The sequence below is a fragment of the Elgaria multicarinata genome, chromosome 10 (genome assembly GCF_023053635.1).
Source record: "Elgaria multicarinata webbii isolate HBS135686 ecotype San Diego chromosome 10, rElgMul1.1.pri, whole genome shotgun sequence".
Classification (NCBI taxonomy): domain Eukaryota; kingdom Metazoa; phylum Chordata; class Lepidosauria; order Squamata; family Anguidae; genus Elgaria; species Elgaria multicarinata.
The window spans coordinates 31,647,324-31,704,433 of NC_086180.1; the positions used below are offsets into that span (position 1 = coordinate 31,647,324).

The 57,110-nt window shown below is 40.8% G+C and overlaps 1 protein-coding gene across 2 annotated transcripts; it reads left to right on the forward strand.

Moving 5' to 3' along the window:
* Nucleotides 1–17,678: 17,678 nt before the first annotated feature.
* On the forward strand, nt 17,679–34,086 carry FAM241A (family with sequence similarity 241 member A). 2 transcript variants are annotated; one of them, XM_063135468.1, is made up of 3 exons: nt 17,679–17,958; nt 24,937–24,970; nt 33,576–33,638. In XM_063135468.1, the coding sequence occupies exons 1-3, from the start codon at nt 17,788–17,790 to the stop codon at nt 33,599–33,601; spliced, it is 231 nt and encodes a 76-aa protein (XP_062991538.1). In that variant the 5' UTR covers nt 17,679–17,787; the 3' UTR covers nt 33,602–33,638. The 2 variants fall into 2 exon arrangements, with proteins under 2 accessions (XP_062991538.1, XP_062991537.1); XM_063135467.1 differs by lacking the exon at nt 24,937–24,970 and having other exon boundaries at nt 17,687–17,958; nt 33,576–34,086.
* The last annotated feature ends 23,024 nt before the right edge of the window (nt 34,087–57,110 follow it).

Sequence of the window (57,110 nt, forward strand, 5' to 3'; positions counted from 1 at the left end):
ATTGTAGATAGTATCCAGATGGGTTGCTGCAATCATATATATATATACCTGCTTGAAAGTAGTCGCTTCTTTGAGTGGGGCCTTTATTTATTTATTTTTACTTTTTTATTATATTTTTGTCATGCTTTTTTTCTCTTGCAGGGAACCCCAAGGCGGCTCCTCCTCTCCATTTTGTTTTCACAATATTCCTGTGAGGTAGGTTAGGGTGAGAATCAGTGACTGGCCCAAAATTAGCCATTGAGCTCCATGGCTGAGTGAGAACTACGTAGAAAACTTGGATTTCCTTAGTTCCAGTCCAACACTCTAACCACTATATTCCAGAATCCACAGTCTTAAAGACATCAAATTTTGACTTGGATTTTCACTATTCTTTAATATGTTGTGCATCAACTATCAGAGCCATTTTTCTTGGAGGTAATTCCTTGCTAATCACAGACGCTGAAGCAGCTCTGTCAGGTATCAGCACTCTACATGAGATTAGACATTTTACAAATTACTTTCAGGGAAGATCGGCTTTTTAATTTCTAATCCAGTAATTATTTTCTTTTAGCTCAGCAAAATTACCCTTGAGGAGAAACCTTGCAGGATTATTTTCTAAAAATTAATTCATGGTCAGAAAGCATTTAGCAGGGTGGGCATCAAATGTAGGCATTGCTGGGCACCTGCTGAGGTCCCATACCCTGGAGGTGGGCTTACAGGAGGCCCCTCAACTTGCTCCCCCTCTTCACCATTGCAACCTGTTTGTTCAGTTGTCTCTCTCTGACCCAGACAACAGTGGTGGTGAGGAGGAGCAGAAAAAGCCCCTGCCTACTTGCTCACAGGGTCTCTGCCTGTCAAGCAAGCAAGTGGTAGCAACAATGAGAAAGAGGATGAGGAGCAATAGCAGCTGGTAACAATGGTGGCGAGAAAGTAGACTCACTGAGGGAGGGTCTTGCCTAAGGGCCCTCAAAAACATGGAGTCAGCACAGGCATTTTGAGAGGACCAGCTTATATAACTAAGGGGCTGACTATGGTTGATCAGGGTTCAGATTATATTCTAAGGCTGAGTTAGGATGACACGCTAATCAACCGGGGGAGGGGGGTGTAATAGGAACAAAATGGAAGTCAACCGTTGATTTAGCGTGTCGTCCAAACTCAGCCTGTTTAGTTGTAGGCTTGCTCTCATCTTGCTCTTGGGCTTTGTGGAACCTTGAACCTAGGTACTTGTGCAAGCACAACAGGATCTCCTCACTAAGACACCACATCCTTTTGCAACCAGTGTGCTTCCTCAAAAAGGTAGCCTCAAAAAGTCTTACTCCATCCTATTCTGTGACTGCTTGTAGTTCATCATTGCCTGTCTGCAGCCACAAGCTGCGCAAGAATATTCCTTGGCCTCAGATCTTCTCCTACATAATATCAGCCCTTGCTTGTTTCACAGCCATATTAGTCTCTTTTTTTTCTTTCAACAACCCAGATTCTCTCTACTTTCATATGCTTCTTTCTCCTGGTCCCATTCCTGGCCTTTATGAAGGTCTATGATGGGGAAAAAACTAATCAGCCTTTATGTAAAGATCAAAAAGTATGGTATAGAGCTTTTTAAAATTTTATTTCTTCCAATAGGCTACTGGCTGAACATTTCGAGCTAAATTGGGTGCAGAACTCATACATTGGCTGCTACTAAGATTGTAAGGAACACAGTGTGACCAGGAAGGTCCCAGGTGGAGCTTCTTAAAAGTAGTTTCTTTCATCATCTTAAGGTGAAATCTGATATATGTCTACTCAGAAATAAGTGTCACTAAGTTCAGTGGGGGTTATTCCCAGGTAAGTGGTTATAGGGAGGTAGCATTAATATCCTAAGGCTGCAATCCTATTCACATGTAACTGGGAGTAAGTCCCATCTAACACATGGGAACTTACTTCTGAGTAAATGTGCTTAGAATTGCACTGTAATTTACTTTCACATTATTTATATAGTATAATCTATGTAAATTCCATTTCACAAAGAATGAGATGACAGGTCTCTAGCCCAAGGAACTTGCCATCTAAAAATAGACACTAGGGAAGCATTTGAGGCAAGCATAAACAGGAGAAGGATGTGCAATTATTTCTGTTGCATGTATTTAGGCTTAGTTATGGTAGGATATTGATTCTAGCAGGTTGTTCCAGGGTAAAAAAAAATGTTTTCACCTAAGGAAGCAAAAAGACATGCATGGCTGTAGAAATGCATAGAATATGGAAAGACACTGAGAGGACTTGTAAGCTCAAAAAGCAAATACAAATGGGACCTGCAACAAAATGTTGCAATATGAAGAGCTCCTGTTCAGGGCACCAGCCAGCAGTCATGCCCTTTTCCGGGATATTTCATCCTGTATTCTCCCAACCAGACACTCAGCAACCTATGCTCACTGAACATGTTCTGTCCACACTCAGCTGTTTTGGAGGTGCCCCCTGCCTTTAGCATTTTCCTCCTGAAAGTTATTTTGTATTTCTGCAAACATTAGAATTTCCACAAGCCTGGACATACTTCACTCTTGTGCGTGGATGGTCCTTTCATTGGCCTGCTGTGAGCCTGATTCCAACTGTGGTTCCCCCACTTAACCCTGCACTGCAGTTTGCATCGCGTGCAAACTCCCCTTGCCAACATGGCAGTCACAAGGTGGGAGGGAGGGTGTCCAGACTGAGACCACGGTGCAACAAAACATTCAAGTCCCTTCCCCCATGCCACAGGACCCACGCAGATGTGGGTCCAAAGCTGCTCTTTCCTTCTTTTAAAAACGTTCGTGTAATTTCTAACTGCCTGAATAAAATCACATCTGTTTTGGCCCAAAGAGAGCCATTTTCCGAACTGACTAAACGTGTGGTGGTGAGTAGGCACTGAAACGTTTTATGAAAAGAGATCAACTTTTTCTTATTTTGTACAACTATTTTAAACCACAAAGGTAGGGTGAATGGATGGAACTTAAGGAAGATATTAGACAAACGAACAAACTGGGTTGAAGCAGGCAAAAATGAAATGTGACTCTGAGCAAGCATGCATAAGAGAATTGTTCTCTTTTGGGGCTGAGTTCTGCAGTCTTTGTTGGCACAGGCATACCACAATTAACTGCCAAAATAATTGGCATTAATATATGTGTAGCTTGAAAGCAGAGAAAGAAAAATCAGCGCAGGTTTATGTTATATAAAAATGAAATAACCTACTTTAGATCTTTCAGTTAGCCACTTCTACATGATAAATTATATACTTGATTCAAAACATGCCAGTTAAAACTACTTGGAAGGGGCAAAAGTCCATTCACACATCCCCAAATTTCTTAGCATTCCATTCCATTAGTTTACTGAAATGCCTAATATGCAGAAGTTGAATATTTCTTATCAACTGCATAAACATTAATTCTCACAGACAGACAACAGTAATATGCCCCTTTGCTTTGCTTTTAGATAGCTTTCTTAAAAATGAAGTCTACAAAAAACCCTACTTTAAAATCAGGCTTATAGATCCACACAAATCAAGATATCTCAGACAGAAAGTTTATGAAGAATTAACACTGGGAAATGTTTCCAGAACTCCCATCTATTTCTGTTGCTGGCTCTTCTTTGATTTATTTATGATAATAATTTTAGATTTATCTGGTTAACCTCTGCATAACCTCCTAAAACAGCTCCTAAATCTGCAGCTTCTTGGAGCACTATATAAAAATGCAATGGATTTATATTACCATTTTCCTAAGAAGCCCCTTGAAAGTCCTTCCATGTAGATCAACAGAGGCATAGACAGGAAAACAGCTCTACATCCACCAAGAAAAAGAAAATTCAGCCAACCAGCACTTTTGCCATTCACATGATGGCAAAAAGCCAATTAATTATATTTTTGAAAGAAGAGTCAATCTATGAATTATCATTTACTTTAACCTGGCCTGTGCCTTACCTATGTGCCAAAGTGTACAGAGGAAAAAAAGAGGGCAAGGAATGCAGACAGAATAGTCTGTCATAAAGTTTCATTTTTGATGTCAGACGTTGAACTCAAGCCTCATAAAGAAATTGATTTAGCTTTCATGGAAAAGCCAAGTAGGTGAGGCTTAAATTCAGCTCCATTCTTACAAGAAATGCTACCACTGAGTTCAATAGACTAAAACAGGAATTTATTTATTTATTTATTACATTTATATACCGCCCCATAGCCAAAGCATTCTTGTAACAGAGAAGGAAAAATGCAAATTGTCTTTAATCATCACTGGCAGATCATATCTTAATCACAGACATTTCCCCCAGCCACATTTTTTAAAAAAGGTGGGGGGGAGGGGGAGTTAAGCACCATTTGCAGCACTGAAGGGTGGGGTGTTGGGACTGCAGCAGGGGAGGGAACATTTTGATCTCCCCCCCCTTTCTACATTCATTCTGCAGCTCTGATAAAAACGGGGGTGGGAGAAGGTTAAGGCGCACACTATTTTTTTAACCCTGATGTCACTGCAAGGGACACATTTAAAAATAACTTGTAGTTAGGCTCTAAGTATTTCTATTTGCACTGCATTGCTTTCAGTCGAATGTACAGATGGATATACATCCATCTGAATGTGGATGTGTCTACCTACGATAAACTGTCAAGGGAATTTGCATCAGCAGGTGTGTCACATTGGATGCTGCTCAATGCCCCCTTTCTGTCCTTTAAATTGTTAAGGGTTAATCTGTGAAAGGGGAAAAGATTTATTAGGCTCAGAGAACACATGCCTGTTTGGGCCTAGAGCAAGCTAACAGCAGGTCATACGTTTTCCTTTGGTCTAGCTCTGAACTGGGCAATTTGTGACCCTCCAGAAATTTTGGCCTACAGTTCCCATGGTTCCTCACCATTGGCTAGACTGGCTCAAACTGATGTGAGTTGTGGGCCTCCAGATTTTTGGCCTACAAGTTGACCAGCGTGCACTAACTGCTGGTGTAAGGCTGCAAGCTCCTACCTACATGATGCTCTCTCTGCTGCCAATCCTCACTGGCAGCATGAGTGCAGCGCTCAAGCACATTCCTTTGTCCCCATGGCCAGTTCATGGGAGCTGTGGGTTATGGGTGTTAAACTATTTTCCTTCATACTTCCCCCAAGTACATAGAAAATGTTCTCTGGTCATTATTCCAGCCCTCCCTCTGACTTCCTGTCCAGTGCATCCCCATGCAGGACAACCTGTGAAGAAAGTGAGAAAATTATGAGGCACTATCTTACTACTCCTTCCAACAATCTAAATTTGTTATTCATTAAAAGCATTAAACACCTGACCTTCTGATGCAATACATTTTGGTTGTGCAGCATTCACTAAAGAGGATATAATTTAACAATGATTTGAGATCCTCCATGAGGCCTCTGAATGAAAAGTTCCAAGTGTAAAAGAGTTTGTCTCTTGATATTGCAAAGAGTGAAACAGTTTGCACAATCACCACTGCCCACCATGGCTTGTTTAAGCCATAGCTTGTACCAGGCGGTATTAGGTGACCATATGACCGGATTTGCCCGGATTTGTCCGGGTTTTATTGCAAACCGGCAAATCCGGGAGGGGGAGGAGAAATCTGGATTTTTTTACAAAAAGCAGCTCTAATGGGAATTAACAAAAATGCTTATAACTCTGTCATTTTTTAAGATAAAGACATGAAACGTGGCACAATGGTAGCTCTTAGGAAGGGCTTTGGTCATACCAAATTTGAAACAGATCTGTTCATCCACTGATTTTTTAGGAATTTTTTAAAAATTAAGGTTTTAAAATTATTATTTTTAAAATCGTCATTTTTAAAGATAAAAAGATGAAACTTTGCACCATGAAAGGACTTAGGTAGAGCTTTAGCCACACCAAATTTGAAACAGATCCGTTCATCCATTGATTTTTTAGGAATTTTTTAAAAATTAAGGTTTTAAAATTATTATTTTTAAAATCGTCATTTTTAAAGATAAAGCGATGAAACTTTGTACCATGATAGGATTTAGGTACAGCTTTAGCCACACCAAATTTGAAAGAGATCCGTTCATCCATTGATTTTTTAGGATTTTTTTTAAAAATGAGGTTTTAAAATTATTTTTTAAACTGTCATTTTTAAAGATAAAGAGCTGAAAGTTGGCACCATGATAGCTTTTAGGTAGAGCTTTAGCCATACCAAATTTGAAACAGATCTGGGACCAGTTGCAAACACTGTTAACAACAACAGCAGCTTGCAATGAGTGAAGATACAGTCAGAAAAAATATTTGAGGGAAGGGGAGAATGTAACACTTTTTATACTGTTGTTTTTATACTGTTTTTTATGTTTTTAAAATTTTTGTATACTTTTAATGTTTACTATTTTTAATTGTTGTAAACCACCCAGAGAGCTTCGGCTGTGGGGCGGTATATAAATGTAATAAAATAAATAAATAAATAAATAAATAAATAAATAAATAAATAAATAAATAAAATAACACAAAGAGTATAGCAAAAGCTTCAAAGTACAGCAAAACCTACAAAAGTAGGAGTGGGTGAAGTTAATTTCAGATACATTGAATCTCTCACTTGTTCTTTATTTCAGTGATTTTAACATTAAGATGTTATGTAGAAGAGATTTGTCTTAAATGTGTGCTGTAAAATCAGACATGTGACCAAGGCTATGTTCGGGTGGGCACGCCCCCTTGGTGCTGGACATGCCCCCTTGGGGGCGACCATGTTGTCCTCCTTTTTGTTTTCCAAAATATGGTCACCCTAATGTTGACCGAACCCAGATGGCGAGATGTCATGCCCTGCATAGAGATGGAGTCAGGAGATGAGGAGGAGGTGGCAGAGGCTGGACCTAGTACCGAGAAGCCCAGCTCAGGTAGTGAGGAGGCTGGACTGGCAGAGACTGTGGCAGAGCCTCAGGGAGAAGAGCCAAGGCCAGCTGGGACCTCTGCTAGCTCTGAGGGCCTGATGCCAGCAAAGACTACAGAGGAGCCGCAGAGGTCTGAGGAGGAGGAGGAGAAGCCTGGTTTCAGCCAGTTGTGGGCTGAGAAGGCAACCAGATGCCGGTCTCGCCGCCTCCACCAGAAACACCAGGCAATTAGGGATCAGCTGAGAGGCCATGACTCAGCACTCTGACTAAGGATAAAAGCGCAGCTGTGAGCCATGCAAGGTTGTCAGAGATTATCTGAGCTTTCTGGCGGAAGCTTTTGGCTCTTAGATCTCTTGACCCCGTGCCTTGCTCCAGATACCTAGTTCCTGAATCCAGCTTTGACTCCCGGACCCCGTGACCATGTCGGCCTACTCTGGAATCCTGTTTTGACCTTGGACTGCTTTTGACTACGTTTTGCCTGTGACTACTCCCGTGACTCCTGGACTGTGGATTTGGACCTTGCTGACTGTCGGCTGTGTTTGACCTTGGACTGAACCACTGTGCCTCCGCTTTGCCACGACCCCTAGACTCTGGACTGAACCGAGACTTTGCTGTAAGCCTGAATCTTGCTCCACTCCGTCCCTTTTTGCCTTGACTTTCCAAGCCCCCTTTCCATTGCCTGCTTTGCACTGTTTGTAAACTGCAATAAACTCATCTGTTGCTTAGTTACCAGCTGGTCTAATTTGTCTTTGTCAAGCCATTTGGCGGCTTTCCCGGACACGAGAGTTATGCAAGAGAGTTAAACAATCCTCACATAATTCTAGAACAGGCCATGGGTTATGCGAGGGCTGTTTAACTGTCCTACAACCCTCACCACCTGTGTTTACATGACATGACAAGCTGTGGTTGTGGCTTGAATATTAAAAATGGCTACCCACATGCACCACAGGCCATTGTGGCTTAAATTAGCTACAGTGAGCTGTTTGTGTGAAATGGCCCATACTTTTGTTTGCATTGGTAAAAAAGAGGCGGACACCATTCTTGGGTTTAAAGTAGGCCACAACTTTATTTTTTTAGAGATGTTATTATATTAAGCAGCATACAAGTATAAGTAATATATATTTACAGGCATTATTAATTCAGCAAATACATTCGGTGGGGAGGGAAGAGAATAGGCTGTGATTACTCCTATTTGTCTACGGAGCTGGCGTGGTTGTCCATGTCCCTTTTGGCTTCTTGGTCAGTTCAAGCCTTGGCCTTCTGTTATGGTGAAGTCTTGTGGTCTTAAAAGCAGGCTACATATGGTACTCAGCTCTGGTGGGAGGTTACCACTCTAGTCATGACTCACATTACAGGCATGATAAACTTCACCTTCTATTAGTCTTAAATTATCACTACCACCCTGCTCTTTGCTCTTTTCTACTTGCCAAGTTGTAACAGAGACAAGATACAGGCTACAACAACACACCAAAGGTGATACCCTAAGGCAAGGCATAAGACATGCCTACCATCAGCCAATCTGGAACACATGAAAAAAGAAAATCCTTCCCAGACCCCAACTGGTTGACCAGCTAACAACTAGGATAAACCTGAACTTGAGAGTGGGTGAGTTGTGCTGCCTGTCATGGCTAATGTAGGCCAAGCCGTGTGTGGTGAGGCCTTTGTCAAAGTCTCATTCCCAAAGGTCATGAGACATTGAAATCCTGTATGTTGACAAGATTTGGGCCACTCTGCCCAGAAATGCCCAACCAATGCGAGATCTCTTCCCTCAGTGCCTGAGAAGCGTCCCAGACACTGGGGGTTGCTGCTGGAGGCACCCAAATGCCTATGGAGATGAATATCTGTGGTGCCTCCCACCCATCAACAACCTCCTCCTTCAAATACAATAGTTTAGCAAGGGCCCTTTAGCTGAATCTCCTCAATTTTCTCAACAACACAATCATTCATTTACTTTGTCACCTTCAAAAAGGACTGGTGATAAATCGTTTGCTCAGCTTTCTTCTGGATTCAAAATGGCCTTTATACCATTTCATGCCCCCCCCCCATTTCCCAGAGAGGTTTTTTAAAAACAAAAAACCCATCCTCATTTGATATTCAGATTTTCAGATTCAAATCATGACTTTCTGTTCTTTTCTTCTGATACCTCCTTAATTTTATATATTCAAGAGGTTTGCTCCAAGATTCAGAGGTGTCGAGACTTGTTTTAAAATTACTTTTAATTATGTTGTAATATAAATTGCGTGTTCAATTTTCCCCTTGAAAAGTTAGGCATACAGAGTGAAAGTCTGGAAAGTAATTCCCAAGAAGAATGATCAACACAATTAAACTCCTATATATTGAATAGAGACCTTGGAAGACAACTTGCACAGGTGCTATAGAATGACAGCAATGTAATGAAGCCATTAAGGATATTGTAACACATGCCATAGACTCTAATTTGTGTAAAGGTGGCAGCTCACCACTTTACAGACTGTTGAACCCATATTCCAAATTCAGAATGGTTCAAACATATAGGGTTGGATCCAGATTTAGGCATGTGCAACAGGGCTGGCAGAAGTAGACTTCCCTACCCCCTACTCCCCATGGCAGCCCTTCCAAACTGTTGTGATGCAGGGAGACGCAGGTAGCACCCCTTCCGTTTTTTGCTCCCCAACACCTGGCAAGCCTCAGGCATAACTGGGATCTGGATATTCTTGTCCGGCCTGGGGCTGAGATTTGTGACAGGCTGCAGTTGGGGGCCAGGCGGGGAAGGTTTCTGCAAGGTAGCTTGGGGTCAAAGAGACCAGAGGCAGATAACATGGTCACAGGCAGAATGGAAGTCGAACAAAGGATCAAGGGCCGAAAGCAGGAGCATCATCAGTGATGATGAGAACAGGGTAGGGCGTGGCAGACCGCTGTTAGTCTGTCGGAGGAACTGCTCAGTCTTGGATACAGAGTATGTTTGCTGGGGCTTGCCTGATGCTGGAGGGTGGAGGAGGGCATGTCAGTGCAGTGGAGCAGAGCTGCACACTTTCACAGCCTGGGGAATTAAAGAGCACAACTGTATCACAACACTCATCAATCAGAAACGCTCCTTTCAAGAAGATTTCTGAAGTCATGCTTTATATAAGCATGAGGAAAGCTTCAAAAGGAAAGGCTGAGGAAGTCTCTGTTACACCATTGTGACAAAAATGAGCTATTTATCACATTTCTTTACTGCCCAATAGCCTAAGCTCTCTGGGAGGTTCACAACATGTTTTGTTTTCCAACGGTAGAGTCTCATATCTTGGCAGGATTCATGTAAAAGCATTTTGGCTGACAAACCTATATTGGTTAATAGTATTAAATAATAGATGCATTTGGAAAATCATGCCGACCTTACGGTAAATTTGCCAAATAAAATATTAATCAAGTAAATGTTTCATTGTGATTTAGCCCTGAGAATTTTAAGATATATCAAATATCCCTGAAAACTGTTTTGTTCTAAATACTCTGACATTGTAAGAGTTTTTATAAAGTGATTTTTTTAAGTACACAGGTTATCACAACTTTTAGATATCATTTGAAAGAGTATAATAGTGATTGAGAAATGTGAAATTTAAGGCAAATGAAATGGAGTAACCAACAGTAGTTCAACAGTTTATACCTTATACAAAGAGAACTTTCTCTCAGCTATTTTTACCAGAAAATAATCATTTTTTTAACAAGTAAAGGCCTACATAGTTTAACACAAACTACACTGCGTATGCTGAAGAAGGTTACCTTAGTTCATTTTTCCTAGCCTGGAGGTTGGCCTTACTCATGCCTAGATCTTGGTTTCTCCATAAATGTAGAATGGACATTCTCACGTGTCCAAAATGTAAGTTATTAATCACTTGGGTAGTGACAGTCTGGTACTGAAAGATACAACAAACATGTCTTGAAGCCTGTCCTACCTCACAGGGTTGGAGGTGTAGACTCCCCTTTGTTCTCTATTGGAGAAGTGAAATTGCTGCTATAAACTGCTCTGCAATTTAACATATTCTGTCTCGGTATGAGGAATAGAAGTGAGCACATTCATTGTTTCATCTCTGTTTTATCCAGTGTAACCCAGCATAGGCTCATGTTTTGAATTTCAATTGTTCCTAAATCATACTTGCAAAATCCTTTTTATACCCCTTAACACACTTGAGGAACTGGAAGAAATTACACAATTTATCAGCTTTACATCTAAAATCCAAGTTAGGCCTAGAAATGACCACCAGAGGTTATATGGACATGGTGGACAAATTGCCTGAGTATAGTGAATTTAGATATACGACTGCAATATTTAGATATATTAACATACTGGATATGAAGCAAATGAAACTTATCAAAGACTTGGAACATTTTCATTCAGAGTAAATCCACTATTTTGGATAAAAATCACGTTAGCTTTATACTGCCTATTACCCCTAAGCACTTTTCCCTCCAGTTTTCTAATTAGAACAGATATTAGGAAGGCTACAATTACCCACCATCAGTACCACCCCACAGATATTGAGGACTATTTCAGAGATTATAAAGTTTGCAGATGTGCACATGCATTTTATATTTAAGCAGAACAGGAAAGAACTGCTTTGATATCTATGTTACTTGAACCAGTATCTGGCCTCAGTAATGGAATGGGTGAGAGCAAATGAACTGAGCTTCAATCCATAAAAGACTGAAGCTCTGTTGGTGGATAATTCCTCTGTCTGGATGGGAGAAGTGTCACCAGCTCTGGGTGGGGTCACATTCCCTCTGTGGGAGTAGGTGCTTCAGGTTCTCTTGGCTCCATCATTGTCGGTGGGCAAGCTCAGGTGGCTTCCACAGAGTGTCTTCTACCAGCTTCATCTGGTAACTCAGCCGTGGCCCTATCTGAATGGGGATGGCCTGTGATTGGTGGCCTGTGCTCTGGTAACCTCTAGGTTAGATACTGCAAAGCGTTGAACGTTGAGCTGCCTTTGAAGGCACTTCAGAAACTTTAGCTAGTGCAGAATTCAGCAGCCAGGTTGCAGACTGGTAATGTGAACATATCAATCCTGACTTTTCTATACTAGTTGCCAATTTGTTTCCAGGCCAAATTCAAAATGCTGGTTTTAACTTATAAAGCCTCAAACCCCAGTATCTCAAGGACCGCCTCTCCCTGTATGAACCTACCGAGTCCGTGAGGTCAGCTTCAGAAGCCCTTCTCTGCGTACCCCCTCCAAGAGGAGCAGAGGGGGGGTGTTGGGAACAGGCCTTTTCTGTGATAACCCCATGTATGTGGAATGTTCTCCCCAAGGAAGTTCATCTGGTGCCAACACTGCCATCTTTTCAGCGCATTTATTTTCTCAGGCACTTGAATATTCTTTATTGTGGGCTTCTTTTAGAGTCTTCATTCTAGGCTGTGAGTGGGGGAAGATTTTGTGTATTGTGGATTAACACTTTTTGGCATTATATTGTTTTTAGAGTATGTTTTTATGGTGTTTATTTTTATTTATTGTGCTGATTATGAGTTATATTGATATTGGAGGGTTTCCTGACATATTAATTCTGGATTTCTTTATTGTATGTATAAGCTTTATACGCTGGAAAGCAACACATACATTTAGTTGATGGTGGTGGTGGTGGGATATAAATCAGATAAATAAATAAAAATGTTAAGGTATTTCATGAATGCTAACATTATTGTAGTCCAATTAAGTTCTGTTTATCAGTGATTTGTGTAAAGGCTGGAGATGCAAACAGTGTGTGGCCCTCCTAATTAGAATTTGGGATGGGTACTTCCAGCAAAATGTTATCAGGATTGAATGATAATGTTAACATGGATGATAATATTAACATAGGAAGTTGGCATATTATATTATTATTAGTATTAGTATTAGTATTAGTATTAGTATCCCGCCTTTTGCCCAATGCTGGGCCTCAAGGCGGCCTTACAAAGTTTAAAATATACAGGGGGGGGAGGGAAACAAAACCATAAACAATTAAAAAAATACACAACAAAATTATAAGACATTAACATAGATGGAGGGCTGGATTATTCTCAAAAGGCCTGCTTGAACAAAAAAGTTTTAGCCTGCTTCCGAAAGCCCATCAAGGAGGGAGCCAGCCTAGCTTCCCCGGGAAGAGAGTTCCAGAGCACCGGTGCAGCCACCGAGAAGGCCCTCTCCCATGTTCCCACCAAGCGTGCCTGTGAAGAAGGTGGGACAGAAAGAAGGGCTTCTCCAGAAGATCTCAAAGCACGGGCAGGCTCATAAGGGAGAATACGTTCTTTCAAATACCAGGAAAGACTATTTTCCTTCTTGACTCGTACTGGCAGTAGCTCTACAGGATCCTCTCAGGCAGAGCAGAGGTCTTTCACATCACCTGCTCCCTGAACCATTTAACATTGAATTAGGATTTTTCTGCATGCAAAGGATGTCCCCTACCCCTGAGCTATGGTCCCTCCCCAAAATAGGACATAAGCATCCATTTCCGTGACAATCAAATGGATTTACCTATATCCAAGGTTAGATATTCTCTTTCCTCACTAACCCAGTGTTTCCATTAGAACTACAGTATATTAATTCAAAATCCACAGTTGGGCAATACTTTTATTAGGACTAACTAAAATTCCACAGAACTGTACAAGCTTTTAGGTTCCCCAGAAGATTTCATCAGGCAAAAAGCAGGGGATACTGGAAGAAATGGGCAAACTGTCATCTTGGCCCTGTGGGGAAGAAGAAAGAGCAAGGGGACAGGAGCAGGCAGAAGAAACATCATGGCCTGCTCCTGTTGGACAGTTACCCCACCCCCACAGGGCAAACTGTCATCTTGGCCCTGTGAGGAAGAAGAAAGAGCAAGGGGACAGGAGCAGGCAGAAGAAACATCATGGCCTGCTCCTCTTGGACTCTTCCCCCACCCCCACAGGGCAAACTGTCATCTTGGCCCTGTGAGGAAGAAGAAAGAGCAAGGGGACAGGAACAGGCAGAAGAAACATCATGGCCTGCTCCTCTTGGACTCTTCCCCCACCCCCACAGGGCAAACTGTCATCTTGGCCCTGTGGGGAAGAAGAAAGAGCAAGGGGACAGGAGCAGGCAGAAGAAACATCATGGCCTGCTCCTCTTGGACTCTTCCCCCACCCCCACAGGGCAAACTGTCATCTTGGCCCTGTGAGGAAGAAGAAAGAGCAAGGGGACAGGAGCAGGCAGAAGAAACATCATGGTCTGCTCCTTTTGGACTCTCTCTCTCCTCCCTCCCTCCTGAACTCCTGTTCCTTGTGTGTCATGTCTTTATTAGACTGTAAGCCTGAGGGCAGGGACTGTCTTTTTTGCTAAGTGTAAGCCGCTCTGAGAGCCTTTTTTGGCTGAGGAGTGGGGTATAAATATGATAAATAAATAATAATAATAATAAATAAATAAAGCCCTCCAAAATTGGCCAAGTATTTTCTAAATTGCAGACCACACGACCATATCGCCTCGTCAATTTATTGGACTGTGTTTCTTCCCCTATTCCCTGCTTTTGTCTGATGAAGAGTTCTGGAGAACTCAAAAGCTTGCACAATTTTGTAGAATTTGATTGGTCCTAATAAAGGTATTGTCCAACTGTGTTTTGGATTTTTATTTTTGTCATAGGCCAACATGGCTACTTTTGTGTAAATTATTGCTATCTTCAAATCAATCATATTCACATACATACAACATACTTATACAGATTACTATCATCATTATTATTATTTTTGATGAGCTTTTTCTCTCCATGCAGAGATAGGTAGGAAACAATCTTTGCCTGTCTGTTCACCAAGGAAAAAAGCATTTTCTCAGTAAACATATATGCTTGTTTTTCCATCCATATCCAAAACTAAGGTCTCCGGTCTATAAAAACAGAAATCCTAGATCATATCTACCAAGGACATCAAGGTCTAACCTAGCCTTCCTCAACCTGCAACTCTCCAGATGTTTTGACTACAACCAGCATTTCTGACCATTGACCACGCTGGCTGGGGCTGATGGGAGTTGAAGACCAAAACATCTGAAGGGCATCAGATTGGGGAAGGCTTGTGTAGTGAGTGGACTTCACAGAATTCCAAAATGCTGCTAAGAGTCCTGTATAGCCTAACACAGTGAGTAGATTTTAGCAGGCTTTAGTTGATAAGAGCAGGCCACATTCTCTGGAGGGGCCTCTCATAGTTATGTCATCCTTTTCTCAGAGTCGTATCTCAAGATGAGCTGGGATGTTTTCACTCCTAACAAGGCACTAAGGAAGGCATTTAGGTTTCCTAGCTTAGATGCTCTGGGAACCTGCAACAGGGAGCCCCACTGCTTCTTCTGAGAGTGGGGAGGGATGCAGTTTCTGAGAGAGAGGCAGGAACCTAGCAGGGAGGCTTATAAGATCCAATGCACAGGCCTCATTTATTTATTTATTTATTTAATTACATTTATATACCGCCCCACAGCCGAAGCTCTCTGGGCGGTTTACAACATTTAAAAATAGTAAACATTAAAAGTATACAATTTAAAAACACACACACACACACACATAAAAACAGTATAAAAACAACAGTATCCATTTAAAAACAACAATTGTGGGGTCCATTAAAAACAAACTTAACGTTGTTAAATGCTGTTAAAATGCTGTTAAAAATGCCTGGGAGAAGAGAAAAGTCTTGACCTGGCGCCGAAAAGATAACAATGTTGGCGCCAGGCGAGCCTCTGGCTTCGCTTCCGGAAGAACTGCACAACTGGCCAGGAGAACCTATTATGACTCAAAAGGAAAGCTTCCATCTATCAGGGGGGCCTGATAGATACCCAACTATGAAAGCTTGATTAGCTGGAAAGAGGTGCTAACTTCCTTTGCATGTATATATTCTACTTTCATTTTCCATCAATAAACTGTCATCTTTTTGCACAAGTGGCTTGTTTTATCTTGGTAAACAAAAGAACCTGATTGTTGACTTGGACCTGGCATAGCCAGAACCCAACTCAACACAGCTAAAGTGTTGGACTGGGAGTCGTGAAATCCAGGTTCTAGTCCCCACTCAGCCGTGGAAACCAACTGGGTGACTTAGGGCCAGTCACAGACTCTCAGCCCAACCTACCTCACTGGGTGGTTGTTGTGAGGATAAAATGGAGAGGAGTAGGATTATGTACGCCCTCTTGGGTTCTTTGGAGGAAAATGTCATATCTGAGGCAAGCATATGTCATGGTGACCTGGTATTGGAATTGACATAAAGAACAAAATCTTGTCCAGGCAGGCAAGCAGAACAGATCAGCACAATGGGAGGAACTTTTAAACACTATAGCCTTACCCAACAGAATTTGGAAAAGGCATGCAGCTGACTTACGTGTGAATTGAGAGGTAATTTGCTTGTCATGGACTACTATTCAAGATACATTGCGATATATGATCACCAAATGCAAAAATCTGGTTTGCCAGAGCCATCTTGCAAAACAGACAGTAATGTTACTACTTAAGATTGCCACTCGCTCCATTCAACTTATTCAGAAGCTGTCAAAATTTAGAGATGAGTGATTGAATCCTTACTCTACCAGATTTGCTGATTTATTTGTGTGGATAATGTCAGTATACAATTTAGTCACCAGGTGGCACTGTTCTTACTTGTCTCTGAATGTAAAGGAAAGTTTCCTGTTAGGTTTCTGTTCTTGTTGGACTGAGACAATAAAGTTCTTGTCTAGCTTCCTGACTGGTGTGTCCTCTAAGCCAGGGCCGGGCAGATGCTAAATCAGGAACTACTGGTAAATCTCTAGGTGATTCGCAGTAAATTACCAAGGGTTCCTACCTCCCAAATATTTAACAAAAGCAACAACAAAATAATTCCCCACCCCTACCCCAAATTAAACTGTTGAAATAAAGGATGTTTGGGATAACCTGGAGTGGACTTTTGTGTGAAAAGACTGTGAACTCAGTTCGGTTCTGTTACTAAAAACAACTTCCTACACTCAGAATATGCTCAGAGACACACTGGTGTGTTTTTTTATTCTTACTATGGCCCAGTTGAGAAGACACCTTAAACCACGGCTTTAACCACAGTGGTAAAGCCAGAAAGATGGGCCGTATTCTTTTGAACGTTCCTCTGGTTAGTGGATCTTGGGGTTCTAGTAAAAACAATAAAGTACATCCCACAAGCCTGAGTCTTACCTAAGCCTTCAGTATTGTAGGGCCAGAGGGAGTGGGGAGACTGAGCTTGGGAAGGCAGAGGGTTAAGCCTTTTGACCCCCTTAACGTTGTGGCCCCAATCCCACACACCCGTCCTTGTAGTTTAGCCCTTAGAAATGTAACTTTTAAAGATCGGGAGAAAAAAGCTTATAGCCAGGGATGAGGGGGGCTGCACACACTCCCCAAATTTTCTCTGCCCCCCCCTCATTTTTTACAAACAAATAATTAAAAACCAGTTTACAGTTTTGTCTTTAAAAGGCCTGCACACACCAGCTGAACTGCCCCCACCACCAACAACGGCTACTTTGGCAGACACCAGAACTTTTAGGTTGGCTACGGGCTTGAGCTGCTGCTCACACTGCGAATTTTTACACAAGCCATCCTCTCCACGAAGGAAGAAAGAAAGAAAGCGTGGAGATACACACATGGATTTATATAGTGTTGATATGCGTGCGTGGGGGGAAAAACATGGGCAAGCAGTTGAAACTTATGGACGGTTTTTTTTTTAATAAACAAAAGGTGGAAACAGATTTTCAGACACGTGTGTCTCTCTCTGACACTCTCTCTGACACTCACGCACGCCCATCAACAGTAGCAACCTCCTTCCCTCGCCCCCTCCCTTGCTTTCGATTCTACGCGGTCGTTACCCGCCCTCCTCCTCCTCCCGCCTCCCTTCCTCCGAGCCCCGTGACGGCTCTCGAGACACGCCCTGCCAGGCGGTAGCAGCAGTGGCGGCGGCGGCGGCAGGGGCAGGAGCGCCGTGACAAACTCCCGCGTTGGGTCCCCCGTCCTCGCCTGCCCCAGCTAGCCGACGCGGGAGTCGCCCTCCCCCCGGACGAGGGGCGCGGCAGGATCCCTTTCGGTCGGAGGAGGGCGCGGCGATGGGCTCTACCGAGGAGCTGCTGCTGTTGCCGCCGCCCGAGTGTGCCTTCGAGCGGGAATGGGCGCCATCGTTGCCGTCCCTGGGTGGGAGAGCAGGAGCCCGGCACAGGCGGCTGCACAAGCCGCCGCCGCAGCCGCCTCTCGAAGAGGAGGAAGAGGAGCAGCAGCAGGTGAGCGGCCGTCTCTCTTTCTCGCCTCCAGCCCGAGGTGCCGCTTCGCCTGCCGAGAGCGGCTCTGTGCCTGTCGCGTCTTCCTGGCGGGAGCCACCGCCGGGTTCAAAGGCAGCGTGCCACGACTTGCCTTTGTGGGATTCCCGTTGGCACTGGAGGGGATGTTGGACGCTTTAAAGCAGGCTTGCCCGCGCTGGCAAGCCGGGGGGGGGGGGGGGAATTGCAAGTTCCATCGTTCCTACCCTGCTGGAAATGATGGGAGTTGCAATCCACACACATCTGGAGGACGCCAACGCGGGCAAGGCTGCAGAGAGACCTCTTGGACTCGTCCAGCAGGGCGCTTCTTTGTGTTCTAATATCTTTCACCAGCGAGCATGGGAAATGTGTTTCCACGAGGGACATCACATGCCCAATGATACAACACTTGACAGACTAAACAATACACACGTGCACACTGCCCCCTCGCCTCCTTGTATATCTATAGCGTTTGTTGTTTTGTTTTGCTTCGTTTTGTTGTATGAATGAAATGCTCCAAAAGAAAGCATAGCTGTCATTTCTGAAAGTAAGAGAGCCATTATGTTAAAACAATGGGGGCATCTTTGCATCAGAGACCCCTCTCCCCTGATAAGTCTGGAAGCGTTTAGTGGAGAACAGCAGGAGAAAAAAAGACGTGGAACTTTACATAACACATTATTAGGGAAACTTGGCAAACGGCCTATGTATGGAGAGAATAATAGAGATACAGTCCACAGCCATTTCTTTTTTGCTGCGCAAACTTTTTCCATGCAGAAGTATAGCTAAAAACCAATAAAATCTTCAACACATTTCTAATATAGGCTCACATGCATGTCAGACTGTGCTTATAAAGGGGAGATTTGTATCTCATTGCAGAGTGCTCGAAGTGTTTCGGAGCAGTATCAACATTTTAATAAATGTAAATGAATTCTAATGTAATTAAGGCTACCTCGAATTATGGTTCTTGTAAGTTTCTTGCCCTGAACAAGTGAGAAAAGTGCCTAACTGAAATGGTATCTGAACTCACCTTACATTAACCATTCTTTTATACAAAAATAATCTTTGTGATTAGAATTAGAAGATTAAATCATTTCTCATCCTTTCATATGTTTAATTATAACTATAAGTGATGGTTTGCAAGTATTGGGTAGTACTTTAATATGAATTAATTGATCTGGAATAATAGGGTGTGGTTCTGTTTGTGCCTCCTTTTATTTACACATGCATGTGCATACACAGAAATAGCAATGGAAGTGTTGCACCCAGTGTATTGCAGTTTTCCTGACCTGGAGATACCTGACGGACCACATAGCAGCAGAGTAGTTTTAGGCCATGCTGTTGGCTTTCCTTCATCTAAGGTTAGAGGCTCCTTAGCCAAATGTCTTAGCTTTTCAGGTTTCACAGGCAAAGACAAAGATTCCAGGACCATAAACTGTAAGTGTATCAAAATAATAGGGTTTATTGAATGACATTAGTCCTCCTTACATATTAGGGCTCTTCTACGTGTGTACAGTATGGAGCAGCAATTTCTTTTTGCCATCTACAAGTAGAAACATACATATGCAACATGCATCCTTAGGTACATGCATAGTCTGGCCTCCATGCAGCTGAAAACCCTGAAAAGCAGGGTTCCTGATCACATAGAGCCCAACCGTTGTGTGTACAGTAGTAGTTCTACATCAGTGTTGCAGACATGCATTTCAACATGCAAGTGGTGGGAGACAGAGCCTGTCACTGTCCAGGTTTTCATTGTATGTGCAGAGAAGAACCCTAACCTATGAAGACAGCTATTCTCATGGAGGAATAAGAGGTGTAAATTGTAATTCCAATAAATGTAACGCTTAGGAAGCAAAAGATGTAATTTCTTTGTTTTAGAAACATTCATCCTACCATTCCTGCCAGGGTAAATGTGTTCATTACAGCTGGTATAATCTTGGAAACAGTCCTTTCTATGGAAGGGAGTAGGTTATCTTGTCATCTGAAACTTGTATAAGTATTTGTACTAAAGGTAATATTTTTCTTCCTGCTTAATCATTACATTTTTTTTTGTCTGGAGTATGCTGGGAGCCGTATGACTTTTTCTGTCTAAACATGCATAGGATGGTACCCTAAAAGTTTTATTTTTTAATCTCTTGATTTAACAGATTACTCAATGAAAGGTTGCAATCTTAATTTTTAACCTCTCAGTGGGGTTTCATTTTGTAAGGGTTAGAGCTTCTCTCTGTGTAGCATGTGTCAGAGCTAATCTGCATAAACAGATAAACTGTGTAACCTCCTGCTAGGGTGAATGTGTTCATTATAGGGACCTGACTTTGTTCCACAGGCGTATACGTGCAGCTCATAATTAACTGAAGTTTTTACATGTTGAATTGTTCCATAGTATTGTAACATTTCCTTCTCTAAAAAACATTTAGAGCTATATATTTATAGAAGCCCATTCTGCTGAATTATTCAGTTATATGTTGTTTTTAAGATTTCTATCTTGTTTTTATGCTTGAAAATAAAGAAGCGGGCTGAGAATAAACAAAAAATAATACATAAAGGCAATGAGCAATGGATTTGAAGAATGTGACCATTGAGGTTGTTAAGATATTTCCCACAAAGAAATTATTACTTGTTCTGGGCGAGTCCCTTAATTGCAAGGCTGGTCCTGAAACGCCTCCTTCATTTCAAACTTGATATAGGGCTTGAGGATGGTTATGACAACTAAGCAAAAGAGATAGTTAACACATTCTTTCTCCCCATCATGGTTTGAAACAAAGGCCTTAGGAACCAGGAAACTTAAGAACAACATCACCCCAATAGGTTCAAGGGTGGGGAACCTCAGGCCCTGGAGCCAAATTGGGCCTTCCCGAGGTCCCAGTCTGGCCCTCAAGCGCTGCCCCTGCCACCAAACATTGGGGGTGGGTGGGTTCTGGCTTTGGTTCAGTTTTCCTCCCATTTTAGAAGGTTGAAATTGCTCTCCTAAGGCTTAGATATTGATAGTAAGAGCTTTAAGTTAAAATATGCAGGAGGTTCCTCACCCCTGCCACAGAAGAACAGTACTTGGCAGCTTGTGAGATGTCACAGCAGGTGGTTAGGTAGTTGACATATGGAGGGATGTGGTGACAGCACAGTTTTACCAAAGTGGTGGAAGGGACACTCTCTTACCAGAACGTGAAAAGAGAAGGATAGAAACCTGAAAATAATAATTGTAGCCACCAAGAGAGCTTGATTTTTTTTTATTTAAAACCTAGCCCTTTTCTATTTTGGTGGCTCAGTATCACTGCAGGTTTCAGAGAGTATGCAACATCTTGGAGAAAGGCTGGAGTTCTCTTTCTTCAAAATTACTAGAAACCCAATTATGTGATGCAGTTTCAGAGTTTGAGCAGGCTTCTCAACAACATTGATTAAATAACTTCAGTAACTTCTTAGCAGTGTTGAAGAACATTTATGTATAGAGCTTGGAAAGTTGGTGGTTCAGTAAGCAAAATTAGTTCTAAAGCAACCCCTTCATTGCATACTTGATGTGGGGATTATGTTCATTATAATTAAGCAAAAGAATACTCAATATAAGCAGCATTCCTTTTTGCCTTCTAGGGATTGACCTTTTATTGGTATTGAAGTGTACTGATAGCTACTGGGGCACATTACAGATTTCATATACTGCTTTTCTAGCATATTCACCGCTTTTTATTCCATATCATCCAAAATACCGCAACAGATGTCCTTGTGTGCGTGCTATGAGGTATAAATACGCAAGAGGGATTTAGCGTTGCCATGGCGGGATCATATTGATATGACATGAGGTATGGATTTATCCTAGGTCTCAAGACCATACGCAAGGGAAGTGTGTGCAAGGTCTTTGTCTGTTTATCTATCAATGACTAAGATTGCATGTTGCACATTTTTCATTGTAAGCACAATCACTGTCATTGGTAAAGTAAAACTGAAACAAGACTTCAGTCTACAAAAGCTTATGCCATAATAAATTTGTTAGATGTTATGATGCCACAAGACTCGTTTTCCTTTTATTTTATTGTGTAACAGACTAAAATGGCTACCCTTCTGAAGGTATTTATTTATTACATTTATATCCACATTTTCTTCAGTGAGCTCAAGGTGCTATCCCCTCTTGCCATTTTATCCTCCCCACATGAACCCTGTGAAGTTGATTAGTCTGAGTCAGTGACTGGCCCAAAATCACCGAACTTGCTTGAATTATTACATTTTATATTAATCACATCTCTTTCTCACTCATTTTTGAGAATTCCAACCTCTCGGTATAATATAAGAAAATAGTAACAGCTTTATCAGTATTCACATTTAGAACATGAGTCATTGAAGAAAACGTACAGCATCTGCCTTTTATGAAGCTTCAAAACCAATTAAAGGAAATTTCTTCCTGAACACAAATTTGATTAGTGACCTCAGTGCATGGTTTGTCTCAACAGTAGAAGTTCTGGAAAACCAAAATATACAATAAACACAAATGTTAAACCAATAAAAAATGTGCATCAGGGTGGGGTAGGTTATGAAACATTTTGGTAGTCTAATAGGGAGAAAAAATGTTAGAAATGTGTTAATTTTTTTTTTATTTTTTTTTTTTGCATTCATGTATGAGGGAAACATTCAACAATTAGCAAACCATCTTTTGTGACTGTTATAACTACTGTTGTAATTTAACTTGTTTTCACTATAATCTAAATTACTTGTAATATTTTTTGTGAACCGTCCAGAGAGCTTTGGCTATTGGGTGGTATAAAACTGTAATAAATAAATAAATAAATAATATAGTGATATCTCTCATGCCCGAAAAGGGATAATTTTGATCCTTCAATAGCGAGTTGAGTTGTTGAGTTTTCATTCTTGATCTTTGCCTCAAATTACCATGGCTAAAATCCTACACACAGAAATTTCTTTGAAGTCAGTTGGACCTATGCCAGAATGACATCCCTAGTCCCTACCATTTTAATATGATTTCCAACTTAAATGATCTCTTCTCATCCTTTGTTCTTTGAGAAGCCCGCCTGGCTCCAACATTGCTATCTTTTTGGCGTCAGGTCAAGAGTTTTTTCTTTTCTCAGGCATTTGGCTGCTTGTGATGAGTTGTGATTGATCCTGAATTTGTTTTATAGTTTAGCTGATTGCTCAAAGTTGTTTTTAGATATATGTTGTCTCTGGGCACATCTACACCAAGCAGGATATTCCACTATAATAGTGATAAATAAAAGGCAGGAGCCACACTACTGCTTTATAGCGGTACTGAAGTGCACTGACAACTGTTGGGACCCATCGACACATACCATATACCACTTTCATACCACTATATCCTGCTTGGTGTGGCTCCTGCCTTTTAAATACCACTTTCGTAGTGCAATATCCTACTTGGTGTAGATGAACCCTCTATGTATATAGTCTGTTGTGTGTTTTTATCTTTTTAAAAAACATTCAAAACAATATGCAAAGTTTAATCTTTGTAAGCTGCCCAGAGAGCTTTTACTATCAGGCAGTATAGAGATAATGATGATGGTGATGATCCTAACTACATGGGGGGTCCTTTTTCATAAGTGGCTCTCAGACAGTGATGGTAATATTTAAATCACGTGGGCCTTTCCAATGTGTGCAGGGTGCCAATTCTAAGTTTGGAATGTACACTGTCAGCCTGAGCCCATGTTCTTGGGTCCTTTACATGTGACCTTTGTTCCTGAGAACCACTCATAAAAAAGCAGCTGAGTGTTTTTATGCAAAGACGATTATCAGCAAGATTGAAATACCTGGAAGGATTTTATATGTAGGCACAATGTACATGGCAGGAAAAAAGGTCTTCCTTCCTTCCTTCCCCCACCCCTTCTATCTATCTATGGTTTAACATTTCTTTTTATTCTGTATATTGATTTCTTATATTCATACACCCTGTCACGTATACACTTTGGCATAGTGCAGGCTTTGTTTAACAATTTCAGCCTGATGTTACACATATTAATGTGGGAGTAAGTCCTAGGCATATTGAGTAAAATGGGTCATACTCCAATTAAAAGTGTATACGATGTCATCCTTAAAGAGACAAGATTTCAGCACAAAGCTTGCATCAATATTTGTTAGAACAAGAATAAATACAGCCACACAATTGGCAGTAATATCTATGTAGGTTTTTGGTGAATTTTCTGGAATCATGTGGACAAATTAAGAGGTTCAGGACAGATCATTCAAAGAGTCCTGAAATTCTCATATCATTGGGATTTTTAGAAAAATGAGTCTTGTGTAAAATATGTGTCTCCCTCCCTGAAGAAACTCCCTAAGGCAGCAATTTGCATGCTGTTTGATATCAGACCTGGCTTCTGCAACAAACAAAGCATGCTCAGCTTTATGCAGGAGCCAAATTCTAGCATAAGGAAGTAAGTCTTAATGGTACAGCCTCATGCACACAATGGAGGAGAGATAGATCGTGGCTGTTGAAAAGGAAGAGGTACAAGTGCAGAGTCATCTGGGGAAAATGGGCTTCCTGGATTTATAAGTTGCTTCCGCAGAAGTAGATCTTTTCTTATGAAAGCCTCCCAGACTAGTGCTAGCAGGGCAGGCTAGGATAGTTTGCTTTGCTCTGAGTAGTTCTACTAATATGGAAGCTTCATATCTTGCCAGCAAAGCAAAAGGCTAGAGAGCTTTCCCTCCAGTACATCTAATCACTGGGATGTGTGTTGGGGATAGAGAGTTTGATATGGCTGCATGCTCTGTATATTCAATCAAAATATGCAGGACTCCACTTGCTTTTCATACAGTATATCTAAATTTCAACAACAAAAAATGCTTTCTTTAAAAAAAATACTAATAAATGCTATACCAAAAGGAAGTATCCACTATTGTCTACCTTTGTCATGCTTTTAACCAATGACTCTATCTGTGGGGGGAAACCATTATATTTTCTGCTATTTGGGACCAGCGGTTGACATGCTTTTCTTTCATTCCGTTTTTCTGTCTTAATAGGCGAATTGGACAGGACTTTGCTGTGCTCTAAAAGGTGAAAGCAGTTTGCTGTGTTTGCAGGGTTAAGGCAACTGATTTTAAAGTTGTGTTTTGAGGCAGGCTAAATAAGTAAGGAATTCTAGTGATACGAATTAAAGTTTTGTAATATCTAAAGAGCAGCAGTATGGGTAGCCTATGAAATACAGATAATCAACATAACAGCAACCTTGTGAGAATGCATCTGAAATTTCACAGATGGCTTCCAGTGATTATTGTTAATCTAGGCATAACAAAAATATATAGCACATGCACATATAGCTGTCCCCTGTAACTGCTGAACTTTCCAACTAAGATTGTAGTGCCTGAATTTGCTTTCCTTTTCCCCCTCCTCCTCCTCCCTCCCAATCCCCTTTCCTTTTGTGTCATGTCTTTTAGATTGTAAGCCTGTGGGCAGGGACTGTCAAGAAATACTTTTGTAAGCCGCCATGAGAGCCTTTTTTGGCTGAATGGCGGCATAAAAATACTTAAATAAATAAAAAAAATAAAAAAATATTGGGGATGAACATGCGGCAGGGTCTTGCTATTTACTGCTTTACTCTGTACAGCACCATGTACACTGATGGTGCTATATAAATAAATAAATAATAATAATAATAATAATAATAATAATAATGTAAACCTCCAGAGAGATTAGCACAGGAGAGTTAGTTAAGGTAACAGAGGTTATTGGTATAAGATATGGTCTGCCTTTAAATAGTTTTGCATCATAGTTCTCTAGTCCTCTGCTCAAGAAATAAAGTTTTCCAAATATTTATACACTCTCAAGTATTACTTCAAGGCCTTAATGAGATAAGTTAGTTTCCTCTAGAAACCTGTATATATTAACTTCAAGTACTGGGAGGGTGAGCAGCCTCCAGTTAAACTCCAGAAACCTTTTTCTTGAGCTGTGTTGATTATTGGAACTCCTACTGTAGATTTGCTAGGCTTGTGTGTGTGCCTGGAGGCAGGAGAGAAAGGAAGACTTCCTTTTTAGTATGTAGAGAGTGACCTTTTTGAGTTATTACAGATGGTTACCACTTGGATTTCAGCATCTGACTCAGCTTGCTATTGTCCTGGACAAAAATAAAATAAAATCCACTCAGCAGAAAAGTAAAACACCTGCAGGTCCACTGGCTGCTGTAGTAAGGGTAAAGCAGCCATAGCTGTATCAAATATCTATCCTGAGCTACTTAAGGCTGAAAAAAGCACTGGGCAACAAAATCAACAATATTGGCCAGTAAAAATAATGGGCTTCATATCTAAATATATGAGAGTGATTCATAAACTAAATTGGTTTTGCTGATGTATACAATAGCCTGCCAGTGCTGTAAGATTATAAATGCTTTGAGTCTGCTGAAGAGGTGGCTGCCATATATGTAGAGTGGGATCAAGGGAGTCCCTTCACCTGTGGAATGCACTTCTGTCCATTTAAAAAGATATCCCAACTTCTACTGATTCTCCTTCTCTAGCTGCAACCTTTTCATTCCAAATCCCTCACCCTTAGGAGCAGTTTTTACAGGGTAAGAAGGAGTTATAGCAGGAAGGGAGAGAAACATGGGCAAGTCCTATTGCAGGAATGGAACACTGTTCGTAATTCTCTTGCTCCGTGCCACAGCCACTCAGCCCTTTCCAAGCATATCCGAACTAAGATTTTAGGGGCTATATTAAGGGTAATTCCTAGCTGTGCTTCTTTTCTTTTCTACCCTGTACTAAAACTTTAGAAATTTTGTTCTTCGTGGTGTCTTTGCATCAGACGTATAAGTTCTGTGCCTGCGCGGCGCCTCAATTCGGGAAATCTTCTATAACTGGGGAAGTTTTTGGTGGGAAACTTTCCCCCGCCATTCCACTATGCACGCTCAAATAGGTTCTCGCCTGTTCCCTCAGATCTTCATCAACCACCATTGTGGCAGCTCTCGATAGAAGGGATCTCTTCCTTTTTCTGAAAATGCTGAGGCTATTTCCTACTTTTTTTCTTTCTGTTTATTCTGGGTTTGCTTTTCTGTTGTTGTTTTCTTTCTTTGACTTTTGGCGTCTTTATTCCCTGTGAAGTCTGAACAGTGGCTATGAATTACAATTTATGGTTGATATTTGTAACAAATATTCTAAAACCTGAGCTTTTTTATTATTACAAATTTTGGCTGATGATGGAAGTAGAAAAGGAAACCATTTTCATGCATATAGCTTTTGTATTTTTATATTGTTGCATTTTTATTATGCAACTCCTTAGGGTTGATAAAATTTAAAACAAAATAAATGAATCTCTCCCCATACGTCAAAAACTTTACATCATTTTTATTATTATTATTATTATTATTATTATTTATTTATTTATTTATTTATATAGCACCATCAATGTACATGGTGCTGTACAGAGTAAAACAGTCAATAGCAAGACCCTGCCGCATAGGCTTACATTCTAATAAAATCATAATAAAACAATAAGGAGGGGAAGAGAATGCAAACAGGCACAGGGTAGGGTAAACAGGCACTGGGTAGGGTAAAACTAACAGTATAAAGTCAGAACAAAATCAAGTTTTAAAAGCTTTAGGAAAAAGAAAAGTTTTTAGCTGAGCTTTAAAAGCTGCGGTTGAACTTGTAGTTCTCAAATGTTCTGGAAGAGCGTTCCAGGCATAAGGGGCAGCAGAAGAAAATGGACGAAGCCGAGGAAGGGAAGTAGAGACCCTTGGGCAGGCGAGAAACATGGCGTCAGAAGAGCGAAGAGCACGAGCGGGGCAATAGTGTGAGATGAGAGAGGAGAGATAGGAAGGAGCTAGACAGTGAAAAGCTTTGTAGGTCAACAGGAGAAGTTTATATTGGATTCTGAAGTGAATTGGAAGCCAATGAAGAGATTTCAGAAGTGGAGTTACATGGTCAGAGCGGCGAGCCAAGAAGATTTGTAATCTTGTAGGAAGAGGGAGGTTTACTAATTCACTTCAATAATTACTCCTTCCATACCTCTCCAGCTTGTGATTGCCCTTCTAAAATGGTAAATACTGGGCCTGTTCACATGTAACGCTAAGCCACCATGGTTAGTGTTGGGAACTAAACCACTGTGGTTTAGCATGTGGGTGGAGAGAAAAACCCGACAACAATGGCTAATTAACCATCTGGGTAACTACCCCTCTGCAGTGGGGTTAAGGGCCCCCAGTGTGGCTTACCGTGTCGTGTGTCAGGGTCCCCATAGTTTAAAGCGGCTGTTCTGTGTGGAAACAGATGGCCTGATGAATGTTCCTATTTAAACAGAAGTAATATGATTTAGCACCGTCCTTTGTGAGCTCATGGCAGTACTTCGTTTGACCTAAGCTGCAGCACAGATACATGTGGTATGACTGTTCAGCAGAGTGCAGAATGCACTGGTCTCATGAATGCTAAAACATATCACACCTGTGCAAATCCCAAGTGACTACCCCCCCCCCCCACTATTGTTACTTAATGTAAGTTAATCGGGTTTATGCTCCTGTTCCATAAAATGATCTTAGGAAAGTGGTTTTAATTTAGGAAAGCATTTCACATAGTTCTGGCTAAACTGAAGATTAGTTTTGTTGGGGCATTTGCTTCATTAAAGTGCTCAGTTGCCATAACAGCATGAAGTAATTCTGGGATGGAGGAAAGCTATGACTGACATATTTGAATGTTTTTTACTGTAACAGCTGAAAACAGCTTTTTGCATAGTGGCTGCTTTGCTTTTGATTGTTAATTTATTCCTTATCTCCGGTCAGCATTACCAGCTTAATCCTGTGCCTGTTCTTGCTTTTACTTCCAAAAGAAATAAAAGAATCCATTTACTACTAGTTAAATGTCATTCCTGACTGTTCAAGCTTTACTATCTTGTTTCATTTTTATGTGCACACAAATATAAAGCCACAGAAATAATGTGTTCCTGTTATATTACACTTTAAAATTTAACAAATCTTTAAAATCTTTAGCTAGCACTTATTTGCATTACAAAATATACGTTAACTAATCTTAATCTTTACGAGATCATGTTTAGAATAATACATTCTTATTTATATTAACATATCCCTTTTATAAAACCCATGAGAATTATAGATTTTTTGTGAAAGGAATCTTTTCTGGGGTTGAATTAGCATAGCAAAATCAGGAAGCTTGTTGTTGAACTTATTTTGAATGATCACAGTGGCTTATTTGTGATAAGTTATCCCTTTGAAAATATTAATGGTATGGTGCAGGACCCTGTGTCAATACTGTTGGATCTGTCCAACAGCAGTGGTACATTCTGACCTCTGCTTGTATACCATCCAACAACTCTTGGATGAAAAAGCCAATCTTGAGTACAATTCTTCACACAGCTCTTAGTCAAACTATGGAATTCATAACCATACAATGTAGTGATGGCCACCAATTTGGATGGCTTTCAAAGGGGATTAAACAAATTCCTGGGGGAGAAGGCTATTAATAGCTACTGGCCCTGATGCTACCTCTAGTAATCAGAGGCAGTAGGCCTGTGTAGACCAGTTGCTGGGGAATATGGGCTTGAGGGTGCTGTTGTAATGTCCTGCTTGTGGGTCTCTTATTGACAGCTGGTTGGCCACTGTGTTAACAATATGCTGGACTAAATGGACCCTTAGTCTGATCCAGCATGGCTCTTACATTCTTAATTATTATTTACTAGTTGGTTACTTGCAAACTTAGTTCGCAGGGGTAAACCAATTCTGATGAAAGGTTGAACTTAACTAACTGTGTTTATTGAAACATTCAAAGTGTTTCATCTCTTATCTTTACAAAACTTTCTTAAATTACATGTTCTTGGTGTAAACTCCAGGGTGACCATTATAGCGTCCTTGTTCTGGTCCACTGACAACTTGAATCTTGAGGGTTGCTAATGAGCGTATACGACTCATGGCAACTTAGAGTAGGTTTAGGAAGATAGATAAATGCCAACTTGGTCCACAGTCCGTCTCTGAATTGTTTACAGGCCATATGTTACTGGCATATCATTGTATTTGTATTTATAAAGGTGTACAGTGACTTTTTTGTATTAATCTTTTTTCCCAATTTGCAATTATGTTTGTTTAATTATGCTTGACATTTTTTTTTGATATTGACAATAAAACTTTATAGTGCATTCTTATAGGAGATAGCTATTTTAAAAAAACAAAGGTTTATGGACATAAATAAACTCTGAATTATAGTGAAAACCATTGTTATTCATGGAATTTGCATGTCAAGAGCTTTCCAGAGAAGTGTGTTTCATGAGAATCAGTCAATGGGAAGGCATTGAAAAAAGGATGGTCAATTAAATCCCGACTTTGATACATAGATAGATGATTGTAGAATAACTGGACTCCAAACACATTCAGCAACATTTTCTATACCATACGCAGGATATGTGGGCGAGGACAGAAGGAAAATCAAACCATGCATCAAAATGTTTTGTCCATGTGTGCACATTAAAGTTGTGTTGCATCTGCCTCCTTGTCCAAAGATTCAACTTCTGGTGCCCCAAAATTTCCCTAAAAGGCAGTACGTAGCCCAGGGGTAAGGAACCTGTGTCTCCAGGTTTTCGATGACTCCAATTTCCATCAGTCCTGACCATTGAACATGCTAGCTGGGGCTGATGGGAGTTGGAGTCCAATTCTGACATAGTGCATTATTATTATTATTATTATTATTATTATTATTTATTTATTTATTTATATAGCACCATCAGTGTACATGGTGCTGTACAGATTATACACAGTAAATAGCAAGACCCTGCCGCATAGGCTTACAATCTAATAAAGTTGTAGTAAACAATAAGGAGGGAAAGAGAATGCAAACAGGCACAGGGAAGTGTAAACAGGCACCGGGTAGGGTGAAGCTAACAGTATAGAGTCAGAACAAACTCAATATTTAAAAGCTATAGGGAAAAGAAAAGTTTTTAGCTGAGTTTTAAAAGCTGTGATTGAGTTGGTAGTTCTCAAGTGTTCTGGAAGAGCGTTCCAGGCGTAAGGGGCAGCAGAAGAAAAAGGACGAAGCCGAGTAAGGGAAGTGGAGGTCCTTGGGCAGGCGAGAAGCATGGCATCAGAGGAGCGGAGAGCACGAGCGGGGGAATAGTGTGAGATGAGAGAAGAGAGATAGGCAGGAGCTAGACCGTGAAAAGCTTTGAAGGTCAACAGGAGAAGTTTATATTGGATTCTGGAGTGAATTGGGAGCCAATGAAGAGATTTCAGAAGTGGAGTGACATGGTCAGAGCGGCGGGCCAAGAAGATGATCTTAGCGGCAGAGTGGTGGACAGAGACCAGCGGACTGATGTGAGACGAAGGAAGGCCAGAGAAAAGAAGGTTGCAGTAGTCCAACCGAGAGATAACCAGTGCGTGAACGAGAGTCTTGGCAGATGAGACAGACAAAAATGGTCGAATCCTGGCAATATTATACAGGAAGAAACGACAGGATTTAGCTACTGCCTCGATATGAGGAATAAAGGAGAGCGAGGAATCAAATATAAAGCCAAGACTACGAGCTTCCTTGACCGGAGAGAGTGTGACATCGTTGACAGTAAGAGAGAATGAGAGGTGAGGAGAAGGTTTAGGAGGAAAAACAAGCAGTTCAGTTTTTGCCATATTAAGTTTCAAACGACGATGAAGCAGCCAGGCTGAGATATCTGAAAGACATGCCGAGATACGATCGTGAACATCAGGAGAGAGTTCCGGAGATGAGAGATATAATTGTGTATCATTGTGTATAATTGTGAACTACCAGGAAAAATAGGGACTGTTTCTGATAAATGAGGTTGGTTTTAGAGTACGTGATTTGGCTGGTCCGCCAAGTAAGGTCCCCAGCTTGTTGAACATCTGTTGTGCTGCTAAAGTGCTACATACTGCAGATCTCAAGGGGGCCATTGTGTCAGCATGAAGCTGATTTTTCAAACCATATATCACAAATATGCCAGTGCAGACTGTGGAATGCTTGAGTCTCCCTCTTAATACTACAGATGTCTGGAGAGAAATTTACCAAGCTCATGATTGGGTCCAAAGAGCGCTGAAAGGATTTTATCTGAACACTTGTGGCTGCTTTCTTTCCTTCTTGGTAAACCTTCTATTTTAAGGAGCTGCACAAAAGCCACAAAACAAGTTGCTGTTTTTTCTGAAACAGGAGTTTTTTCTTCGCGGTCTTTGTGCATCACACATATATGCTTTGAGCCTGCATGGAGCTCACTTCGGAGATTTCTATAGCTGAGGAAAATGTTTTGGCGGTATCCATCTCCCACCATCTAGTGCACATATCCCAGCAGGTTTCCCGCCCAACTTCTCTTTCGACTGCCTTTCTGGATGGATGCTGTACAGGGAACTTTGTTCTCTCAGGAGAAAATGTTTCTTTTTGCTGAGGATTTTTTCCCTTTTCCACTGTCGTAGTTATTTTGCTTCACCATGTTTAGCTGTCTCCAATCATCGGGATGCTCATGTAGCATTAAGGCCCCATTTAGAAAATGCATACAATTCAGCAGTATCTGTTGACACCCAAACAGGCTGAGGGGCTGAATTAAAATATTATCTCAGGGCGAATTATGTATGAACACTGCTCTCTGTCTGCCAGTGCTGGGATAGCTTTCAGTACATTATTATAATTGGAAATGCAGCACTTATCAAACCTAGTAAACTAGAAATTGAAAGAATTAATTGCTGATGATATTTACATTTTCTCTTAATTGTTTGGTTCTCATGTTTGGCCTGTTTACAACTCAAAAGAACAAATGCAAATGGAATGACTCTTCCTATTATATGTCTAATTGAAGCATCAATATAGAAATTGTGTTTTGACTGTAACGCTAGACTTGGTACATCCCTTCTCTTCAGAAATGTTGCTTTATGATGGATGTTTAATCATATAATTTACAAGCCCAGCCTTGGTGCTGACAGTATTGACCTGCTGACTAAAATATTGATGAGTAGCTTTTTACTGAGCTTTGCTTGTCTTTAATGGGAGCATTAGCAAAATCATGTGTGTTGTGCTTCATCTTAAAAGAATGTTTACATTACCTATCTCCATTAAAGCCTGTCCATAGAAGCTTTATGCAAGATTTTTTTTAAAAAAAAAACAGATTATGAAAAAGAATTAAATACCCAGCACTGCAGCTATTATTCAGTAGTATGAAGGAGTAAATGAAGAAAGGTGATTTCATCTCCATTCTCCCAGCCCATGGACCATGTCACACAGTTAGGCAATTTGAGGTGCGAAACATGGTGTTATGACCATAGTTTCTTATGATAAAAAGGTGAAAGAAGCAAAGTGGTGAAAAAAAGTAATGCTCCACATTAAATCCTATATATCTGTATAAATTACAAGTTACTTTATGCATGATTAAGTAACGATAGAAACGGACTTGGGAAAAAGATGTTTTTAATACATCTTACGAATTGTAAAGAATGCACAAACTGTAACACATCACTTTGATTTTATTTTCCAAGGTGCATAGCAAAACCAAATGAGTGCCTAGCCCATAACAAAAGATAATTGCTAGTTTGTTGTGACAGAAGGAATCGCAATAAAGCATTACATCTCAAAATGGTGAAAAAAGACCACAATTTCTGCACATGAGGCTGCTTTTTAAGTAGTAGCACTGACATATTATGCATTAGTTGATCCAAACTGTTCATCTATATTTTCTCTTCTGACTGCAGGTCCAGCAAGATGGAAGAGACAGTAGCGTTGAACCCATTACAGATGACTATAAAAAGATGGGGACTCTCTTTGGTGAACTCAACAAAAGTCTTATCAGCATAGGCTTTACAAGGATGTATTTTGGAGAACGGATTGTGGAACCTGTAATAATCATGTTCTTCTGGATTATGCTCTGGTTCCTTGGTCTACAAGCTCTTGGACTAGTTGCTGTCCTGTGCCTTGTCATTATTTATGTTCAGCAATAAAGTACAGTGGATGGTAGATGAATGATTATGTCATATCTTGGTGGATTTACATACCTAGCCAAAAGAACAGTACATTATAAGCTGCTATGCTGAACATTATATGGCCATTAAAGTTATGCACTTTCAAACTGCCATTATCTTTGTAATTTAAATGAAGAAAAAACACCTTTAATACATCATGAATAGATGAGTAAAAGTGCATCTTAGATACATCACAAGAACAGTGGAACTTAATGTTTTGAATTAATAAAGGCTACAGAATCAATGTAGTTCCTGTGGACACGTTCACTGAGCTCTTTGAAATTTGAAAACAAGCTCATCAAAATTAGGTGCAGTGATTTTCTATTTGCCCTATGACTACTTTCAAGTAATACCTTTTGTATTAGGAATTGAACCTTAAAAGGCCAATTTGTATAAGCTTTTATTCTGCATGATTTTATATCATCCTGTTCTTCAACATTGTGTATGTACATATACAGCCTTGGCAAGCAAGACTGCTTCTTTATGACTAATGCCATTAATGCATATAAGAAAAAATATCATTTTGAACATTGCAGATAAGAGGCTAATACCTATGCATTTTTTCTTCCATATCATGTTTTCCTTGCCCCTCTTCATACCGCTACAGAAGTATAATGGTTCCTGTAAACAAAGTAGACGTTTTTTTCCTTTTTTTGTTTTTGACTTCCCAACTTACCCCATCCTAACTGATATTTTTTAAATGCACAAGCACAACAGACCTAGATACAAGACAAGCCACACAAACCAGTAATTGTGATCTTCCATGTTTCCTTTTTAGTCATGGAAATGAAAGTTCACTTTTAGGGAGTTCTAAAAATAAATTTCCCTAGGTTTGAACTCTTGAACCCATCCTGAGATTGGCCCAAATTTCTCCAGAGTCTGAATCTGACTTGTGGTAACTCAAAATGTTCTTGCTGCCACTATGTACCAAAGGGCTCATTGGAAGTCTTCATTAGGCCCTAGATTATTCTGCAAGCATTCACTCCAGTGTCCAAGATCATCAAGGATCATGGGAAATGTAGCTACTATAGCACTTGGCTGGTACAAAACAGTTCCATTTCCCAGGTCATGCTTCTTGTAGTGCAACTTATAATTCAGTATCTAGCACATTCCTCTAGTGCTTGCAGAACGTTCTTTGGTAAAGCTGGATGTGTGTCATATTTATATGGAATTATGTTGATTTGCAAAATGAACATTTCTTTGAATGAGTGGTCTGAGGAAATACTAAAGAAAAGAAAAGCTCAGCCTTCGCGACTATAGAAATGTGCTTTCAGTGCAATTCAGTAGAGTCCTTTCACAAATGGAAAGAGCCCTTTCATTTACAGAAGGGTCTTTCATTAACTGGGCCCTTCAGCTAACAGAAGTAATGGTGAGAGACAAATATTACCAATTCCTCTTTCTCCCCATGCCACACCCCATGCTGTTCTGTAGGGTTCTCCAAACTTCTGGACCAGATTTGTAGGGGAATTGGGGGAAATCCACCCTTCTGTTAATGAAGGCCTCCACTGGATCAAAATCCCTTCCGTAACCAGAAAGTCACCTTTGGAATAATTACCCAATGTAATTATTTATACAGCTTTCATTGTATTCATACTGTATATCACTGATTTCTGCCTGTACCAAGGGTGTAATAAGTAGACTATTTTTAAAAGTGGTTTTGGTTGTATTTTTTTATATGGTCAGGATTATTTTTTGACACTTTTAAGTGAATTTTTAACCTCTACTTTATTTACTAAATTAGTTGAGGCCATTAACATTAAAACAAGTGAACCACAACTTCCTTTTCCCTGTGCATTTGCATCATGAAAAAAAATATTGATTTTTTTTTAAAAGGAAAGTATTCAATCTTGCTTGTTTGTTTTGGTTGCAAACTTGTAGTATCTAAAAATACCATCATTGTACTGGATGCCACCAAATCTAATCATTTTGCAAGATGAAGATGAATGCTTTGCATGATAGAGATGGAAGGTTTCAAAGATAAATGTATCTCTGGTAGGTACTATTGCTCTCAGATGTGTATCTGAAGCTGTTCACTTACAGTATCTTTCCCATTCATTTCACGAGAGGAAGGCAAATCTGTACCTACAAAGAGATGGATGCAGAGAGCTACATCTGTTGAAATTAACGAGGAAGATCCATACACACAGGAGCTCAGTGTGAGCATTGCAGCACAACTGGAGTCTGGGATTACAGTTGCCATTCTTCTGTCAATTTTGTATGGCTATGTATTATCATAGAATTCAAGCCCCAATTTAGAATTTGAAGAATGATTTGGCAGAAATGGATGCTTTGAAAACACTTTGTTTTTAAAATGTATTGCTATTGATAGTCAGATTCAAAGTTCAGTGCTGCTCTGATAGAAGCACTGTAGAAATGATTGGAAGATATACAGGAAAGTAACAAAGTTGTTATTTAAATGTTTATTGTGAAGAGAATAATCCCTCACCCCAAATCTCTATGTTGTGTGTGTGTGTGGATATTTAAGGTCAGTCACCACTTGGACCATTAAAATCGGTATTAAAATTGTTTTGATCCACATTTTGGGATATTTTCATCTTACTTACTATTCAGCACTGTATATGTGTATTGGAGTCAGGGGCAAAATCCTACCAATATATATAGTTGTTTGAATTATCCAGGAACACAGGGAACTGGGCAAGCTCCAAAGGACCATGCACTATGTTTCATTTGTAGACTCTTCCTTTGTACTTTGCACCTTTCAGACCTGTGGTGCAGGTGGATGCAATCAGGCATATGTGTGAAAGCATTTTGTGGTCACAAACATGAGTTTTTGGAACACAATACTAATAATAGACTGCTGGAATCTTACTTGCTTTGAAAAGCTGCAACACACAAATTCTTACCTTTAAATAGTTGTATAAAAGTGTACTCTGAGAATATTCAGTTATGTTTTCTAATAAAATATTCTCTCATTACACAAATTGTTCCTGCCTAATATTTTTCATGAGTTACCCTTATTAACATGGAAATTTAGGGAGGCACAGCTATATTCTGAATTCCTTTTGAATTGAATGGAACCTGCAATAACTAGAAATCATTGTCACTAAACTAGGCAGACTTTCATCAGTACAGGAAAGAAAATTACTTGTAGCAAATTATAGTTTAGAATATCAAACAACCTTGCTGATTTGGTGGTCTGATCTGAGTTCAAGGTTGCAGCTTTGCAGCCCTGTGGGTTATAAGGTAAAGCACGTCCAGTGGAAAAGACTGCAGACTGAAGATTTTAATTGAAAGAAATCAATTGATTTATTGATATTGAATGCCTAAAACATTACCTTCATATGGAAAATATTATTAACCTGAAGATGGACATAGTAACATCGGTATTAAGAGAATATTATAAATGGTCAGAGAAGATCATAAAGCAACAAAACAATATAAATGGTTTAAAAACAGCATAAGTATGGTGTGATTTCTGGTCTTTTATTGAGGTTTTCCCCTATTATCCTTTCACGCCTAGGATAATAAGCCTAAGGTGAGGGATGTCACTGCCAAATCAGCTGTATGCACTGACTTAGCTAACCTTTTACCCAGCCACAGTTAATGCCAAGTGGGTTGAATTTATCACTGTTACTGTTATTTCTAATTTGGGGAAGTGGGTGCTGGCTGTTAAGTGTTCATGTATGAGGTAACCTAAATGAGGACCAAGCTGGCACATGGATTTAACTCAGTAACATAAAATAAAACTATTATTTATAAGTTGTTTCAGTTTTATATATATTATTATTTACAAGATGTTGTTAATTAGACTAAGCCTGCCTCCCTATCCCTCTAGATCCTTCCCCATCTAAGACGCTGCTCTGCTAAATGTCAAATTCTAACTCTTCAACAAACTTGTCAAAAAAGAGAAATAAACCCTCCTGTGACATCACTCACTCACCCATCCCCTCCCACCAGGTAAAACTAAAACAGCCAATCACACACAAGCTCCATCCTGCTTGCAGTTAACCCTTTCCTGAAAAATTAAATTAAGCATTCATATTAATATAATTAAACAGGTTGGCATAACAAGCAGGTGATTTTGTCACATTTTGTTCTGAAATTTCAAGAATATTTCTTCTTTCTTACCCTAACATTTTGCTGTTTTCCACAAATTTGCTCCTGTCCATCTAGTTTTCAAAAAGCTTTTCTAAGTCCTAGACTTAGGTGGGGATCCAAGGGTATCAATTGGGCTGTTGGAGCAGCTTCCAGTGAAAATTAGCTGTCTACACTACAGGAGTCAGACACACACCCCAAAACTCAAGTGGATTTTAGGAGCAGCCTCTTTAATATATAATTAGAAGTTGCCATGGGTGGGGTGGGGTGAAAGAGAACTCTCATACTTGCACAAAATAGCACCTTTGGCACTTGAAAGTTGCCACTGTGTCAAGAGTATGGCTTCGTTTTTAAGCTTTCAGAAGACTGATGTTCTTTCTGTGCATTGGGCTAACCATATGTGACCCTGCACCACCACGACCCAAGTTAATGAGCAAGAATGCTAGTTCCCCATGGCCATGTGAATCTGATTTTTCTCAACTCACAGATGGGCAATTTGTGGCCTTCCAGATGTTTTGACCTACAATTCCCATCAGCCCTAGCCAACATTGCCAATGGCAAGGGATCATGGGAATTGTAGGCTAAATATTTGAAGGGCCACAAGTTGCTCACCCCTGCCTTAATGGGGTGAGCAACTTGTGCTAGCCCAGGTGTGCAAGAAGTCTTCATATACAGAGTGGTGTCAGCACCATATCTAAAGGTGCTTCAGTGGATGCCTTATCAAGATGTTATGGCACCAAATGGTTGGTTGTGGTGGCTGGTAACTACTACATTCATTAGATTATAGCATGCTTACCTGACAGCAATCTCATTGTACTCAACCTGTATAAGACCAGACTCCAATATTTTTAAGCGTGGCCAAAGTCTATTTTACTTTCCTGTAAAAATTAATTTCCTTCTTCACTTCACCTCCCTATTCTTAATATATATTTGTTTTTGGTTACTTTAATTATACAAAAATGTACCATTTGCCCAGGAGGTTGATGCTGAAGCAAACTGATCAAGTTTAGATATGGACTCTGTTTTCTTCTTATACACTTCAAAGTGCTCTGGGTTTGGAGTAGGCACTGCTACAGTTCTTTGATGAATGGAAGCAAAACTAGTAAAAGCCTGAAAGCAGCTTGCTTGCAGTTTAGCGTGGTGGACTGTGTACAGATGAGGACAAATTGGAGCTCATTCTCCTTGGTTATGAGTTGATCCTGAGGGTCCTTGCATAGGCCTTATATAGGCCTTCTTTCCATCACCACCCTCTACCTATAAGCTAAATAATTTGCTAACGTATTTTACTTTAAAAATTTTACCATATAGGTTTGATCAGCATTTCACTGAAAGAAAGTGAATCTGAAGTCCAGTCTTTGAAGAACGCACATCGTGGTTACAGAGAAGCATTTGCTCTGCTATCTTCCTCATAACATACATGTTAGAAACTGGTTTTCCAGCACTTTTACCTGTCACTTTGTGGATGCAAAAGAGTAAAATGCTTAGCTAGAGCTGATATCGGACAAGTGCCTGCTTTCCTTGGGCATTTCATCCCCTTAAACCCAGGAGTGCTTGGGATCACACTATCTATTACAAGCCAGCTGTGCTCCACAAAACAGGCTCTGCGAGGCTCTGAAGAGTCAGCATATTGTATAGCTATTACATTCTGTTGTTGGGCTGAACAGATTACATACCATTTTTCCACAACAGTAAATCTGTTAATGTTACACATAGCAGATTGATTTCTTATGTTAACAGGAACACCTTATGCAGCAGCATCCTAATTATGTTGCTATTGATATTTATTGGTTCCTGATTTCTAAGTAACAGCCAGGAAGAAACTCTGAGGCAAGTATGTATGTGTGTGTAAAATATGTTCGCTTTGTTGCACTCTCAATAAGGTACTTACACTTACAGATTCTTTTTTTACATAAATAGAAGTGAATTAGCAGCTTTGTTCCAAGCATCTGGAATACTCAGCTGCTTTAGCTGATAAAAGTTTTTCGGCCATGCCTGAATAGTGACCCATTTATTATACAAATAAATAAAATTTGCTGCTGAGTCTGAGAAAAGGAGATTCCTCTGTACACAATACATGTTCAGATTCAGCAGAATTTTCTACATTTGTCCTGATTTAGCCAGGAAACCAATATAGATAGTGATATATTAAAGTGTTTATAGTTCCCAGTTGTACCTGTAATCTATTATAACAATTTTCTTTGTGAATGTCTGCCCAACTATTTAAAAACAAACACACACAGTGAAAGTGCTGATACAACCTTCCTTTTCTGATGTAGTCTACACTGATCAGCTTCTGTGTAAGGATTTCTTATTCCTTTATAGATCATAGTAGTAGTATTATTATTATTATTTATTTATTTATTTATTTATTTATTTATTTATTTATTTATATAGCACCATCAGTGTACATGGTGCTGTACAGAGTAAAACAGTAAATAGCAAGACCCTGCCGCATAGGCTTACAATCTAATAAAATCATAGTAAAACAATAAGGAGGGGAAGAGAATGCAAACAGGTACAGGGTAGGGTAAGCAGGCACAGGGTAGGGTAAAACTAACAGTAGAAAGTAACAGTAGAAGTCTGCACAACATCAAGTTTTAACAGCTTTAGTAAAAAGAAAAGTTTTTAGTTGAGCTTTAAAAGCTGCGGTTGAACTTGTAGTTCTCAAATGTTCTGGAAGAGCGTTCCAGGCGTAAGGGGCAGCAGAAGAGAATGGACGAAGCCGAGCAAGGGAAGTAGAGGCCCTTGGGCAGGCGAGAAACATGGCATCAGAGGAGCGAAGAGCACGAGCGGGGCAATAGTGTGAGAGGAGAGAGGAGAGATAGGAAGGAGCTAGACCGTGAAAAGCTTTGAAGGTTAACAGGAGAAGTTTATAGTGGATTCTGAAGTGAATTGGAAGCCAATGAAGTGTGTTCAGAAGCAGAGTAACATGGTCGGAGCGGCGAGCCAAGAAGATGATCTTTGCGGCAGAAACCAACGGACTGATGTGAGAAGAAGGAAGGCCAGAGAGAAGAAGGTTGCAGTAGTCCAACCGAGAAACAACCAGTGCATGAACAAGCATTTTGGCAGAAGAGACAGACAAAAATGATCGAATCCTGGCAATATTATACAGGAAAAATCGACAAGATTTAGCTACTGCCTCAATATGAGGAATAAAGGAGAGCGAGGAGTCGAATATAAAGCCAAGGCTACGAGCTTCCTTGACCGGAGTAAGCGTAACATCATTGACAGTAAGAGAGAATGAGAGATGAGGAGAAGGTTTAGGAGGAAAAACAAGCAATTCAGTCTTTGCCATGTTAAGTTTCAAGCGACGATGAAGCAGCCAAGCTGAGATATCTGAAAGACATGCCGAGATACGATTGTGAACATCAGGAGAAAGTTCCGGAGATGACAGATATAGTTGTGTATCATCGGCGTACAGATGATATTGGAGGCCATGAGATTGAATAAGCTTGCCCAAGGGCAACATGTATAAGGAAAACAACAACGGGCCAAGCACTGAGCCTTGCGGAACCCCTACTGAAAGGGGAAAGGAGGAAGATGAGCTGCCATTAGTCAACACGCTGAAAGAGCGACCCGCTAGATAGGAGGCAAACCAGTTATAGACAGAGCCACAAAATCCAAGGTCATGAAGGGAATCTAAGAGAAGATCATGATCAACCGTGTCAAAGGCTGCAGTTAGATCAAGGAGAATAAGAACGGAATAATGGCCTTTAGACTTGGCAGTAAGGAGATCATTGGTGATCTTAGTAAGGGCTGTTTCGGTGGAATGCAGAGGACGGAATCCAGATTGAAATGGATCCAAAGCAGAGTTACTAGAAAGAAAGTCAAGACAGCGAGAGTAGACCGCACGCTCCAGGATCTTTGAAACAAACGGCAACAAAGAGACAGGTCGGTAGTTAGACAGAGATAGCCTATCAAGAGTAGGTTTCTTGAGAATGGGAGAGACTGTAGCATGTTTAAAAGCAGAAGGAAATGAACCAGAGGACAGAAAAAGATTAATAATATGTAGCAAGGAAGGGAGGATAGCAAGAATAAGATTAATAAAGACTCGAGAAGGAATCGGATCACGAGAACAAGTGGAAAGCTTCGAAGAGCGCAGTATTGTAGACAGTTCATCCGCAGAGACCGAAGGAAACGCAGAGAAATTTGCAGGAGGAGCTGACAGATGAGGAACAGGAACTGGAAGAGGAGCAGAGCTGGCCAGATCAGAGCGGATAGTTTAGATTTTAGCATTGAAAAAAGAGGCAAAGTTATTAGCAGACAGAGAGGCGGGGAGAGATGGCGGATTAGGCTTCAGAAGAGAATTGAAGGACGCAAAGAGCCGCTGAGGATGCCTAGCATTTGACTGGATCAGCGTTGAGTAGTACTGCTGTTTGGCCAGTGAGATGGCAGAAGAGAAAGAGGAGAGTACAAATTTGTAATGGACAAAGTCTGCCCGGTCCCTGGTCTCCTCATTTCACTCTTCACTGTTGTGAAATCCCTGGCTCTTATCTTCTGCTTCTTCCTCCTGAGCACCCCTGTACCTAATGTAACTGGGGCCTACCTCACACATACAGCCAGGGCCAAATTAAGGTGGTTGGAGTCCCTAGAGCAGTTCCAGAACAGCACCAAATGAACATGAAATTTAAAACAAAAACAAACAAAAAAATAGGAAGTAACATTTGTAGAACCTTTCCTTACCTTAGAAATTATCCTTGCTTGCTTTCACTGAGGTAATGTCACTGAGTAAATAATCAAGCGCCTATCTCCCATGCTTGTCAACTTAATATATCTTACTGACAGGCACCTAAGCAGTGCTGCCGTGGGTGATCTTAGGGCTCAGGCAGGTTGATAAATAAATAACCTATCTCACAGCATTGTTGCACTTTAATCACAAATAAAATAAAAAGCATAGCAAAACCATTGCAGTTCAGGTGGAAGTAAATCTATTTCTGAACTCTGCTACTTCAAACAGAAAGTGGAGGCTCACGTGATGGGGGGGGGGGAACTGCCCACAGAAAACTAGATGTTAGCAAGTTTTCTAGCCTAGCTTTCCCCCTGATACTTCGTTTTTATTAAGTAAGAATATATTTTATTTAGTAATGTGTGGAAGAGCATCCAATTATGGGAGCTTACTGCCACAGGTTTACCTCCTCTGCTGTCCATGAGAAATGCATTTTGGTTTTAAAAATTATTCATTGTATGGAGAAAGTGAATAGAGGCAGTCGAGGCTGGTAACTCCGATTTCAGAGGAGGGGGAGCTTTGATCCCTTTCTGTGTTTTCATCAGAACCAGCCAGAACTCTAAAGGAGATATCTAAGGTGCTGGACCTATTTTGGGGCCCTGTTTCAGCACCTTGGATAGCTCCTTTAGAGTTCTGGCTGGCTCTGCCCTCCCTCCACTGCTGAAATCAGAGCTACCAGCCTCCACTGGACAGAGGTACATATTTCATCATTCTAGAATATGGAACAGGCAGGAAATTCAAGCAATTCTCGAATTACAGGAGGGCTGAGGATGCTTACCTCTCTTATCCTTTGTGTCAGCTTCCGTAGCTACTTTGCTTAGAAGCCTGTGGGAACTATGATATGATTACAGTTGGGAGGAGTCTGGTAATAGTGGTTGTTAATTTAATTATGTGTACACACACACACACACAGTTTTTCTCCCATAATTCAAGCACTAGATCCAAGACAGACCAAATCAAGTACTGCGGCAGGGTCTTGCTATTTACTGTGTAATCTGTACAGCACCATGTACATTGATGGTGCTATATAAATAAATAAATAAATAAATAAATAAATAAATAAATAATAATAATAATAATAATAATAATTCTTCACACAATATATAATTGATCACCTATGGAATGTGCTGCCACTAGCTTTGGCACAGGCTTTCCCCAACCTGGCGCCCTCTATATTCTTTGGACTGCAAGTCCCACCATTCCTGATAATTGGCCATGCTAGCTGGGGCTGATGGGAGCTGAAGTCCAAAACATCTGGAGGGCACCAGATTGGGAAAGGCAGAATTGACAGTAGATGCTAGCTTTGAAAGGAAATTACAGGGAAAGCTTTCTTATCAGCAACTATTAATCATTAATCTATATGGAATATATAGGTTAAGAGGCAACATGCCACAGAAAACAAGTTTGGGGACGAGGGGCAGGCAGCAACGAGAGAGGCCTATTGCCGTCATGTTCTGCTTGCAGACTTCCCAGAGGCATCTGCTTGGCCACTGTGGGGAGCAGGGTGCTGATCGTCTTGAATTTTGGTCAGACCTTGCTGATCTCTTTTTATGGTTCAAGACATTTTCTCCTTCTTTCATAATCCTAGTCATCCCATGAAGCTGATTCCAGACAGACAAGAGGAAACACTACTTCACACAGTGCTTTAAAAGGGGTTTAGACAAATTCTTTGTAGTTAAGGCTATTGATGGCTATTAGTCCTGATGCCTCCAGTAACAGAGGCAATATGCCTATGTATACCAGTTACTGGGGAACATGGATGGGACGATGCTGTTCCACTCATGTCCTGCTTGTGGCTTTCCCATGGGCAGGTGGTTGGCCACAGAATGCTGGATTAGATGGATCCTTGGTCTGATCCAGTATGGCTCTTCTTATGTTCTTAAATGGTTATGGAGGATGGGATAGGCAGCAGCAAGACAATGGCATGCTTGCCTTAAGCTGTCATTTTCTTGATCTGCCTACAAACTATATCTGTTTTAATTATTACATTTATATCTGACTTATTCTGCAGCCTCTGTTTTTCTGTCACATTTGAAGCTCCTTCTTCCTCCAAGAAACATCTGCAGCTTACTCATCCAATTTTATCCTCACAGTTAGGGTTGCTAACTTCTGAGTTGGAACCACTGTTGTCCTTTTAACAGTGGTTTGATCTGTCACAATCGTATTTAACTCTGTGCCTCAGGAAGCTTTACCTATTCATTTTGCACAGAAACAGGCCAGTCTGTTGGGTTTTTCTCCCTGGCCAATCCTACTCACAGCACTCTCAGACAGGTTAGGCTGAGAGGCAAGAACAACTTACCCATGGCTAGGTCATGAACCTCATGACTAAGAAGGGATTTGAAAACATGACTCTTCAATCCAAGTCCAACATTTCACAACGGGTGAAATATAATTCTTCACTCGAGCTTGCATGTACTGCAGTACATTAATATTTTTAGAAAACCTTGCACTACAATTATGGTTGTAGTGTTAATGTTCAAGTTAATTACCACAATGAGAATTCCCCTGAATAAGAAGATATCTATTAACTAAATCTTCCACATATCTATTATGTGGAAAAGTGGAATGGATGGTGAAACGTTTGTGTATCTTAACATTAACTCTTGGAATCATTGGTTCAATTTGGGGACATTTTGGGGTGTACCATTTCAAGACAGATTATTCATTTGTGGGGCAGCAGAACTGGAGGATTTGCTTCCCCACATTTTTGAATGCCAGCTCTTCTGATATTAGAGAACAATATAGGGCCTTCATGAAAGAAAATACTGGAATGTGAAAGAAAATTTAAGCCTTTTACTACAAGGAACTAACCAGTACATAGCATGGCGAGCAGCTTCCTTTGCAGTAAAGGCTCCCAGACTTAGAAAAAGATTTCTGGAATCCATCTCAGTTAACTGTAGTGAGGATTCTGAGCTCTGAGGACATAAACTCATTTACTGCCTCAATTTTTTATTTTTATTGGTTTTAGAATACTTTAAACTGATTCTTGGTTTTGTTTCAGTAAAGCTTAAATACTAAATTCAGTGTTATGGATACTTTTATGTGGCGTTTTGAATGCATTTCATTTTGTTTTATTTTGATATGGACTGTGGTCCCACATATACATTGTGTGGGATTTTAAACATATTTTATTTTGCTCTCTTTTGATGTGGTCCTTGGACTAATCCAATAAATTCTGTTCACTCTAGTTATATAATGAGTGCCAATGGATGAAAGAGAAACAACTATCTAAGCAGTTCAGTGGCTAATCCCCTCTTGCCCCCATTTCATGGCCGTTGTGGTCTTGAGGCAAGTAAGATATGTGAGTAACACTACTGATTGCTTAATGGCATTTCTGTACTCTTAGACTGGTGTATAACTTACCAGTTCCCCAATACCAAAGGCTGGTTTGAAGTTCTGCAGACATATGCCCAAATGCCTTATCCACTTCATGAAGGGTCTTGACCTACTTTCCTAACACTCTTGAGGCACACATTCTAGTCACACACATGGAGGCCATCTTATAAGTTTTACAGAAAAACAAGATTTAAGCAAATGTGGTTTCTAGCAGCAGTAAGCATGAGGGGATTAAATAATTTCTTCCACTAACTCTGGCCAAAGAATATTTCCTTCAGCCAGGCTTTAAATTCTCCATCCAACATGCACTGTCTGACTGGGTGGTCTGGTGATCTATGCATGTCCCAATCTGCTTTGACTCTGAGAAGAAGGGCTTCATCACACATAATTTTCCCCCTGCTTTGCCTCCGTATTTTTTACCTCTGATGCATAAGCTTGTCAAACTTATGGTCCCTTTCACCTGAATATCTTGTTTGCTCTTCCACTTCACCCCACCCCTTCTCATTCTCCTTCCAGTTCATTGGTGCTCCTCCCCCTCCCCACTTTAACAGGACATATACAACAGATCCTGTCAGATGAGTACTTCAAACCACCTTTCTACCCGGCAAAATTGGAATGACCCTTTAGTGTGGTTCTTTGGGGGCATCAAGAGAGTACAATCTTGTCTCTGCAGAGATTTGGGTGTTGTATGATTTTTAAAAAACGATTTCAAGCCTGGGATGCAAGGTTTGGTTTTTATATTGAGGCTTGGAGCTGATTGCTGAGAGAGATCACTTTTCCCTGCCAGGACCTGATGCAATGCATTCAAGCCAACACCAAGACTCTTGTCACAGCACATGCCCCCAACAAAGGAAAACGTGAGAGTGCAGCACTACATGGAAGCTTAAGGGCACATTAAACACACTTTGGGAAAATAATCCAGGCTTTAGGCGTTCTAGGAAAAGATGGGGAAAGCTAGGGAAGAGGTGGGGTGTCAACGGGACAGGCACGGCATCATGTGGGTACCATGCTGCAAATCCGCACACCAAGCATGGCAAGAGTGCACTAAATCACTGGTGTGATGGAGCCCAAAGAATCCCCATTCCTTGGTACTGAAGCTTCAAGCTCAAAGACTCACTTATGGGGTGACTCCCTGTTTGGAAAGCTAACACATCACAATGGATGTATGACTAAAACTGGGGTAGCATTCATGCTTAATTTCAAACATGAGGAGTGTCCAAGCTAAAGCATGCTTGGAAAGTATATTCTCTGACCTGGAAGCACCCCCACCACACATATATCCAGATATACCAATGGTGAAGCAAAATCTGTTTGTTATCATAGCATAATGTGGCTTTTGCCTTCGTACTGAAATGATGCTGAAAATTGTTCTGCCTTGCAGTGTGGCCATACAAAACATATCCATAATTTGTTTTTGTTTCCATACATTCAGAATGATGCTCTGAAAGAATGCCAATAGATTTTCAGAAGCTGGCAGGTACATATAACTGGTGGGTGTTATCAAAGCCCACCACAAACAGTTGCCATAGCAAATTCTTCTGTGGCTTTGTGGTAAACAAGCAAACAGTCCTGTTTCCCCCACACTGTGTGAGCAACTCCCTTTCTTCTTTAATTCTTCCGGCATGTACGGTGTGAGGGGCAATACGATTAAGAGGAAGTTTAAAGAAGAGCTCACCAAACTGAAACAGTTTTATCTGCATTTATCTTTAAAACATTGACTTGTAAAATTGGACCCAGAACTCAATTCTCTTACGCTTTCTCAGTTTGAAACACAAAGCTGTTTGTGTTTTGCCCATTGAAGCGATGAGGTCAAAAGTCCCTTGCATTAGCTTTCCTGTAAAATGCATTAGAGCGTCCCCGTGGAAAATCAAAACTCTTATAGACTTAAGGTTTATAATGCTTCTAGTGGAATCTAAGCCCAGCAATTAGGATCGTTATCTCTGTACAGTTCTGTTTCTTTGGTTTCATTATAAGCTGAGGTTAGCTGAACAATTCTTGTATGACACATTATAGATTTACAGTATTTCACTTACTACTGTGAAATCAACCAACCAACCAACAAACTTTGATATGGTTATTTTTTTCACTATGGAGGAGTCCAGAAAACTTCAGCTATTGGGCAGTATTGAAAGAAAGAAAGAAATGAAATTTAAAACCTTAATAGTGCCTTCTGATAAAGAACTCAAAAACACGATAACCAACGGTGGATTAAATAGTCAATGGTTGGTTATTGTGTTGTCTGTCGGGACTTTTTCACACTACTGTTGGTTATTTGGCCAAAACGCTGTGCAGAGTTGATTATTTGAACTACTGTTGGTTATCATTTCGTGTGTCGGGCACTGTCCACTATTTCATTGCACACCATTGCTTATTTTCAGCAACTACAGAGTCCTCTGGCAAGAGTGACCAAAGCAGCAACTGCTGCTCTAGTCCAGCCGGAAGAACTCGCAGAGGCTGTTGGGATACCAGTGGGAGGACTGGGGGTGGGGAGAGGGCAGGGGATGTATCAAAAGCTTGTCTCTTTTGTGTCTACATCTGATGCAGTCACCATGCTGAAGCTAAGCAGGTCTGGTTCTGATTAGAACCTGGATGAGTCTGGTTAAAGCAGATATAGGCAACACGTAGGCCATGTGTGATCCCCTCATGGCCAGGGTGGTGGATTTTGGGGGGGTGGGGTACCCTGCTGCTGAATTTCCTGTGGTGGTGGTGGCCCCCCAAAGCAGCTATTTTTTTCAAGAAAGCAAGGTGCAAAACCTCCCAGAAGCACAATTATGCTTGTAAACAAAGTATGTGTTCCCCTTGCATCTTGTTTTCTTTTTAAAAAATTGCCCCTTTTGGGGGAAGGCTGCTGCTGTGGCAACAGCAATTTGGGTGGTGACAGGTTGCAGCTCCTGGTATGTGTGTTTCCCCCCCACCCTGTCAAGTACCAGAAGTTTCCCACCCCAAGTTAGAGCCTGGGAAGCCCCATGTACGCCATCTTATGTTTCAGAATGGAAGAAAGATGAGATATATAAAGAAAAAATATTCTGCAAATGACACCTGTTTGGCAAGATCCAGACTGCCCAACTGATATTTGCACAGAATGTCCTCAGCTGGTTTCAACAGTCCATTGTTTCAGAGGAATGTCTGAGCTGAGGGAGGTCAAACAAGTCGCTTGGAGCAATGCTGGAGCAAGGGACACTTCATTAATTTAGTGTCATTTTGCTTAATCGCAAGGAATTGTATTCTGAGGGCTTTAAGTACTCGATTGCTTTGAATTTTAAATTTACTTGCCATTTTGTTTTTCTTGTTTATTCTTTTAAAATGTGCCTGTGATCTCTGGTTCACTGGCATTTCAAAACAGCAGATATATGGTGAAACAATATTTAATACATACCAGGCTTCTATGTGCATTTATTATTGGGTAAAAAAATATCCTCTGACGTGAGTTTTCTTCACTCATCTGATCTTGGCCAAATGAGTGAAGAAAGACCTACTGAGGAAGCTTGTGTACCACACCTTAGTAAGTTCTTGGATAACAATTCAGTACAGTTGTTTCAGGGGGGCCTTTCTGTGTTTTACAGAAAATTTAGATGTTTAGGTTGGTATAAGAAAATCTTGATTATCCCACAGTGTTATGGGATTCTTCTTACTGAAAACTCTGTAAATGGGGTTGGCCATTTCAGGTTTCATACAGGTACTGGTGAAATACATATAGGAATCTTGAAATGGATGTGTGTCAGTCCTACAAGAAGCCTAGATAGTACCATTATCTGATCTCCTTGTGCAATTTATTTGTTTTATATTTTCATTCAGCTTTTCAGGAGCCCCGGAAGAGGTTCACAGCTCTTATTCCTAAAGCCTGACAGCTTAAATAATATCTTCATCTACTCTCTAAAGTAGCATTCCCTCACCAAGTGCCATCCAAATGTTTTGCACTACAACTCTCATCCCCAGCCAGCATGACCAATGGTCAAGAATAATGATGGGAATTGTAATCCAAAACATCTGGAGGGGGGGCAATACTGCTCTAAAGACTAGATTAATCCCAGCCTGGTGGATCTCACAGGGAACAGCATTCCACAATGAAGAAAGCACAATAGAAAACCTCCTAGCTCTAGTGCAGGGGTCAGTACCTACAGTCTTAGGGCCACATCCAGCCCTCAGCATAATTTCAAAAGCCTGTGTGTGTGGTAAATTCAAACCTCTGGCAAGAGTAATCAATCTTTTCCCTGGAAGCCTGTTGTATGGGAAGAGGGAGAAAGGGGGTGACCAAGAGCCTTTGTAGTGGAACAGTTATTGTATACTCATGATTCCACACTCACAGTAGTTTGCAGGTGCTTTACATGATGCTGCCATCCTTTAAGGGTGTGTGTGTCTTTCTTTGTATCCATTTTAGTGTTGTTGTTGTTTCCTAACAAGGAATATCTAGTATATCCATGAACGGCAGCATGAAACCCTCATGTATTTGCACAATTCCACTATGCCACAGTGCCAGCTAGTGGTTGTGTAATGGAACATGCAGAGCAGATATACAGGGCAGTTTCCAATGGTGAATGTCCACAAATGACCAACCCCCACCAATTTTGTTGCACAAGCATAAGGAGGTTCCGCCAATCTGCCCCATTTCCTCTTGTTTCAGGACTTGATCCCAGAAGCATTCAACCTAAGTTGTGCAAGTGGTGGCCCCCACTTGTTCAATGGAATTGGCAGGGCTGGCCATTTAAGGAACAGAAGCAATGGTAGGTGATCTATTGGATACTGCCTCCAGACCACGTGAGCTAAAGATGTAAGGAGGTGTCACCTGAAATAGTCCAAGTCCAGAATATTTAGAACATCCTAGTTCTGAGTGTAGGTGGACTACAAATATCTTGCCAATTCTTAATTTTTTTTCCATATTCATTTCTTCAGTAGAATTTGGAAGCACCATAGACCAGCATATTATTATTATTATTATTATTATTATTATTATTATTATTATTAGCATTTCTATATCTTAAATAATAATAATAATAATAATAATAGTGAATTAACAAGGAGGAAAGTAAGCAAAGTCACTGTAACATGGTTTCAGCCATTTGGGCTTTACTGTGACCATATTCAGACATTGATGTCCTCAGTAATTGCATAGCATCTGACACTATATGGACTTCTTTAGATTAAAGGGAAATCGTGTTCACTTACTGAGGCACACTTTGCCTTAGGTTCAATTTTTGAAGGAAAAAAACCTTTAGGACAAAGGAACTCTGCCTATGGCCAGAGGTACTCATCCCTATGACCCTGACTTTTGTAAATAAAAGATGAGAATGCCTAGAAATCAGGATTACCACTAAGTTGATTTCAGCGAGGAGTAACTCCCAGCAACCCCCAGCCAGCATGGATAGGATTAAAATGATTAAATACTTGTAAGGGAGTTAAGGGAATAAAAAATTTTTTATAAAACATCTGTAGCGAGACCATAACTTCCAAATGTTTAATGGCACCTATAACTTTTAAGTTCAACAGATTCCTCCCTTGGCACTTGTGATTTGTTTCCTATTTTTGGACATTGCACTTTACTTTTAGTACTTACACTAGCTTCTATATATCTCAGCCAATTTAGCAATACTAAGTGGATATATGCTTTTTGTTACTGCCATGTGACTTAGCTAATGTTCTTTGCAAACATTCTTCACCCTATGTACTGTTCTGGTGCCACCCAGGGGCCAAAAGCATTTTGCAGAAAGGTCATGAGTTCCCCCCGCCCCCATTGCATGGATTATGTAAAAAGATGCAGCATAATTGTCCCTACACTGGCCTTCTCACAAGGTCTGATTCTATAGATCTGGATAATAACATTATTAAAAATGCATCAGAAGGCTGAATTAAAGTCTACTAGGTATGCTAGAAAAAAAAACTCTTGAAAAGATTGGAGGCAGAGAGTAGGAATAGATGGGCAATAGAAGGAACAGTAATTCTTACAAAAGTTCTTTATTAAGACCATTGTTTTAATCAGGGCTTTATTCATAAATAACAGAATTAAGAGTGAAATAAAGTATGGATGCCAATTTTGCAGATTACATGAAGTTATTCACATTGCTACAATCTCTATCAGATAGCGAGTCAGTTTGCACATATATACATACATACATATTACAATTTCACTCATACTACAAAATGCATGGAAATTATAAGTTAATGCATACACCTTTACAGCCTTACATGGCATGAAGTTAAAGACTTTGTGCAGTCTTACATATTCTCATTTACAAAGTTTCCATCATCACAGTTTGCCTCGGTCTTTCAGCCCGATACTTGGTAGGGGGGAAATACATCCAGGCAGAAATTAAAAGGCTTCACTATATATACATTTCTGCATGACACATCTGTACAACATAGTGCCCCACCACCAAAGCAACAAGTGTAGCAAATGTCCAGGCTGCTGAATTGTGTCTGGATGTGTTGGGTGCTCATTTGTGTCATTACAATCTGTTGTAAGCTGCTTGATGATATTTCAATCAAAAGGTAGGGTATAGAGAGCTTTGGCTATTGGGGGTATAAAAATGTAATAAATAAATAAATAAAAAATCTAGGAAGGAAGAAGTTAAGTAATTGTAGCTCAATCCAATTTTGCATAATTTTGCTGCTTCAAGCAGTCAGATGCAACTGCTCGGAACAATTTAGCTGGTTTCCATGAAGGATGTAGACAGGATGCTTGGACTTGTCAGGGCTGACAATGATCCATGCCTATCCAGCTTAGTCCCTGGGGAATTGCCTTGAGGCTCAGGGGGCTTGCTGTTGGGAGTGGTTAACTGGAGCTTTGAGGCTGGGTGTCGTTAATACGCTCTATATTTCACAGACTAAGCATTCAGAAGCAGCCCTCTGTTCTAAACCAGTGTCTGGATGCCTGGTCCGTATTGATGGCCTTGAGTAACTCTGAAGCTTTGTAATGAGGAGCCAAGGAGATGGGTCGTTGTTCTATCCCAGGGGTGAGCAACTTGTGACCCTCCAGATGTTTTGGCATACAAGTTTCATCAACTCTAGCCAGCACAGTCAATGGTGAGGGATAATGGGAGTTATGGACAAAAACATCTGGAAGGCCACAAATTACCCACCTCTGGTCTATTCTCATTGCCTTCTGGGTGTGTGTTGGGGGTGGGGGTGGTACAAAACCCATTTATGCTGGAAGGCACCTGGATGGTCTGGCTTGTGCCTTTTCCCCTTGCTGTTTTGGTTTTCATGGTACCAAGGATCTTATATCATTGTTTCTATACATATTTGAAATAAATGTGCAATGCCAATCTTCGAACTGCTTTAGTCCCATCTCCCACAGCGGCTAACCAGATGCCCCTGGGAAGCCCACAAGCAGTGCGGAGGAAATGGCAATCTTATGCTAAGTTACCTCAGAGTAAGTCTCACGGAACTCAATGGGGCTCACTTTTGAGTAGACATGCATAGGATTTAATTCCATGACTCTCAAATCACCTGGAGGAAATAAAGCCTAATTTGGCACAACTAGACTGAGTAGTGCCATTTCAAACAGCAATTAAACCATAAGTTTAGTGAATAAAGCATGGGTGGCTGCTCTCACATGAATTACCACCAAAAATGTATTAATTTTATTTATTTTAAATTTATATCCCACTTAATAGCAAAATAACCCTGCAGAGGACTTCAAATTTATATACAAACATATACAATAAAATAACTCTAAAACATTTTACCATTAAAAAGCATAAAATAAACCAACAGTGGGAAATGGCAGGAGTCATCATGATTGCAACAAATGAGACATCAGGGGTGGGGAAGCCGTTTGTCCCCTTGAGGGTTGCATTCCCCTGGAGCTAAATTGGCTAGGGTGCAGGAGGGGGGCAGCATGCTGAAAGCAGACAGTGGGCAGAGCCATCTTTTTCTATCCGGAACCACATTCCCTCTCTGTTGGGCACCCCACCGCCGCACCCCCACTTCTGTCTTTCTCTCTGCCTGCTTCCCTCCCTTTCTCTCTTTCTTTCTGGTCTGCTTCCCAGATGAACCTGCTTCGCAAGACAGTGGGATTTTCTAGCCTTCCTCCCTCTCCCCAATTGGTCAAGAGCCAATCCATTTGTCTGATAGGTGGAATTGCCACCCGTTGCTAGGCAGATCTGTGAGAAGGAATCCAGCACGTGACATACGAGCAGTTTTACTGTTCAGAAAGTGAGTTATGCATTTTAAAATGACGAGAGCGCTGCTTCTGAGTATTCCTTGCAGAGGCCATTTCTACATGAAGAAACAGAAAAGTGCTTCTGGTTATTCCTTGCTTTTTTCTCCAGCTCCCTCCCTCCCTCCCTCCACTTGTTTATCCCTCTGGGTTTCATTTGGCCTTTTAACTCAGGCTTACCACCTTTCAATTTCCCCTATGTTTTAGCTGTTACTACCACCACAGCTCCAGATTTCTCTTTCTTTCTTCATGCACACACAGAAGAGGAAAGGTGTGCCTGGAGCTAGTTTACAGGGGAGAGAGGCTGATGACACTACTGCGGGGGGACGGGGACGCAAAAGGGACTCAACAATGGGGAAGGCAGAACTGGACCTACCATTAGGAAGAGTGGGGCACAGCCAGCTTTTCCCCCACCTGACACATTACTTCCTGCCCCATTAGGAAGAGTGGGGCATTGCTGCAGGCAACAAATGCTGAGGGTGGGACATGGCAGCAGTTGGAGGGCACTGTGTGTCTGAGCCCCTTAAAGTTGTCTCAGGTGTGGTCAAGCAAGCTATCCTGTCAGTGTAATTGTCAATAGCCATTCCAGCTTTTGTATGTGGAATGGGGAGGGGGCACTATCTTGTCCTTTGCCTCAGGCTACAAAATATCTTGGCCTTGCCCTGGGGGTGGGGGAGGAAGGAAAAGAACAGCATCAGATAGCAACGGGGCAGCATAAATAAAGGTGAGGGCCACACAGGGCTTGTGGCTCCTCTATCCCTGCACTACTTCCTCCATGCAACTATTTACCTAGGGACTATAGCTCAGTGTTTTGCATGTGGAACATCAGACATTAAACCCTTTTCGTCAAGCAGAAGAAGTAGTGTACACCTAGCACTCTGGAGAGATGTTACCCATTAAAGTAGATACTGGGCTAGATAGAGAAATAGTCTGACCAAGCATGAAGCAATTTCCTACATCCACTGGGATGTTTTCCACAGAGGGTTTTAAAGCATCAGAGCCCAGCCTGTGTAACTTGTTCTTCCTTTCTTGCTGCTTCACATTACAGATGTCAGTGATCCCCTGGATCAAGCACAAGATGACAGCATAAGGGCGTACCGGAATGAAATGCTGATTACAATAATAAAAAAAAGAAGAAGTAAGACCTTATACAGTCATGGTCTATGGAGACTCTTGAAAACGATTTGTTCTTAATCCTATTAAGATATTGAAGGACAAATGACTGAAGAATCTGATCTTGGCAGTGAAGTAAACAGAAGGCAGAGATTAAAGAATACATAAAAGCATGGCTAATTCTACAAATAGTCCGCATTTAGTCCACGAGGGCAGTTTATTTATTTACAATATTTGTATAAGGCCTTTTAACAGAATGTTCTCAAAGTACTCAGCCAAAGAAAATTGGCTGACAATTTAAACATCCTAAAACAAGTGTGGGGAACCTCAATCTCATGACCAAATCCAGGCCTCCCCAGATGGCCAAGCCCCATCTACTGGCCACACTCCTTCCCCCCAACTATAGTTTGTTGGTTGCGCCCAAACCAACTTTGTTGGTTTCTTAGCTTTTGCACAGTATTTGCCCTATTCTAAAAGGTTGAAATGTCTCCTGCAAGTAAGAGTTTTAGGCTACAATGCTATGCGTGTTTACACACACACACACATACACAGCGCCTACATCCTGGGAATCGTAGGATTTTTTCTATTTAAACGTAGCTAGGATTGCGCACTAAAACTGCAATACGCTGGGTTTTGTTTGTTATTTAACCTGACTTTGGCCCTGCCCCCTTTGGGATCACCCACCATTGAAGCATGATCCCTGAGAGCATCTCCAAACCTCTCCCATGCTAAAATATTTTGACTCCTAAAGTTTCCGCTGCCATTTATTTGCAAGGGGGTCTGTGCCACTAAGAATGCAGTAGTGAAATGAGATGAATAACTTGTTTGAGTTTAAGCACAATGCTGAAACCTTCGTTTACCTCCTCCCTCCAGTATTACTATTTCACACTGAGAGTGGAGAGGCAAAATGACAACACACATCACATGCACCAGAGTTCATTTTTATTTTATTTTTAAATGGCCTACAAAGAGGTGGAGATAGGATGCATGCACATGGCACGCCTGCTGTTTCATGTCACTTCATCATGGCAAAGCTGATCCTGCTTTCCCTACTTCTCTCTAGACTCTGAACCTTTCTGTCCCTTGTGGTCTTTCCTCATCCAGTTCATTCACTTTAGCTCCACATATTCGTGTCGTACTAATGTAAGCTGAACTAATTAAGAGGGTAGGAAAGCAGCATCAGTACCGAAGGAAGGAGCATTACATTTAGAAAGTGACTATAGGTTAGAATAATCCTTTTAATGAGGTCCTTCGGGTTTGAAGGGAAGGGGCTGTCTTCCTGCTACCATCACTCCCAACCATGCCATTAGGAAGCACTCTTACACAGGAGGAAATGATAGGAGGGGAAATGACAAGTAGGAAATGTCTCAGTACAGCAAATGACAACTGAGACAATGAGCAAGAGGAGCATAGAACAGAAGAGCACAAAATGGCATAGGGCACAACCCTATGCACATTTAGACAGAAAAAACTCTTGCAATTTCCAGCATTCCCCAGCCAGAACGGCTGTCTAAACATGTTTGCACCCATTGGTGATAAAAGGAGCATACTTGACTCATTAAATGGTAGCCTGAAATAAGTGTGAGCCTTCAACAGAACTTTCTTCAGCTCCCAATGTCATTATGTCAAGCCAGGGATCGATTGCCTTTCTCCTCCCAACTCACCTCTTAATATCAGACCTTAACAGCTTCATGTTCCAATAAGGTGTTCTGACACCCACATGCTTCCCCAATGCCATCTTTGCAATGTGCTGCCTTAGGCAGCCACTATGGTTTGCTTAGTGTAGGACTGGGCCTACAACTATTTGATTATAAATCCATTTTCAAACTGTAGCAATATTTTTGTCATGGGCAGCAGACAAAATTCATTATTTTATGATAAT

Bases quoted from the DNA above. Each gene is read 5' to 3' on its own strand.
- FAM241A (XM_063135467.1), top strand. From the start codon at position 17,788: ATGGGCTCTACCGAGGAGCTGCTGCTGTTGCCGCCGCCCGAGTGTGCC. The intron at 17,959-33,575 runs GTGAGCGGCCGT...TTCTGACTGCAG, and splicing joins AGGAAGAGGAGCAGCAGCAG to GTCCAGCAAGATGGAAGAGA.